The following is a 72,089-nucleotide window of genomic DNA, read 5'->3' as shown; positions in this document are numbered from 1 at the left end:
GAAGAAAAAAATTGAGTACATAGGCTTTCTAATTGACAAGCCGAACCGCAAAAAATTCTAACATCATATGTTTTTGTCTAATTTGTCTTAATTGATCTTTATAATCATTTATATATATATATATATATATATAAAATAGATTTACTTGAATCTTGACAAACTCTAATAAATACTATTATAATCTATTTTATATAAAATTTTAAATTATATATATCAGTTGGTGATGAGAAGATGCATCAATAGATTTTTTATACTTAAAATATGAAAAGGTAAAGTTATAGTCTTATTTATTTCATTCAAATTTAAATTCAAAATTTTTTATTCTATTTCATTAGAGTTATGATAACTAATTGATCTCAATTTGATGTATAATTATTACTTTTTTATAGTTTAAAAGATAAGATATAATTTAAAAGGTGGTTGTTTATAAGTTAAGATTGTTACTCATAGGCTAAGTTGATTTGCTTAGTCACTATTATTGTACCTTCTCACTTGATTAGGTGTGAAAACTTATAAAGTTAACATGCTAACCTCCGTTTGAAAAAAAAGACATTAATATAATAATAAAATTATAAATTCTTATTTTGAAGATAAAAATAAGTACATATTTAATATGTATTATCAGGTAATTAAATAATTTTGAATTAAAGATAAATTAATACTCAATCACATGATAATATATCTAAATATATATTTATTTATATATTTAAATTGAATACACATAATATTTCTCTTAATACAATACATTTGTGTTATTTTTCTAAAATTTGAGAAGTCGGCTGAGACCAATTGTTTCATACAGAAAAAGCAAGTATTATAAGCTTGGATTTTTTGTCTAAAATTTATGAAGTTGGTTGAAACCTCTATTTCTGACCGGAAATGCACATATAATGTTATACACAATATCTAGTTGCATTTTCGGACAGAAAATACACATATAAACAACAGTTTACATGGCCATTAGTTCTTTCTGAATAATGGTTTTCAAGAGAAATTCCCTGAAAACAAGTATTATGAGGACTTTTAGAAGCTCCATCTTCATTTGTACTTTTCTTTTTCCCACGTACTTGTCTATGCAACCGATGTGGAATCTAGTTCAATGCCCTGTCACCCCATAATTTTGCATGGATTATCATATTTTTATTACTTCAACTTCATAAGATCAGAAATCTAATATGAATCTTGCTCTTAAATAATTCATCATTTCTAGGAAAGGAACTCAACTTTTGACCAAATTCTTTAACGTAAAAAAGAAATTGTTAACTGCACATATTACCTTTGAATCACTTGCTTCATCCTAAACTGAATGCAGTAAATTTATTTAATCAAGTTTATAGGCCATCTTGGAAAGGGGCTGCACGAACGCAAAGCCCCATTACTATAAATAATGATGTAGGCTCTCCCAGTTTAAGGAGACCTTAGGGTGGCACCCCTCCTAAGCGCAATGGAGGTCGCTGCCCTAGGCTATGGGCCTTTTTGATCACCCATTGACCCCGTCCAGGTAAGTATGGATTACATAAGCTTTTCATCTTCTATTTATATCTCTCTTTTCAATTGCTTCATTTATGTCTACATGATGTAGAACTCATCCTTTATTCTTTACTTCGCTTCAATGGCTACTTGTCTACTCTTCTAAGTTTTTGCTATTTTATTTCTTCGTTTCAAAATGCTATAGCTTAAGAGACAAAAAGCATGCAGGAGAGGACTTTGAAGAATAGCTATAGTAAAGGTTGAAACTTTACACTTCTAAGGAATTTGAAGAATAGTTATAGTTTACTATTTGAAAATTTAATTTTTATTCAAGGAATTTTTTAAACCACTATACATATGCCACATTTATACTCCTAAACAAAAAAACAAAAAAAGAATAAGACAATTTAAAAAGGAAAATTATATTAAATAACAGAATTTTGAGGTCTTAATTGAAAATTAACACTTTGTTGAACCCCTAAATGTTTTGATGATACTAAAAACACAAGTTTGAATATCTAACATTGTTTAAAGAATGTATGAAAAACATTACCAAATGATCACAAATTGAAAAATTCAAAAACTAAACATACGCACTCGTATATCATGACTACACACCTGTGTGTCAAGCCAAAACACGAGAAAAAAATGGTCGTATATCCTTCCCGTGCAGTTTTGGGTAAAGTCAACATGTTCAAACAAAATACACGCTTGTGTGCCTTAAAACACACGTCTGTGTATCAAGGACGCCTACCATTCTGCCTATCTCTTGCTTGTCCTTTCATATCTGAAACACTTCGGAATTTTGAAGGTATTAGGATGCTTGTCTCTCAAGTGATGCATTTAAAAATTTGACCGTTGGGAGCTTTGATCGAAGATTGATCGAGTGCAAAAAGTGAAAAGTTGAAGGACACACGCCTGTGTGCCTTAGACACATGTTTGTGTGTCTCTGAAACTCTTACAAAAATTGTTGGTTTTGATGTTCAACAGATTTATTCTCCCAACCAACAATCATATGAGCTGTTTTAGCAAACAAAAACTCTAAATTAAAGACTCTTTGATAGGGAATTGGTTAGAGACTATCATATAAAAAACTTAAACTCATTTCTTCTCTAGCTTATAACTCAAACTTTTGAGAGATGCATTTGTGCTCATTTTCTTGTATCAGCTTTGTAAAAGACATTTACAAACATTATTTTTTATATTCAAACACTTGGCTAAAATCCTGAATAATTATTGTAATGGGGGAAATCTTGGAAAACTATTGAGTTAGACATTATCCCAGATCAACTAGTAAATATGGATGAAATCCTAAAAAACTATTGTAAAGAAGGGATTCTTTATTAGTAAAACTTCAAATGGATTGCTTAAGGAAATAGATATAGGAGGCTTAGAAGAGAAAACTCCGAACCACTATAAATCTTAAGCATTTTCTTTTTCTACTCTCTTTACTTTATACATTATATTTATTTTATACATTTTTAATAAATTATTAAATAGTATCTATGTTTGATTGCTTGAGTAAACTTGTTAGACATTGATTTAGTTTGAATATCTTTGTTGAAACTGTTTGTGAAATTGTGATTGAATGGAATTTGCTTAAGGAATTTTTATTTGGTTAAAAAGTTTTAAATAATCTTATTCACCCCCTTCTAGGATTATTAGCCATTTGAGGTTTTTCACACCTCATGAAAAATCTTTCACAATACAACATAACTCTAATTTACAAATGAAAATGACCTTTTTTCATTTTTTCCAACTTTAAATTAAGACTCATTCTTCAACCATTAAAACATATCTAGCTCAGTCGACACTATTAAAATATCTACCAAATTAAAGGATAATTATGTAGATAGGTGATTAATATTGGTTGTTTGCGTTGATGTTTAGATGGGGATGTTGAAAATTGAAGGACTTTGATGTATTTATGAAACCTATAGTTGCATATTGGTTGGATTCAATTGTTTAGGTAGCCTAAAATTGAAGACGATGAAACATGACCAATACCAAGTGGAAATTTACCAAAAAGGATGTATCAAACACTAAATTGATTGATTCAAATACACACATATTGGTTGGTTTTCACCAATTTTGACTAGTTTTTGTTATCTTCAACCCTAGGCTGGCCAAGCCATTGAACCTGGCTTATACCCTTAGTCGGTCCGAAACATAGGTCCATATGCATTTTCCATTGACAAAGCATTAAAATCACTCAAATTTGTATCATCAAACAATAATTGACCCACACATCCTTAATGAAAAAGTTAATAAAAAATCTAAAATCTAAAATCTTAAACAACACGACAAAATTTAAAATGCAAGTCAAATAACCAAAATCAAGATATCTAAATAGTGCACCAATGAAAAAAGATCCCATAAGAGGAAAAAAAAACTTGTTTATTTGTCATAACAAATAGTGCACCAATGATAAAGAACCCACAAAGGTTGGTGACGCCTAAACAAAGAACAAGAGATACACAAAAGAAGAAAGGAAGAGAATGACAAACTAACAAAATCTAGAGAGAAAAATGAAAAAAAACAATTTCAATTTGATTCGTTCCATAATTCATTAGATGAGATCCCACTTTTATAAAATATCCAAACAAATTACCCATCATCATCTATACCTTCTAAAAACAAAAAAAAAAACAAAAAAAGAACAAAAAAAGAACACAAATTACATTTACTAAACAAGACATATAACCTACTCAAATGATAGTGTTACTCATTTACTCTATACGATGAGTTTCAAAGGTTACTTTAATGATCAAACGATATTATTCTAACTTGGCGATTCAAATCTACATCAATTTTTCCTCTCTTTGATTACATTGTCCTTAAGGGAAAAAGTTGGATATATACATCTTATCTCATTTGCGTACTCCTAAGTAACATCACTAGTGGAGAAAACCCTTGCCATTGCACCAAGACCTGAGTTGCAACCTTATTTTTCCTATTTACCATTCGTTGATTGATAATAGCTTATGAAATGCGATTTGAAAATGGAGCCATAGGTGGGAGAGTCAATGAGGCTTATACTAGCATATGTACAGGTTTTAACAAAAATACATGAAAGAAATCATGTATTCCCGCTTCTAGTGATAATTGGAGTCTGAATGCAACTGCCCTAATAACATCCCAAATTTGATATGGACCATGTTACCTCACTTGAAGCTTTTACTTTTTGTGATACATGGTACTCTGTCAATGTAGTTGTACATGCAAGTAAAACTAATCTTCTACTTGGAAACGTCTCTTTATTCTTTTCTTATTAGCCGAGGATTTCATTTAATTTTGAGCCTTTGTAAGGTGTTGTTCCAAGAATTACAATGTTGACTCTCTGAATTGCAAGAAAGTGTCGACCACCTGCACCTTGGAATCATTTGGGAAATAAGGCATATGTAGAGGAAAGTAGTCGTATAATACTTCAAAAGGAGACATTCTGATGCTTGAGTGATGCGATGTATTATACCAAAACTTGACTAATGACAACTATTGGTACCAAGAATGTAAAGGCTTTCTAGCCATGCATTTTAAGTAATTTTCCAAACATTTGTTCACCACTTCTGTTTGACCATCCATTATGGTTGGTAAGCTATTTATAAATGTAATCTCACCCCCTGTAATTTAAAGAGCTCTCGCCAAAAAGAGCTCACAAATATTGTCCATTTATCACTTGTAATTATTTGTGACATTTAATAGAGCCTATATATATTATCTAAGAATGATTGTGCTACTGTAATTATCGAAAATAGGTGATGCAAGCCCATAAAATATGCATATTTCGTTAGTTTGTCGACAACAACAAAAATCACTGACTTCCCATATGACTTTGGTAGACCTTTAATAAAGTCCATGGTGACATCTTGCAACACCCTAGATGGAATAGGAAATGGCTGCCATAATCCAGGGGAAACCATATTTTTTGGTTTATATCTTTTACAAATAAAATAGCTTCTAACATAATTTCTAACGTCCTTTTATAGGCTTCTCCAATACACAATATAAGCCAACTTCTTTGTAGTAACACTAACCCCTAAATGGCCCCCATTGTTGAATCATGATAGAAAGAAATGACGCCTTTTTTTAAGGCTATCATCCTCCCTAACTACAAACTTCTTTGACATTTTAAGCGTGTTATTTTGTCAAGAATACTTGGTATAGTATTGGAGTCCCGCTATTTAGCTAGTATAATATTATGAAATTGTATGTATGTTGCCTATGATTCTTCAATTCTTTTAAATAAATCTAATGGCAAAATTTAAGTGATTAAGCTATGAATTTCTGACTCTATTCTAGATAACCTTGATAATGTGTCTGTTCCTCGCTTGTAAACTATATGATAGTCAAATTGCATAAATTTGGCTACCCAAGCTTGTTGGCATAGGGTGGCAACCCTTTGTTCTAGTAAATGCTTTAAACTTTGGTGGTTTGTTTTGATGGTAAAATGGTGATTAACTAAGTAAGCTTCCCATTTTTTTTATACAAGAAATAAGGGCTAACATTTCCTCCTCATAAATTAAGAGCAACTAATTTTTAGGTGATAATGCCTTACTTATATATGTAATAAAATGCCCTTTCTACATTAAAACAACTCTCATTCCTTCCCCACTTGCATTAGTCTCAATAAGAAACCTTTTAGAAAAATCTAAAATTGCCAAAATAGGTGTAGCTATCATAGCCTCCTTTAATTTTTCAAAAACATCTTGAACTTAACTAATTCATTGTAATGTGGTATTATTGGACCACTAGGTGTTTTGATTATATCAAAACTAAGTTTAATGTTAATATTTAATAATTATTGTGCTAACAAAGTCTATGACATAAAGTTTCAATGACCGAAAAATGGGGTAAATACGAGTGTGTAATTTTTCAGGTTAGGGATGCTTGTCCCTAATAAGACGCTAGACCCTTTACCAGGCCCATACCTGTCATCAAGAGTCTAGAGCTCTTAGGAATGTTTTCTAAATTACCAAGGACACTCATCCCTCTAAAAGAGATGCCTATTCCCAATTAGATGATGACCATGAAATGCCCATTGCTTCTCCAATACATTAACAAGCATAATTAGGACAGTTAACAAAGTCAGCACATTAGAACACCCATCCCTATGCCTCATCCTTTGATTGCCTTCTCATGATTGATGCTCTTTGGAATTTTAAGGAGAAAGGTAAGATGCATAATTATCCTTTAAGTGATGTGTTTCAAGAATTTGACCATTGGACGACTATTCCAATGCCACCAAAGCAAGGATGTGTAAGAGGACACCCATCTTGCATAAGAGGATAGTCGTCCTCTCGTGTTTTTCAAAGTAAAAACATCTTTATCATAAGTCAATGACTAGTAAAATTAATCTAACGGATCTTTCAAGTCTCAAGGTTATATAAACAAGTTAGATTGAAGTCAAAAGGGTTAGAGAACATACTCAAAGCATTTAAGAATTCTTATCTCAATCTCTAAGCTCTTAATATCTCTTTAGAAACCAAAACTCTTTTTTTTTCAAGAGAAACATTTGTACATATTAGTAAAATAAGCCTATTAAAGGCATATTTTACTTGTAAATCTTTTTCCAAATTACACTTGGGTGAAATCTTGCATCACTACTGTAAAAGGGCAAAATCCTGAGTCAATTAGTGTAATCTAGAAATGATTCGAGTGAAAACTTCAAGCTGATTGCTGAAAGAAGTGAACATAAGAGGCTTGAAAAGAAAAGCTCCGAACCACTCTAAAATTTATGAGCATTTTCTAAACTCTTATCTTTTACTTTATGTTTTAATTATTTATTTGTTTTATTTGTGACATCTTAAGTAAAAATCAAGTTTGAGAAATTTTGTGTTTAATTTTTTAATACTCTTATTCACCCCCCCTTTTAAGATTAATTTGTCATTAGGGGTTTTTCAATTGGTATCAAAGTTTAAACTCTAGGTTTATATTTTTTCACAAATTTCAAAGTTTTAAGATCTTTTGATAATGGCAAACACCTGCATACTGGTTTTTAGTAAAGGACAATGCACTACTAGACCAACCTTATTTTGTGGAGTAAATTATACCCAATGAAATATTAGAATGAGATAGCATATTAGGTCAATGGACTATAAGATATGAAAAATTATTGAACATAGTGACTTTATACCTAGGAATCCCATAACAAATTAGTCTAAAGATGAAATGAAATTTAATGATGATGATGAGAAAACATTAAGTTTGAATGCTAAAACCATAAAAATATTTTTTTTGCATTAGACTCAATTGAATTTAATAGAGTTTCTACTTGTGAAATAGTTAAAGAAGTTTGGACCATCCTTCAAGCAACGCATAAAGGCTTAAGCCAAGTTAAAGAGTCAATAATTGAGCTTCCTATAAGTATAAGCTGTTTAAAGTGAAGCTGAGGAAAAACATAATAGACACGTATAAAAGATTTTCAAACTTAGCAAATGACTTGAAAGGCTTTGGAAAAAGATTCAAAATAGTAAAATTAGTAAAAAAAGTGTTCAGGTTATTACTAAAAGAATGGAATATGAAAGTAATGACAATTGAGGAATCCAAAGACCTCACTAAGATGTAAATGAATAAGCTTATAAAAAGGCTCTTGACCTATGAAATGAAGACAAGACCAAAAGAAGAGGAAGTTAAACCAAAAAGGGACGTGAGCCTTTTAGCTCGCAATGGATGAGAAGGATGTGAGCCTTTTAGCTTGCAAATTAAACAAATTCCTTTCCAAGTCCAAAAAGAATAAAGGAAATAGCTTCAATCAATTAAGAGGAAAAGAGATAGAGGAGAAGAAGATCATATGCTGTAAATACAAGAAACCAGGACACATTAGACAAAAATGTTCTTTCCTTAAGAAGAAGAGAAAAGAGAAAAATGAGAAGAAATTTAAAAGAAAAGTATTTGTCATCACTTGGAGCGAAAGTGATGAAAACGAGTAAGAGGAAGAAAGGGCTTATCTTTGTTTCATGGCCAAGAGCGACTCGAAGGAAGAGATGGATGATTCTAACTCTTACTCATTGGATGAATTATATAAAGCATTTGAATCATTGCTAGTGGAATACAAATGCATTAGTTCAAGAAATAAATCTTTAAAGAAAACCTTGCATGCATAAAAGCTGAGTTAGAAAGTAGCAAAAATAAGCATAATAAAACTTAAAAGAAACTAGAACTAATTTTGCAAGAAAAAGAATGTTTGGCTAAAACATTGGATAACATGAAAAATGAAAATATTGAATTAAAGAAAAAACTTGATAATTCAAATGAAGTATTTGAAAATTTCAAAATAGACACTAAGATGTTGGATGAGATGTTTGCATCTAAAAAAAATGGTTTTAATAAGGAAGGACTAGACTACAATGGAAGTAACTCATTTTTAAACACATATAAGCCTTTAAAAAAACCTTATGCATTACATATGAACTGCAAGTTTTGTGCTTTTGTTGGTCACACCATTAGGGGATGCCCAATAAGAAATAACAAACCTTTCAAAATTAAGATGGTTTGGGTTTCTAAAGAGACTCTCAAGTTGGACCCAAAATCATTTGGGTATCAAAGAAAGCTTAAATTTTGTTTTTGTATGGGTGTGCCTTGAAAGCTAAGAGCAAAATGTCAAGTAAATGATACTTGGTCAATGAATGTTTAAGGCATATGACCAGAAACAAAATCATTTTCATCTTCTTGATAGTTAGAGATGGTGGAAATGTCAACTTCAATGAAAACTCAAAAAATAAGGTAATCAATATTAGAACTATAAGTAACTCTTCTCTCTCAATTAATGATGTTTTGTTTGTTGAAGTCTTAAACATAATTTACTTAGTATAAGTCAATTATATGATAATGGTTTCAAAGTTTGTTTTTATTCCTTATATTGTGAAATCGTTGACACTTGCACTAATGTCATTGCATTCATAAATCATAGGCATTCAAATGTGTATATTATAGATTTGTATGACATTTCATCTAAAGATTTATGTCTCATGTCAACTAAGAAAGAAGACATGTGGTTATGACATAAAAAGTTAGGTCATGCAAGCACTGATGTGATAAAAAACTTTCAAAAATGAATTTGGTCAAAGGCTTACCAAAATTAGTTTTTAAAAAGGATCAAATTTGTGATGCATGTGCTTTAGGAAAACAAACAAGAACTTGTTTTAAAAGTAAAAATTGCATTTCAATTTTTAGGTCTTTACAACTATTATATATAAACTTGTGTAGATCATTCAAGACTACAAGTCTAAATGGAAAATATTATTTCTTTGTGATAGTTGATGACTTTCAAGATTTATATGAGTTTTACTTCTTGCACATAAAAATGATATTTTCAAAACATTTGTTTCATTCATTAAGAAATTGTAAAACCAAGTAAGTTATATAATTACTTGCATTTAAAGTGATCATGGAAAAAAATTTAAAAATTCAGATTTTGAAGCATAACGTGAAGGGCATGGCATTGAGCATAACTTTTTTGCACTTAGGACTCCACAATAAAATGGAGTTGTTAAGAGGAGAAATAGATTTTTAGTAGAAATGGCTAGGATCTTTTTGTGTGAGCATGATTTACCAAAATCTTTTTAGGGTGAAACTATCAATATCATATGTTACATCATCAATAGGTTTATAATTAGGTCAATCTTTAAAAAACCTCTTTATCAGTTGTTCAAAGGGAAGAAACTTAATATTGCATATTTCCTTTTTGTTGGTTCCAAGTGCTTTGTGTTAAACAATGGAAAGGATAACCTAGAAAAATTTGATACCAAATCGGATGAAGCAATTTTTCTAGGCTATTCATCAACCTTTAACAAAAGGACTCTTGCTATTGAAGAATCTATACATGTTATTTTTGATGAATTTTCTTTTAATTATGCTTATATGAACAATGAAGATGAGGTGCTGGAGCTCATGAAAGATTTGCAAATCAAAGAAGCTCCTAAACCTAAGGAAGAAGAAAACGAACTTGAGGTAGTGCCATACGAAAACAATCTCATACAACCTCAAAAAGTTCCAAAGGAATCTATGTTTCCAATGGTGAAAGATAAGGTCAAGGAAGGAAAAATCATTAGAGACTTATCTCAAGGTGCAAAGAGTAGGGCTTCTTTATGGAACACATGTGAAGTTATGACATTCTTGTCACAAATGGAGCCAAAGAGAGTAAATGAGGCATTATAAGATGTGAGTTGGGTGTTGGCCATGCAAAATAAGTTTAACCAATTCAAAAGGAACCAAGTATGAGAACTAGTTCTACGGTAAACGGATTATCCCATTATCAACACAAAATGGGTATACTGAAATAAGGTGGATGAGTCTGGAATTGTTATTTGAAATAAGGCAAGACTAGTTACCCAAAGGTATTCTCAAAAGAAAGGCATCGATTTCGATGAAATCTACGCACCTGTAGCTAGATTAGAAGCAATTAGGATATTGCTTTCATAAACATGTTATTTTGATTTCAAACTTTTTCAAATGGAAATTAAAAGTGCATTTTTAAATGGTTTCATTCAAGAAGAGATATATGTTGAACAATCTCCCGATTTCGAAAATCATAAATTTTCAAATCATGTTTTTAAATTGAAAAAAGCTTTATATGGTTTAAAATAAGCTCTTAAAGCTTGGTATGAAAGATTAAGTGTTTTCTTAATTAAAAATGGCTTTTTGAAAAGAAAGGTGGATGTCACCTTATTTATAAAAAGACAAATGCAAGACATCTTAATTGTTCAAATTTATATTGATGACATTATTTTCGATGTTATTAATGAGTCTCCTTGTAGAGATTTTTATAAGATAATGCAACACAAATTCAAAATGAGCTTTATGGGAGAGTTTAACTACTTCTGTGGACTAAAAATCAAACAAACAAAGGAACAAATTCTACTTAGTCAAGTCAAGTATGTCAAGGACCTTCTTAAAAGGTTAACATGGAAGAAGACAATAAGCAATCCACTCCTATGAGCATCTCACTCTCATAAGCACCTTACTCAAATTAGATGTGGACGAGAGAGATAAAAGTGTTGAAACCAAAACATATAGAAGCATGATATGAGCACTATTGTATTTAACTACATTTAGGCCAAATATCATGTTTGGTGTATGCATGTGTGCCCATTTTCAAGCTAATCCTAAGGAATCATATCTAAATGTCGTAAAATGAATCTTGAGATACCTTAAAGGAATCCCAAATATCAGTTTATGGTACCTTAAGAGATCCTTATTTAAATTACAAATATTTTCGGATGTTGATTTATGAGAATGTTGAATAGATAGGAAAAACATAATTTTTTTATCTCTTGTTTTTCAAAGAAACAAAATTTGATGACAACATCTACTACGGAAGCTAAATATATTTCCGTAGCTAGTTGTTGTGCATAACTTTTATGGATAAAATAACTACTTTTAGATTTTAGTTTTGAAATAAAAAATATTCTTATATTTTCTGATAATACAAGTGTCATTCAACTTTCAAAAAATCATATTTTGCACTCTAAAGCAAGACATATAGACATTAGACATCATTTCTTGTGTGATTATGTCAATAAGGGTGATATTTGAATTGAATGTATGTAACATCCCTCTATAAAAGTATTACCCACCGAAGGAGAAATGATACGAATTAATATTCGGACCGTCTATTTTTTTCTTTAAAAATATTTTAAAATGAGCGTATCACTAAAAATGTTTAGAAATTATTCTAAGAAAACTAAAAATCTGGAAGCAAACAAAAGATGTATATACTCATCTGAAATCATCTAAAAATAAGGAGTAATCATATACAATTGCAAAATCATCTCAAAAAGTCAAAGGTCAACAAGAACATGCGACTATATGCACGTAATATAAACCAGAGATAACCTGCTCCAACCGAATCTATCTTTGCTGACTTGACTCTGTCTCGTAGCTACCTCGATCACCAATACCTGCAATCATGAAAGAAAAGGAAGTGAGAGGGGAAAGAATTAAGTAAATTATCTCTTTTCCTGTTCTAACTCACTCTCGGGACTCAATCTCACATCATAATCTCTATAATCAAACGAAGAGATAATCTAGTTCATTTTTTACTATTTGGGATCATATTTTATCCCATCTAGTGTCTATTTGATACTTTATGGAAGCTAACTATAGGGATTTGATACTTTTCTAAGCTCGAGCTCTCTTTCTTTCTCTAACTACACCATTTCTAAATTTGAATTAAGCTCTACTCCAAGCGGACCTTACTAGGGGTTTATGTCCTACTACGGATGTGTCCTACTGTGGGCGTGCCCTACTGCGAGTAGTATAGTGTAAAATGCCCCCTCATAGTTTATAGTATGCATACGTGTTTTATATCTTACTAATCTTCTATCTAAATTTATTCATAACTCACTAGACCATACTCTTGGGAAGACCCCTAAATCTTGAGCCCCAAATTCCTTTTCTTCCTTTTCTTTTTTCTTTCCTTTCCTTTCCTTTCTTTCTTTCTTTCCTTTTTCTCCTTTTCTTTCTTTCCCAAAAACTGTGAAATACTATTCATTTAATAGGACAACCTTTTTTTCATACTATTTCATAGCACAAATGGTCTCTAATTTATACAAGTTGTATATCATTGAAAAGATGATTCAAAGAACTTTCAAAAAAGCTATAATAGAACTCATAATTCATTAGATAAGGCAATCAAAATGTGAGATGAAATCAGTGGCAAAAAACTATCTTCACTATTTATTTGGTAAAGTAGTCCTTTTGGTTCATACAATATTTAACAGTCCAAATGATCTCTAATTCATACAAACTATATATCATTGGAAATAGGATTCAAAAAGCTTTCCAACAAGCTATAATAGCACTCATGATTCATCAGATAAGATAGCCAAAATGTGGGATGAAATCAGTGGCAAAAAACTGTCTTCACTGTTTATTTGGTAAGACAATATTTTTTGTTTAAGTAATTTAATAGTCCAAACAGTCTCTAATTTATACAAGATATATATCATTGGAAAGAGGATTCAAAGCGCTTTCCAACAAGCTATAATAGCACTTATAATTCATTAGATAAGATAACCAAAACGTGAGACGAAATCAATGGCAAAACTATAAATATTATCCAACTCTCTGCCATCAACAAAATCACACACATAGACACCCCAAATGGCAAAACAACATTTCTCAACTTCAAAATCATCATTTATAACATAGATCCAAGGAACCAAAAGCCTAAAACATACAACATCAAGGATGATATCCCTTACCTTGTTTCAAGCCAATCTTTACAAGTTGGTTCACTCCTCATTGTTTTGTTTCTTTTATCACCAAAATCATCTTAAATCATCACCAAAACATACTAACATATTCATATAACATGCATTCAATATATATAAACATAGGAAGAGGGAAAAAGAAAGAGATCTTTTGGTTACCAAGCTCCAAAAGTGTTTCTTCTTCTTTTCTTTTCTTTTCTTACTCTTCTTTCAAACTCTTCAAATCATCCACTTTCCTTCTGAAAAATGAAGAAAACAAGCATGAAGGGGTTGTTTTTTTTGGAAGGGTGGAGAAGATGATGGAAAAGTAGAATTGCCTTTTTGTTTTTGACTTTTCTCTCTTATATGATCTTTATCTCTTTTTTTTTTTTTTAATATTTCTTTATATATATATATATATATATAAACACAAACATATATGTGAATATATATATATTCTCGAAACATGGTTAAAAGACGTAAATACCCTTAGAACGTACTTGAGGGTATTACAATTTATTGATACTAACCATCAACTTGTTGATATTTTTACTATACCTCTTGATAAGGAAAGATTTTACTATATTCGAAGAAAGTTTGATATAATCGATGCAAGTCAAGTAAGTGTATAGACTTTGATATATCTTGAAATATGATTGAAATGACATTTGTGATAATACATTTACTTGTTTTTATCATGCTTGTTTGATATGATAATGCTTTTGTATATGGTTGTTTGATATGATGATTGTTTTTAGAATAAGTTTTTTCAATACTTGTATGCTCAACATGTTGATTATAATGTGTTTGGATGGTGTTGATGATTATTGACATGTTTTTGGACTTGTGTATGTATACATATGCTCATAACTTGATTAAATGCACATTTATGCATATTGATATAGATTTGTGTGACATTGCATATTTATGACATTTAGTTGCATGTCACATATCATTTTGATAATTTAGAATGTGTTGGCATGCTTGTATGTGGTTGTGAATGCTTGGGTTGCAATATGTGTTTATGATACATATGTTACATTATGCATTTTCATTAATATCCAAGTTCTAGTGATTCGAACACATGTTCAAAGACATTTAAACTGTGGAACACATTAAAAATATCCTCAAAATGATCAAAATATTAAGAATAATTTCTTGTGGTGTGTTAATTCAAATTGCAAATGCATTGCACAAAAGTTTTTTTCAAAAAACTAGATTTTAGGAATAGGACGCCCATCCCAATATGTGTAATGATCATCCCCTAAGTTGTTTTTTTTTTTACAATAAAAGAAAAAGACACCCATCTCAATTTTCCTGTGATGATTATCCCGTAAACCACTTTATTTTTATTTTTATTTTTTTAAAAAAAGGGAAGGACATCGTCCCAATCTTTTTATGCCAAACATCTCATCGATCATATTTTTGAAAATATAAAAAGGGAAGGATGCCCATCTCACTTATTGAGATGGTTGTCCCTCAAGTTTTATAAAATAGAAAACCCTATTTTTTCCTCATTTTCTTCAATCGTCACACACAAGGACCCAGTCCCCTCGATTTCCCATAGCTTGAATCTTCTTTTTTGGCCATCGTCGTTGCACAAAATCATTCGTATCTCCGTTGTCCATACAACCTTTTGCACTCATTTTTAGTGACAACTGCCACAATTCACCATTAAGTTATGTGTTGTCTATCATTCAACTCACCAATTCCGATGACGTCTTGCATGCACACCATCATCCACAATATTATCATTCTCTTTATTGCATTTTAGCCCTCATTTTTTGGTCATCTACCCTCATGATATTGATAAGGTCTTTCATTTTTAAAGTGGTTTTAAGATTGTTCATTATCCATAGCACCAAAAACTTAACCTCAAGAAAGTCATCGTACAGAGATTTGTGAAATTCAAATCCAAAACAAAATGCATCAGATTACCACAAAAAAGCTTGTTATGCATAGTATTATTTCAAGTAGAGCACTAAATGAACAAGTTTTGGAAGCACTTGGTATTTGGGATGATTTGTTCAAATTTATTTATGGAGTTAGTTGAGCAAAATTATTTCAGTTCGACATTTATTATGTTGAATCTGAGGTGTTCAAATTTTATAATAGCTTAGAATTGGTCAAAGGATCCTAAGGTGAATTGATTGATTATGTTTTGAAATGCCAATTAAAAGGGAGTTATTTTTTAAGTGAAATTGGAAGACTTGGCCTAGTGGCTAGGGTGTGACAATGAGGGTTTATTGAATATTCCTATCGATTTTGATGTTCAGGCAGCCTAGGAAACATTATGCGATGTCGAGACATATAGAAAGACTATTAAATCGAACTCTTGCATAATCCAATCATGTGAATCATTCGTCACATGATCACTTACTCTTTAAATGCTTGTGATCAATCAAATGACCAATTGACTTTGAAGGATTTGGTTCTTTTGGATATGGCTCTCCATGGCCGTAAAGTGGATACGACTTATTGGCTTATTGCTAAAATCAATTCGATTAAAGATGTTATAGACAAGTTTATTAAGTTTGGTGCCATTGTCATGTGATTGTTGAGGGTTTAAGGATTAGATTGGAAGAAAATGACATACAATATCTGAAGAATTTTACTGAGAGGGATTACATTAGATTAGATACCCTCACATGGATATAGATGATCTGTCATCTTCCTTGAGGTAGGTGGCAGCTTATTCAGACTCGGCCTCAACGTAACCAGTCTACACAACTTGCTCAATTGAATCCTTAACTCACTGTTCCTTAGGATAACAAAACCCACTCCCATCATTCTATTCCTTTTCAGTTTGCCTCTAGCCTTAGGTGGATGCATCCTCACCACGAGTCAATTTCAAATACAGAGTCATATTTATTTCAAGACCATGTGTTTGGCTTCATGAGCCTCATAAATGATTCACTACTTGGGAAACATCGTGGTATGCAAGGTTACGATCAATGTCTTCGCTCCATGGAGCTACTCCTTTAGCAGCATATTCGTGACTACTACCCTGGTTCCAACAAGCCCTGATCCTTCATTCTTATTTTTCATTTCACTATATCATCATTTTGTATAATATTTTAGGGAAGATGTATTTATGAATATTATGACTCTGTTTCATTTGTTATGTTTACTTTATCATGCATGTTTATTGAAAATTTTTTATGATTCTATGATTCATATTTTGAATATATAGTTGTTGATGATTGGTTGGTTCATGTTGATGATGTTTGTTAATGATTGGTTGGGATGATATTGAGAAGTTAGTTATTATTAATTGATATTGAGAGTGTTTTTCTCTTATTTGTTATTTTGGGATATCAGAAAAATAGAAGAAACTCTGTCAAAATTTTTTTGATTTATGACAAAAAGAGAGAAAGATTAGTCATTTTCTAAATACAAATGATTTATACAAACTAAGACTTGTTGTTTTTTAAACAAAAATGACTTATATGTTTTATTGAATTTGAAAAAAGTTAAATGAGTTTGTTTTTTGAAAATGGTTAAATAAACTGAAATTAAATGCCCTTAAACTAAATTGATTTATATTGCCAAAGTGAGGGGGAGTGTTAAGTTGTTGGTTAAAATTTTATAAAATTTCTAAATTAATTTTTAATGTTTAAATTTAGGTTTTGTCATCAGTCAAAAAAAGGGAGATTGTTGGACTTCTAGGTGTTTCGATTACACCAAAACTAAGTTTAATATTGATATTTAATAATTATTATGCTAACAAAGTCCATGACATAAAGTTTCAATGACTAAAAGATGGGTGAAATGTATGTAATTTTTCAGGTCAGGGATGCTCGTCCCCATATATGAGACGTTTGTCCCCTAATGAGATGCTAGTCTCATACCCGTTATCAAGAGTCTAGAGCTCTCAAGAATGTTTTCTAAATTACTAGGGACACTAGTCCTTCTGAAAGAGACACCCATTCTTAACTGGATGATAACCATGGAATGCCCATTCCCTCCTAATGCATTAACAAACATAATTGGAATGGTCAACAAAGTCAGCACACTGGAACGCTTTGGAATTTTAAGGCGAAAGGTATGACACCTATCTCAAAAAAATGGATGCCCATCTCTCGAATAACACATTTCAAAAGTTTGACCGTTGGACGAGTATTCCACAGTCGTCAAAATAGGGATGTATAAGAAAACTCTTATCTCGTATAAAGGGATACCCATCCTCTCATGATTTTCAAAGTAAAAACATCATTTTCACAAGTCAACAACTAGTATAATTAATCCAATAGATCTTTCAAGTCTCAAGGCTATATAAACAAGTTAGATTGAAGTCAAAAAGATTAGAGAGCATACTTAAAGCATTTAAGAATTCTTATCTCAATCTCTCTTTAACCGATTGCTTGAAAAAGTGAACATAAGAGGGTTATGACAAAATGCTCCAAACCACTCTAAAATTCTTGAGCATTTTTTAATCTCTTGTTTTTCACTTTATGCTTTGATTGTTTATTTGTTGTTGTTTGTGATGTCTTGTGTAAAAATCAAGTTTGATGAATTTTGTGTTTAATTTTTTAATAATCTTATTCACCCGCCTTCTAGGATTAATTCATCATTAGAGGTTTTTCATATATCCTTAAGCAGCTCTATGAGAGGCCTAGCCAAATTACCATAACCTTTGACAAACTTCCTGTAATAATTAGTAAGACTTATAGTTTTAGGTGTTGGCCAATCATTTACTACCTTAATCTTTTTCAAGGTCAGTGTTTACTCTCTCCACTGTAATAACATGTCCCAAATATGCTATCTGTTTGCAACCAAATGAGCATTTGCTCATCTTGGCCATTAATTGATTTTGCCTCAAGGTTTACAAGACCAATTCCAAGTGTTATAGTGCTCATTCTTGTCTTTTCTATAGATTAATATGTCACTAAAAAAGATTAAGACAAACCTCCTCAAATACACTTTAAAAATAGAGTTTATAAAGGTTTGAAATGTGAAAGGAGCATTAGTTAGCCCAAAACACATTACCAAAAGCTCATAATGTCTCTTATGTGTTTTGAATACAATATTCTCAATAGATGATAGGTGCATCCTAACCTGCCAGTATCCGAATTTCAAATCAATTTTTAAAGAAGACTTTTGTACCCCCTAACTCATTAAAAATTCTTCTATTATTTACTTTTTATGATGACTTGATTAAGACTTTTATAATCTATACATAACCTTTAAGTTTCATTATTCTTCTTGACCAAAACCATAGAGCTAGAATATGGGTTGTTACTATTTTTTATCATCCTTACTTTGAGCATCTCTTTCACCATCTTCTTGATTACATCTTTTTGCATATTCCTATATTTGTAAAGTCTTACATTTACTGGTTAAGCATTTTCCTTGAGAACAATATGGTGATCCTAGTTTCTAGGTGAAGGCATACAAATTTTCTCACTAAAAACATCATTATACTGAGTCAAAAGCAATTCAAGTTCTTGTCATTTCTCATCATTGATACCCTTTATAGCTTGTAGCATAACTCTAACTTCTACCATTTTAGGTACTGCTAACTGAATCAAAGCCAATTGTTGATCCTTTTGTAATAATTTTTGTAACCAGGTATTATCAATAATTGATAGTTTACTACCCTTTACCTCTTGTAATTCTATTAGTACATATCCTTTAATAAATCTTATCTTAAGTTTTTCAAAATTCCATAATATATCCCTAAGTGTTGCTAGCCATTAAGCCCTAAAATCAAATCATAATTATTTAGAGGTAATATAAACACATCAATAGCAAATTGTTGCCCTTGAACCTTCCATTGAAAACATTTAAGCTCATGGCCATTAACTGCCACTACTTTGGTCCTTTCTATTTAGTTCAGTTTATAGCCCAACTTATTTGTTGTTGTCTCACTTAAGAAGTTATGTGTGCTACTAGAGTTTATTAGGATGAATAAAGGCCTCTTTTCATGATACCCTTTCAACCTCATTACTTTTGGCCTTACAACTCCATTAAAAGCATTCAAGGAAAGTTGCATCATGCTCGTTTTATTCATATCCTCTTCACCTCTAATTTCTTTTTTTCTTCCTCCCTACCTGTATCCACTTGCACCTTTATTGTGAATACTTGTTTTTTCTTACATTTATGCTCAAATGTATATTTCTTGTTACACTAAAAATAGAGCCGCTTCACTCTTTTCTCATCTAACTCATTGCTGGTAAGAGGTCAACCTCTCTTTGGTGTAATTTAGGCATATTAGGTGTAGGAAGTAATCTAGGTGGAAGGTTTCTTTTGACAAGGGGCAAGGGTATAGTGTTGTTATAGAAGGAAGAGAACCCTCAATTTGAATTTTTGACATGAGTTTTGGTCACTGGCTTCAATTGATCCTTAATGGCAACCACTGTGATTTCCTATAATTTGGCCAAGGAATAGGCTTTCAATAGTGTCTTGGGTTTGAACATCCTAATGGGCATTTGTAAAACATTCACTAGCTCCGAAAAACAGATGGTAAAAGTTTGATCTTCTCTATTCCCTGCTTTTAGATATAACTCATCAAAAGATTCTAGATATTTTTATAATTACCCAACCTATTTAAGATTTCTTAGATCGGAAAGGGGGTTATCAAAGGCATGAAGTCCAAATATGGAGATTAGAAGTTGGACATACTCATCCTAATGCATTGTCTATTCTCCTCTAGCTTTGATCAACCCCTGGTGCCATTGAATGACTTTTCCCTCCAAATGCAACGCTGCCACCTTAACCCAATTCTCTTTAGCAATACTGTCTATTTCAATAAGAAAAATATGCTTAGCCCTCAAAAACCATCTATCTAAATCAATTCTAATGAATTTAGGAAACTCAAGTTTAGTTAACCTTTCCCATGGATTTTTCTAATCAATTTCTTAGATAACTTTATTATCTCCTGTGAGGTCTTCCAATTTTTGTTTAGAGAGAATTTCATATTGCTGCATACTAAGGCCTTCAATCAATCCCTTAATTTGATCAATAGATTCCTTGAATAACTTTTGTTAGCACAACTTAGAGTCATACACCATTTGCATTAATTCCCTTTTTAAGTCTTGGGTTCTTGTACCATCAAGCATGAGCAGAACCATTACTCTTAGACCAATTAGTGTTGCCTGAACAAAGAACAAGAAATACACAAAAGAAGAAAGGAAGAGAATGAAAATCTAGGGAATTTAAAGAGAAAAATGAGAAAAAACAATTGTAATCCTATTCATTCCATAATTCATTAGATGGGATCTCACCTTTATAACAATATCTAAACAACTTAACCATAATCATCTATACCTTTAAAAAAAAAAAACAGAAAAGAAAAACATAATGTAGAAAATGAGCATAGAATGCATTTACTAAACAAGGCATATAACCCACTCAAATGATAGTGTTACTCATTTGCTCCATAAGACATATTTCAAAGGCTCCTTTAAAGATCAAACAACGTTATTCCAACTTGAAGATTCAAATTCACACCAAAGGCACCCATGTATGACTTGGAAAAAGGAAATAACAACATTCGAAAGAAGTAACCAATGACCAAAAAAGAAGAGAACAACATAAAAAAGAAGATTCAGTGAAAAAGAACCCACAAAGGCACACATCTATGGTTAAAAAAAAAAAAAAAAAAGAAAGCATTACCAAGAAAGAGAATCTTCCTTTATTGTTGGGTGAAACTGAAAGTTCTCAAAGGTAAAAAGAGGTAGTTGCAATAGAAAAAAATATTAAAACGCTAGTTTCAATTTCAAGTATGAAAGAGGCAATTTTTAAACTAAAAAGATCCAAGAGAATATAACTGACTCTGATACCAAGTAAAAAGTTGAGTAAATTGTATTTATTATATATATGAAATGTATTATTATTCATGAATTTATACCTATACTAAATTTTACAAGGGAAAATGACTATTTCCCACCCAACTTTTAGCTAAAATTCAAAAACACACCGACGATAGGTAAAAACCTAAACTCCCTCCCATGGTCTAACTTCTATTAACTTTTTCTATTAAAAGTAAGAGTAAAATGGTCATTTACTGTTTGTATTAAAAAGATATAAAATTTATTACTTTTCCCCCTAAGGTTTTAGAAACTAATAATTTAATGCTTGTCTAAAGTTTTTAAACTTTGAAAAGCAACATCTTCACCCCTAAACCTAAGGTTTCCATATTTTTCAAACTGTAGCCGCCCCTGAAACTTTCAAAAACAATAGTTTCACCCCCTACTCTTCAACTTCAGTTTTCGGCATCCCTTCTGGCACTCTCTTTGGCCTCCTTCTTCTCCTAAGTTGACGATAGGTGGTGCAACGAAGAGATCTTCATCTCTTTGTCACATTATCGAGACATGAAGAGACGTCTTTTCGTTGCACCACCTACAGTTGGCTCAAGAGAAAGAAGAGGTCGAAGAGGACGTTGGAAGGGATACTAAAAGCTGAAGTTGAAGAGTGGCAGTAAAACTGCTATTTTTGAAAGTTTTAAAGGGCGGCTATAGTTTGAAAAATATGAAAACCCTAGGTTTAAGGGTGAAAATGTTACTCTTTTCGTTGCACCACCTACAGTTGGCTCAAGAGAAAGAAGAGGCCGAAGAGGACGTTGGAAGGGATGCTAAAAGCTGAAGTTGAAGAATGGCAGTAAACTGCTATTTTTGAAAGTTTTAAAGGGCGGCTGTAGTTTGAAAAATATGAAAACCCTAGGTTTAAGGGTGAAAATGTTACTTTTTAAAGTTTAAAAACTTTAGACAAAGGTGAAAGTGTTAGTTTCTAAACCTTAGAGGAAAACAAGTTTTATATTTTTTAATATAAATAATAAAATATTCATTTTATCTTTACTTTTAATAGAAAAAATTAACAGAAATTGAGTCATAGGTAAGAGTTTGGTTTTTCAACTGTCATAGATATATTTTTGAATTTCAACTAAAACTTGGGTGAAAAACAGTCTTTTTCCCCGAAAGGAAAACAAGATAACCTATACCAAGAATGAAATCAAAGTTTTACATAAACAATACATAATAACCCATAAAGTTATTTTATTTAATCCCCAATTAGTGGCTATTATACTAATATCCCAACATTTTGAGCATTTATCTAAATCTTAAGTCCACAAATAAGAGGACAACAAACCTTATGACACTGTCTTAACCTTTGTTTTATTGATCATTTTAACAACTTTGATTTATCCAAAAGTTACAATTTGGAAATTGCACTTTAACCCCTGACTATAATAAAATGAGTATTGGACAATTAAAAATTAATACATTATTATTTATACATAAAATTATATAAAAAAAAAAAATTATACACATGGAATAGTAATAAGATTTATCATTTTGTTACAAATTACTTCTTGAAAAACAAAGGTTGTTCCACGTGCAAGCAAAGCAAAGGCCGAATGGAGAATAAAACAAAAGAGATAACTAACTTGGGAACTTCAAGCTTCTTAACCCATCGCTACAAGGCACCAAAGATACAACTATTTCAGTTTCACTTGTTAATGAAGTTTTCAGGAACTTGGGTTACTCTACTTCATATATTCATGCAGATTCACTGCTTCCCATTTGATTAATTTATGGTTTATTCACCATTAATGTTGCTATGGGCGCTCAGAAGAGCATCCATGCTGGCAAAGGTCTCTATTTTTCTGCTTGTTATCTTTAATTAATTCATATTTTCTTTCATTTAAAAATTGATAATGTATTATTATGTTCTTAATTGCAGCCAAGATTGATGTTAATGTTGATTTCACTCACAAGCTTTGTGCTTCTTTGATGTTCCCTCCTCCCAGGTTTTTTCCCTAACTCTTTTTATTTTTTATTTTGTTTAATTTTTTAATACACTATGAGTGTTAGTGTGATTATCAGTTTTTTCTGTTCAACAGGAGCACTGCAAGTCCCCTTTCTCTTGTAATTGGCAGGTGGATATTATAGTTTTGTTATTATGGGCTTCTGGTTTTGTGTGAAATTAAAAACTGTTTTTTTTTCTTTTTTTTTTTCTTTGGGTTGAGTATTGAGTTTTATTAATGATCAAGTTTTGAGATTGAAAGATTGTTTTAAAACTTGATTCAATGTGTTAATGGCAGCCTATGCATCAAACATCCAAATTTATTTGGTGGAAGTGAGAAGCTTGATGTATCTTGGGATAAGGGGCTTTATGATTCAAATGTGCTGGTAGCTTATAGAAGGCCAAGACCTGAATGGCTCTCTCAACAGTGTTTTGTTGTTCAGGTATCCATCTCCAAATCTCTTTTAAAGACAGTTCCACCTCGGCAACACCCCCACCACCCTGCCACAAAACCCCACATCCTTCTTGGTCTCTGGCCAAAGAATTTAATGAGAGACTGCAATTTGTATTAATTTAGAAATTTTCAGGACTTCTTGAATTAATAGGAACCCTATCTAGTATTTGAAGTGAAATTTTGATATTGAGCTGGAATTCAGGGTTTATGTATTTTTATTTTTTAATTTGTGCAGCATTCTCTTTCACCAGAAATTGGGGTCCATGGTGTTCCCATTGACAATTTTTCCCGCTCAGGGAGTGGCGGTGTGAATTTGTCTCGTTTATCACTGGGGTTAGATATGAGTGAGCCTACGAGTTCCAGATGGAGCAGCACAACTAGTATAAAATTTGAGGTTTTCTGTAGATTCTTGACTTATCACTTACTACAGTATCTGCTTAGAATCTATTCTCTAATTTTTTGTTTATCTGCATTTCTTTGAGTCCATTTTTTATTTTGTCTGGAGAATAACTAAATTGAGCCATGCAGCATGTTCGTCCGGTGAATGATGATTGGCGCTGTATAAGTAGAGATCTTGATGGATTTCCTGTGACTTGCAGGTGATTGAGACTTGTACTTCTGCACTTAAAGTGAAATGATGGTCTGAATTCTTAATGTTTCTTGTTTAATGCTTACTATGCAGTGGTACTACCTCTGACAGTATGGTGGTTTTAAAGCAAGAATCTCAATATGCAAAGGCAAATGATCACAGTTTTTCTCGTGTAAAGTATCTTTACTTGCCAATGGGGCAATTTTTTTTCCCATCATTAATGTGTAATTTAATTGCTATATTTCTTGTATTTTACTAACTCTGTGTTGCTCATTTTCAGTTTAATATGCAAATAGAACAAGGAATCCCTGTGTTATCGAAGTGGCTAATTTTCAATAGGTTCAAATTTGTTGCATCAAAGGGGTTTAAACTTGGACCAGCATTTCTCTTGACAAGGTGAACAACATTTCCTTTGGCTCAATTATGCTTGGTTATTGAACTTGGATGTTGGTAAGCTGTAGTTCAAAGCATGAATGTGTGGAAGCTAGTGTCGGATTCAGGAGATAAGCTAAAAATCTTAGCAAACACATAAGACCATTTCAGATAATTTGAAGTTGCCAAACTGTCCTTTTAAAAAAAAAATAATAATAAGATATAGGAACTAATAAATTGATGGAGAAAAAGGAAAAATCTTGACTTATACTGTATGAACTTCAAGAAGGAATTGTGAATTTTAATAAAGTAAAATGGTCAAATATACTACAAGTGGATGCCTAGGCCAACAAATCAAAATTTGGTTTTACATTCTTGCTTTGTTTACATCTCTCTTACTTTTTCCTCTTATAGTCTGACAGGTGGCTCTATAGTTGGGGACATGGCTCCTTATCAAGCATTTGCAATTGGGGGTCTTGGCAGTGTGAGAGGATATGGCGAGGGTGCAGTTGGATGTGGACGATCATGCTTGGTTGCTAATACTGAATTAACATTCCCTCTGGTACGAAATGACTTTTATCACATATATTTTGGCTTAGTCTTAAATTCTAATAGCTTGTTTATGATATTTGTTGCCTTCAATACCTTGGCTATTTGGCTGTCTTATATCATTGGCAGTCTTCTACATACTACAGTCAATAACGTTCAATATTATAGAATTTTTTCAACCACTCTTTGTTTCAAAAGACTCATTTAGGCTGTAGATACATGCCATACTACACTGCATGGCAAAATGTGGACCATTTTGGGTTGCTTCTATCAGCTTATTTTTCTTCTTATTTTTTTAAAATTCTTTTGTAGTGGCTGAACTTTGCATCTCTGATTTGATATTCCTATAATGCCTAGATGCTTTTATTTGTCTTTTGAAGAATTATAAAACTGTTTGTTTATGAGTACAAATTGCTTCCAACAATTTTTATTTTTGAAAAAGTGTTGTTTGATGCAGTATTTCATTCTCAGCATATAGAGAAGTTATTAATATTTAAAGTTTTATGTTTAGTGGAAGCATGTTTTATGCACTATTGGGTCTTCCATAATGTTGAATATAGAAAATTAGATTGAATGCCAGGACATCAACTACCAAAACTCATAGTAAATTTTTTTTTTTTTAGGGGCTTATGTGAGTATTATTTCTTTTTATGATCATATGGAGCAATCTTCAATTGAGGAACAGTTTCAACCTACTATGTCCTTACAGTGTTAACAATTAGTGAGCTATTCAATAAATAAATAAATAACCTGTCATTACTAGGATAGGTGGCTTAGAATATTGGCAATGGTTTGTTCAATATTAGTCTTAATCCACTTAATGGCAGGACAAGTCTATGTCTTTGTTGTGGTTAAAAATTTAATCTTGCCCTCTGATTGCCATGAAATGTCTACAATGAAAACTTGTGACCATCATGGTGATACTAATTACTAGCATCTTTAATGAGCAAGGGCTACTTATTGAGATTGAATAGGTTCAAAGCATCTGAGGGTCTCTAGTACAGTCTTATATAATTGTTTCAAATCAAAATGTTTTTGAATAAACTTAAAACTGTGTATGATAGAATTTTTTAAAAAGAAGCAATTTGGAAAAAGCTTATGATAAAAAGTACATTGATAATTGCTATTTTGGAGATATATAAAAGATTTTGGGATTCCTGAATCTATTATTCTGAAATACTGAAATATATTCAAGTCATTTTAGAGATCAAGAGTTTCTTATAGAAAGCTAGTTTTGGGTTTCTCAAACTTTTTTTTTCTATGCAATACCAAAACTCTTTTTGTGTGCTTTGGATTTGTGGGACTAAAGTGAAGTTGTAAAAGTAATATCAAATGGCCCCTGGTTGTTTGAAAAGCTATACCACTTAATCTTTTTTTTAAGCACATTTGCAAGTTAATATCTTGTAAACACATAAGGTGTGTAGTTCAACCCCCGCTTTTCAATTTCTGTTTAATGAAGTGTCTGTCCATTTCTATGTGCTTTGTTCGATAATGTTGCACTGGTTTATGCATGATATTGATTGCAGATTTGTTGTCACAGTAAAGTCTTATTGGGCTATCCCATTTAATCTTCAAGTCTTCCAAGATAATTTGCAACCACAAAGTCCTTGAGCCATCATGTGAAGCTTTGCTTCAATACTAGATCTTGCCACCACATAAACCCAATATTTTTTTTTTTCAATAAGTCACCATGTAGAAAGAAATTATTTAATGTCAAACTGTTAATCCCAATCATAGTTGGTTACTAATAACAATAGGATTCTAACAATAATCATCTTGGCACCCAGAGCAAATCTCACTTGGTAATCTACTCTATATGTCTGAATATACCCTCTAGCTTCTAATCTCGCCTTCAACCTTTAAAGTGAACCATTTGTTCTATATTTCATAGTGTAGACCTATTTGCACCTCATGGCCTTTTTTCCTACAGGTAGATTCACTAGCTACCAAGTCTTATTTTTCTCTAAAGCCTCCATCTCTACATTCATTACTTGTCTCCAATTTTCATATGACAATAATGCCTCAGATAGAGAAGTATGAATGGGAATAGTATTTAGACTTACCAATAAACTTTGGTGGAATAGTGAAAAATTTTCAAATGAAACGACATGTGAAAGTGGATATAATGTTCGTTTTGTGCATTTTTTAATTCTTTTCCTAGTGGCAATAGGTAAATTAAGATTCGAGTTAGGCTGTTAAGAAGAGTTAAGAGATTGTATCTCCATTCTCAGGACTTGGATCAGATCCTTGGACTTGCACATGTTCCAAAAGTGAAGCTATCCTCTTTTAGTATACCTTACGTAGCCTCCTATCATTAGAAGCACATATGGGATGATCTAGCTCACAGTACCTGATATTTTCCAATAAAGTTCTTTAGAATTACCACATCCTTGAGACATTTTCTTTATATGCATCAATGGTGATTGAGCTCTTGCCGCAGGTTCTTTAACATATTAGTATACTCTGTGAATATTTTGTTTCCCTGTTTCACTCTCCCAGTTTTGATTTTTATTTCATATATTTGGGCTGCATCTCGCACTTCAAATAAGTCTGTTGTATGGTAGCACATATAGCTTTCGCACTGTTAAGAGGCATACATGCGTCATTGATCTCTGGTGACATTGAATCCACAACCGTATTCCTAATTTATCTGCACGTCTTTTTGTTTAATTAATATTCTGTTGTTATTAGATATGAACTGTTATTACTTTTATTTGCTGCACCTTTAATTAATATTTCTAACTCACTCTGCTGATTAAACCGTATTCCTAATTTGCATGGATGCCTTTTGTTTAACCTCAATTAATTGGTAGTTTTGTTTATCATATTTGTTAGGATATGGCTACAATCTTGTTAACTTTGTATGGGCTTTAAACTGCATTCTTTATATGGTTAAAAATTTTATATGGATCTAGGTGCTGCAAATTCATTAAGTTGAAAAAATAAATGATTAGGAATGAAGACGTTTGATATATTCTAGTGGTGCCATAGTAGCAAAATATCATGTGCATGGATATCTACAGCATCATTGGATTGTGTATGTGGTGTAGAATTGGCATTTGATCAGATCAAGCTGATCTTCATTGGTCAACTGAACATGAGAAAAAAATTAAAAAAGTGAGCCATTCTGTTGATAAACTCAGATAATTTCCCCAACTTGTTCCGCATATGTTTTGTGATTGATATTGGTAACTTCATTTGGGCAAATGAGTGCTCTTGTCACTTACGATCTTTGAATACTTCAACTTTTTTAGCTTTCATAAATTACCTGGACTACGACTGACCCAGAACATTTTTCACCGTTTCCAGAACAAGGTGTTAGAAGGTGCTGTTTTCTTGGATGGTGGTACTGACTTGGGCTCTGGTCGTCAGGTCCCAGGTGAGTTTTATCCTTTTGCTTGTCTATGAAACACATTCTTGATAAATTTCCATCACCTTTTAAGATACGATTCTACTTCCAATTTTAGATTTTACTTGTACCCTTTCTTATTGTCATGAATGCATTGCTAGTGACTACAAAGTTCCCAAAGAAGTTGAAAGTTATTTAGCTGTAATGATATTGCTTTTTTCTTTTTTGTGTGTGTGTGTGTATTTTTTCCCTTAAGAAAAAATTGATGTTTCTGACAGTATTGCCAAGTCAGGACTCACAATGGTCTACTTAGGGAACCATGATGTCTTTATACTTCAGTGCTATGTCGTTGGTATTTTAATGCTCTTTAGAAACTATTTTATGATGATCACTGATTTGTACTTTCAGGAAATCCAGCACTGAGACAAGGCAAACCAGGATTTGGAGTAGGGCTTGGATATGGCCTGCGATTCAGGTTTCCTTTTGGTCACTTTCAGCTTGATTGTGCTGTCAATGCATTCCAACAAAAAACAGTCTACTTTGGCATCACCAATCTTGCTCCATAAATGTCATCGGCCTAAAGAAATTTGCGAATTTCACATCTTTTCCTCACTTGAGTAAAATAGGATCGCCATATTGGCAGAAGTATGGAAAAGGAGGGATCGATGGTATGGCGTCTCAGGTGAAAATAGCTATGGCCTTCATATAAATTCTCAGAAGAGTTGCATATTTCACTGATATGGAGAATATTTTTGAAGCCACAGAGATGATTTTTCATTTCTCTTTACGCAGCATTTTCTTACAAAATCAAGAGATCTATCTTATTCATTATTAGTTTTGTTTTTGCTAACAGTTGATTCTTGAAACATGTACAATATTCTTGAGTAGAAGATGAATAATTTCATGAATGTTGGAAATTTGAAGCTCTTTTTAAAGATTTATCTCTGTGCACTAATATACCTTAACCCACTAATTCATGTATTAATATTTCATTTTTTAAAATGAGAAATTTGGTTCAATAAAATTCTCATGATAGTATTTTTTTAATCAATTTAATGAACTGTGATAATTGACAACATTAAAATTTATTATAGTTGGTAAAATGGCATTTCCTTAAAGATTGTACCAAATTTTAATAGTGAACCAATTCTACATTAAATTTGTAATGTTTATGTTTTTATAAGGAAAAATTTTTTCTGAGTTAAACTATCACATTCAGGTAGAAATCAATTATATTGAACAGGATAAACTTTAGGTCTAGTGATTAACCACTGAATTAGATAAGTTAAAAATTTGATTTTAATATATCGTCAAAGAAAACATAAACCCATGTTTTTTTATATTTTCAACATTAATAAAAATAGCAAATATGACTAGTTGGTTGACCTTTGTACCCAAATAGTTGTCATTTTAAATTTGATGAAATTACGCTTGTACATAAACTCAATTTTTGTTGCACTTGATTGTTGTTTGATGTCCATTTCTTACTTACTTTGCTTGTTTAAGTCTCCAATGTGCGAAAGAAGATTAGTTGCTCTAGCTTTGATGATGCATTTTACCAATTTATTCCTAAATACGGTTTTGAATCCATGTGTAGTTGGGTTCCTTTAAAAGGTAAGGTTATGGAGCTTTGAAGGTTGATTTTCATAGATTTTGATGGGTTTTTTTGTGAGTGTAATTGTGAACATTGTTGAGACGCAAGAAAATGTAAGTGTTTGTGTTGAGTTTTCAATTTTTTTATTTTTACAAATTTGGCCTTATAATACAATTTGGAATTGTCAACGATTTGTTACCCAGGTGGTAAGTTTGTGTGGTTGTTAAAGGTACTATATGATACCATTCTAAGATCACTTACAATTACTATTTTAACCTCCAATTGCGTAAAAATTACTTATCACCTTGATATTCTAGTATTGCATCACCATCTTGGTTTGAATAGACAATGCACAAGCCTTATAGCATAGATATTGGCTATATTTATATCAATCTTTTCACTCGTTGTCATAAAAAGAGTTGTTGCCAATTTCTCTGCTATTGGTAAATAATGGCGGAGTCATCATAGTGGTAAAATTAGAATTGAATTGAACTAAATTTAAATAAGGATTTATTCAAACTTAACTCAGAATTAATATTTTAATATTGAATTCGAACTTGTTCAAATTATGCACAATGTTATTGTAAGATTTAACGAGGTGAATAATATTATTAGTGGAATGAACAATATCATCAAATATATGAATAATATCGATATAAAGATAATAATGTTGTCCTAAAATTAATAATATTTTCGATAAGAAATATGAGTCAAATTTAAATTAAATTAAAATTTTAACTTGAATCTAACTCACTTAAATCAAATATAAAATTAAGTTTAAATTGATTTGATTTGAATCTACCTAAATGTAAATGTCTCCACTCAGCAAAAATTTAGATTCTGTTACTAGTTAAATATAATGTTTTAACTTTAATGTATTTTTTTTTATATCATATCATAAATTAATATGTCACATTAATTTCAATGCCAAACGACAAATTGATCTTCGCGGAGCTTTGTATGTCTCTTTGTAAAAATACGTTACCTGATAATATTCTCTTTCCTAATAATAAAACTTTATTATATTTTTTAATTACTTCCCCACTAATAATATTCTTGGAACTAAGTCCAAGGGAATGACATGTTCGTCCATAATATTTATTTCCCGAGAAAGATGTATTATATTTTAATGAATAATATTATGTGTACCTATTTTTGATACACAATTCATATATACAGTGATTTGTCATCATATAATTAGGTGATTTTAAAACATATGTCATCATATGATAAAGAAACATCCAATCACATGATAACACCTCATCTGTGTATATAAATTATGTACTAAAAATAAGTATACATAATTTTATTATATTTTAATATTTAGGCCAAAAAACTGGCTCCCACCCAAGGTTGGACACATCGATCAATTTTTTGAAATTTAAAAATCTATTCAAAAATAAAATTTTCTTAAAAATTTTAGTTAGAGTTAGAAATAAAATTATTATTTTAATAACAATATTAAAAATATATATAATTTATTATATACTCTCCAAGTTTTAAAAATTAATAAATTCACTTCTTCTTAAAGTTTTTTAATTTTAAAAAATCACATTTTCTCTCCTCTCTAAATTTAAGGTTTTTTTCTTCACCTTCAGTTACCATCTCCAATATTGACAACCTCTTTTTTTTATCATAAACTATAATCAACATCATTTGTAAACATTTTCTCACCCTAAATCATCGTCCAAATAAAAATTATCTAGACAACAAATCTCATGGTCAGGAGAGACTAGTCATCTAGAAGAATCATCTGGATTACGATTTAAGGTGGTAAAAGGGTTAGAATTGGCACTGACGATGGTTTAGGATGGAAAGAGGAGGTTACCGGTGCTAAAGACGGTGAGTAGAGGTAAAAAAAAAAAAAAACCTAGGTTTTTTGGGGGGTGGGGATATGATTTTTTAAAACTAAAAAACTTTAAGAATGGTAAATTTGTTAGTTTTAAATTTGGTGGAAAGTATAATAAATTATATATTTTTAAATATTATTATTGAAATAATAATTTTACCGTTAATCTTAATAGAAAATTTTAACAAATTTGGCTTATTAATAGATATTTGAGTTTTTTAAAGTTAACAAGTAACACTTTGAAATTATATCAAACCTTAGGTAAGAACAAATCTTTTGGCCTGAAATTTTATAGAAGGCAAACAAACTATTTTCCACTGTTTTTGTAGTGACACTTTCTACTTTGAAAACGGTGTTATTCAACGTTTTATCAAAATTCAATCGTTAATTTTAAGAACGGAAGATATCTCTTTATATATATATATATTATATGATTATATCACTTACATTCTTAAAATATAAAAAAACTATTTTTTTTATCAATTTTAATATTTATCACTTAAATCTTTATTTTTAATTAAAATTAAATCCTTATTTTCAATTAAAAAAATCAAAACTCTATCAAATAAATTTGAAAAATTAAAAAAGCAGTCCACAATGAATATTGCCTTTGACAATTAGAGTTACACTGAATATATACAATTCTTCAGGCAGAATCGCACTAAAATATGAATATAATTTTAACTTAATAAAACTTTTATGGTGTGATTCTAACTATCATGTCATGGATGAATACTTAACTTTTTTAAATTTATTTTAATAATTTTTAATCCTAAAATGTGTACAAATTATATATTATAAAGTCAAAAGTAAGAAAAAGTATTTTCACCTTTTTTATCACATCTACATTAGAAATTAATGAAAAGCCCTGACAAAACTTGGGCAGGTGGGAAAGTATTTTTAAAGTTTGAAAGTAGAAAAGTCTCACTTGAGTCCAAGTGATAATTTCTATAAGCTTCAAATGAATCCAATCTTAAAATTAAAAAAAAAAAAGAATATTATTGAATTACAATAAAAATATAATATATTTAGTAACTGTACTTACAGCTCAAGAATGCTCTCATTAAATGGAAAAAAAAAATTCATTATTATTAATTCAAAATTCTTAAAAAGCTTTAAAAAAAAAAAACTTTGGATTCCGAGACAAACAACATGGCAGGTGGGGTTTATTAAAGAAATGGGCCAGCCACCGGGTCCAATTAAAGGGAAAAAGTCAAAAAATCTCAGCAGTGGGTCAGGTGAGATTGGCCCATCATTAATATACTTGTGGTCGTATTCAGGTTTAGGTGCCTTCCCGATTCAATCACTAGCTGCCTCTCTCTTTCTTGACTTAAATTATAATAAATACCTTATCCCACTACTCGCCATTTACACTTTAGGGCTGCACTAGCACATACAAGTCAATGAGAACGCCTCTAAATATCAAGCACCGTACACGTTTTATGTCACCATATGATTATATTAGGGTTAGATTCAAAATAAATATATTCAAATTCAAAACGAGTTTTACCCAAATAAATCTAAACAAAGATTACCTTAAATGAATCCAAATATAAAGACGAGCCTAGATTTTAAACAAAAAATAAACATTAATACAAACCCAAACTTGAACATAAATTGAGCGAGCTAAGCTCAACTCACGAGCCACTTACTCAAATGAAAAAAATTTTAATTTGAAACAAATAACACCGATTGTTCTCTAAAATATTTGTCTGAAACTAAGCTATTGAGATTGAAATATGAGTCCAAAACCAATCAAAATGAATCCGAGCCAGAACACACGAACCTAAGTTAAATGTGAACCAATCCAAACATTAAAATTATAAAACGACCCAAACAAGAACATGTGTTTAACAAGCTTGACGAGTCAAAACTTGAACTTGGGCTCACCAAAGACAAACTGAGCCCTATTTGGGTTCAGTTCAACTCGTATCTACGTATAAAATAAATATTACTTTATCTTTAATTTAAAATTATTCAGTTATACGATAAAACATTATTAAAAATATATAGTTAATTTTATTGTAAAATGATTGCATATGCATCAACACTTTCATATTCCACAAAAAGATTCAGGGAATAAAGAGCAGGCAAATATAACAAGAAAGCCCACAAAGGAATGATGGAAACAATAACAATTTTAACATATAAAGTCGTCTTACATTATTAGAATTTAGAAAAACAACTATTACCCAATGTTAGAAAAATTCTACATTTGATATTCACATTTTAATTACATCCGTACGCTTCTCCAACTACCTATTGACAACAAATGAAATTCTCTGACAAATGCTGTGTCTTGTTCATAAAGGCAACATAAAAATAATAATAAAAGGCTTCACGATCACAATCACCAGCTAAGTGGTTAACCAACACCAACCCATTCAGAAATTTTACCCAGTCACCAGATGATATGCAAACTAATATTCAACTGTCGGCAGCTTAATTGATAAACTGACAACCCAACCCAACAAAACAAAACCTTCCATTTTTATTGCATGATTACCAGTCTTTCTTTCATAATTTATTAATTTTCTGTAAACGGCTATGAGATTCTTTTCCATGCATATCTCAACTGAGGTTGAAATTGTCTATAGATGGATGCCAGATTACAAACCCAAATTCAAAATGAAAATGCCAAAAAGAGCCTTACTTATCCAGTTTCTTCTTTATTTTTTACTCTAAAAGCATCACTGGTCTACAAATTTGCAGAACCCGTACCACTTTTCGCACATTCTAGTAGATCCCATTTAATTAATTTTTCATAAAATAATATGTATACAAACAATTACACAACAAAAAGACAAAACCCACTTCTTACTACTCTTGCCCTTGCTATTTGTTACACAATCAAATCAGTGCTTTAACAAAAGTACCTGCTTTATGTTTCCCATTAATTTCTCCTTTCAATCCCGTGCAAGTAAATAGACTCTAAAGTTTGGAGCTTTTGGGTTAGTAGGCTGTGGGCATTTTACGCCTCTTCAAAACCATATTCCCCTCTACTTTTTACTCCAACATCTCTCCATTTACAATTTCTCAAAACTTTCTTCATTTTTCCACCTGTAAATATAAATTGCCGAATCAACAAAAGTTGCAAGTGGTAAAGAAAAATATACACGATGACCATTTGACATCAAAAGAAGATTTAAAAGGAAAAAAAGACAGCAAGCAATTATTTTAGAAATAATTGTTGCATTGCATAATATTTCAGATAAAACAATGTTACATTGAACAAGAAAGATGCCTCTTTAAGGAACAAAGATGTGTCGGTTACAAACAGAACATGCTTATAACACAAGCCAACCAAGGCTTTAATTTCCATTTGAAACAATAATCTTTGCTATCTCAGATTCAATGAACTCCACAAACTCAAAGCTTTCTTCAAAATAAAGCACGATAAGAGCATTTGGGCATAAACGTATTTCAGTAGTAAAGCCCATTTAACAAACAACTATCAAACCGCAAATAATCGTTCAATCTTCGAAAACACTTCATACATACATACATATATGTTTTTGAGATTATCTACTTTTAAAACCACTACCAAAAGTACCGTTGGAAAACATTTCACGAAAAGAATCTTCTCCTATAAAGTTAACTACCAATTCAACGAGGGTAAGAAAATCTAACGAAAAGGATCAAATACTAAAAATTCCCTCCTCACTATTCTTGGATTCAACTTCGGTGTGCTGTGATAAAACTCAAAAAAGCATTACAGCACACCTACTCTTTACAATCTCTACCACCCACAACAACGCCTTAGGAAAAATGTAAAACACCAAAGAGCGTCATTTTCAAGTAGTATCAGTAAAACAAACGAAGATAAAAATTCCCATCTCACCAAGTTTATCTAAAGTTCAGAGTTTTGCAGCCGCTACAATCGTACAGCATAAACTATTTCTTCAATAATTAAGCATCACGTTTCCAACATAAAACTACTGTTAAGAAGTGTTAAATTTCACTTTTAAAAATATGTATAGTTAGCATTCCCAAAGATCTTAAAATCTAACCAGTAATTGATCCTTCGCTTCTTCCTAACTTAACTTAAAATCATCCACCAACAAGAACTCTACACTCATTAACTCACCCAGTCGACACAATAGCAGATAAAAAGTTTTAAAAAGAAGGGAAAAAAAAAAAAAAAACAATTAACTCACCAGGAACAACTCTTGATCTTGATCAGTCTCGGAAAATGACCGAATCTGCGATTTCCATCAATGGTCTCAAACAATCCGGCGAGAATTTTCTCGCAAACAAGTAAGACTCCGAATTCTTCGACTCCCTCAACCGATGAATAAGCTGCGGTGACACTTCATTGGGCCTGTACGTGTATGGGTGGCCGTTAGTGGTACCAGTCCAATTGACCCGAGTGAGCGTGTAATGGGTACACCCATTCGGATCCCGCATTGATAACAAAGTCGGAAAATAATGCTCCTCTGGATAACACTCATCCGACCTGTAGCAAGGTTTCTTAAATTTCTTCCAAAGCTTCCGATCTTTAATCACCAGAAGCGCGTGTTTACGTGTCAAAACAAAAAACTGAGATCCAACCCTAAATTGATCGAACTGTACTTCCGGTGTCATCACGTACCGCCCACGCGCAATGTAACGCTTCCATAACCGTGGTTCTTTTGAGATTATCTCGATAAAACTCTTGTAGCGAACTCGGACTCCAAACGCGGTAGTTGAATCAGCCGACGACGAGTAATCGAAGGTTGTAGAAGTGAACAGCGCGTTGTAAACATACCGAAAAGAATGCAGCGGGATGCAGCTCTGCGAGACGAGGGCAAAGAACGCGTTGGCCGGGTCGTCGAGGATGGCATTAGCAAGAAGCCGACGCGCGGCGGAGATGAGTGTAGGCGACGCGCGGTAAGTCCGTTTGGAACTAATAAATTTATTGGCGAAAACTCCGGACGGAGAAGTTATATTAACAGAAGGATCCGCGTGGATGTAAATGTTGTAAAGATTTTTATTTGTTTTCTTAAAGAAACGGTTCCAAAGAGGGGAGAAATGGAGGTCAGAGTTGGTGAGGAAGAGAAAAGCGATCTTTAGTTTAGGGTTAGAAGAGGACAAATGGGAGCGAGAAAGAGAGGAGGAAGAGGCGGCGCGATTGAAAAGCGAGAGATCGTCGAGTTCGTCGGGGAGAGGAATCGGCGGGAGAGAAGAGTGAGGAGAGAAGATACGGGGGCCGAGGAGGAAGAGGATTGGCAGGGAAAGGAGGAGAGAGAAGGAGAGAACAAATTGGGTAGAGAACATTGAGAAGTTGAAGCGAGCAATTTTGAATTACAGTTAGAGTTAGGGTTAGGGTCAGGATTTGCAGTGGAGGAGAGGGAATCAGGAGGACGAAGATGAAAATGGAGGTGAAATAGTGAATGCTTCTGCTCGTGAGTGTGAGAGATTGAGATCGAGGCCGAGATGAGGTTGGGTTCAAATTTTCCTCCCAAGACCCCAGACAGGAGGAAAGTGAAAACAAATCCAACCAATAAGTTAATTATTTTACTATTGTAATTATATTATACAAAAGAAATAAAAAAAAATTAACACAAACTTTTGTTTGAAGAAGAGTAGTCACATAATTGTACGGTATTATACAAATAATATTATTTTATATATAAATAATAATATATTATTATATAATTATATAATTTTTAATTAAATATAAAATCATTACACACATTTTTATTAAAAGACACATAAATTAAAATTATTTAAGTTTGACTTCTAACTTATTTTGAATGAATTCAAAAGAGATTTGATTTAGATAAAAAATTGTAATGATATCCAGTTTATAACGCTCAAAAATCTATAAAAATTTAATTTATATATATTAAAATAATATTATTTTAATTAAAATATATATAAATAATATTATTTTAATTAATTTTAATTTAATTATAATATTAAATTGATCTCAATTAAAACTTAATTGATAGTAATGAAACTCAAACTTGCCTTATTTTAAGTCAATATGAGGTCAGTTTAATTTAAAAAAAAGTTCATTGAACTCAAACTCATGATCTAACTCCCAAAATTGAGGGTAATTCTATTCCATTAAGGCTAATATAATTTGTCTTATTAGTTAATAAATATTACAATAAAAAATTAATATTTGAATATATTTATTATTATCTAACTCTTAATTATATGTAATTTATTTAAAACTTGAGGTGGAGATTGTAGCTACCAAATTTGGGTTGTGCTTGCGTGGGACAGTGAAAGGGACCGGTGAACGGCTTTGAGGGGGAACGGGAATCTCGAAACCGCGGCGGCTGTCATCAAAGTCAAAGGGGTGTACATGCCGCAAAAAATTGGAAAATTAATTAAATTATCTGTAAAATTTATCTACAATTTTGTAATTTAAACGAAAATATTAAAATTTTAAAAGAATTAAACAAAAATTTCTTCAATATCCTAAAAACTATTAAAATTATTATTCTTTTATTTTATATAAATCATATATATTCTTTTATCTATTAACATATATAATTTTATTTATTATCAAAGAGAGATTTCTAGAAAAAAATTTGTGATCATTATTTCAAACAAAAAGATAAAAGTTCGTGACATCGAGATATTTATATTTCCTATTATTTTAATCATTATTATTTTTATTGATAATATAATTATATGTATTATCTTATATAATAACTTAAAGTTGGATGTAAAAATTAAAATCATAAAAAATTATAAAGGATATTTTGTAATTATAATAGTGTGGGTGAAATGATATTTTACAATAAAGGTGTTAGAGATATTAAATAATATTTGAAGATAAAATGATATTTTACTATGAAGAATATTAGAAATATTAGATAATATTTGGAGGTAAAATAGTATTTGATAATATTGAGGTAAAGTGATATTTTCAAAAATTAATATCAAATTATTCAAAGTATATTCACAATATATAGTAGAAATATTAAATAGGTATAATTGCACAATAAAAATAAAATCATGAAATTAAAACTTATTAATAAAATAATGTAACACAAATCTTTAAATAGTATTTTTGGTCATATTATTTACATTAATTATATATTTCATTGTAAGATTAATTTAAATAGTTGGATATACTTCAATTAGATACAAGAGAAATATGTAGAAAGGAGTGTCAACATAATAAAATATATTGGAAGTAATAGGAAATTGATTAAAACTTCACAACATACAACATTCAAGGGATTAATTCAAATAGTAAGCGAAAAATGTAACATAGATTGAAGGGTAAACAACATTCAGATAAATATGAGAGCAAGACATCTTGACGACGATATCTTTGTTAAAATTTCAAATGATGAAGATGTTAAAGATTTTAATGGTCTGTCTAATCTCTTTAAAGAATGTGATCCAGTTTTTGTAACAATTGTACTTAATGATGATAGTTATGAGGTTCAACAAATAGATGAAGGTTTACAAGGTGGTGAACTAAGTAGTTATCTATAAAATCATTAGATTGATTTAAGAAGGGTTCAAAATATTGGGATCAATCCAAAATAAAAATTTTCTAAAGAAGACTTTGCATACTTAAATGATGTTCATATTGATGTATTATATAGTGTAAACGAATTTGTTCATGGCAACGAAGAAAAATTATCAAATCGAAATAAATTTGATGGGAAGGTTATGTATGATATTCCCATTGAGGAATCAAAGTTCGAAGAAAAGACACATATTAATGAAGATATTTAAGGTACAAATAGTTTCCCGTAAACAAATCTTAATAGGAGGAATGTTTGTATTGATAAATTTCATTAGGTATCCAAATTTTCTAGACATCGCCGATCGATATTGCCTCATCATAAGCAAGCAAGGGCCGAGCTTTAGAGAAAATTTTGAGGGCAAAATTTATATTGGTTGATTATGTGTATTGACCTAAGAAGATTATTCTGGACATCGCCGACAGATATAAAATTGATATATCATAAGCACAAGCATAGCAGACAAGAAATTAGACACTTTAATCATTAAGGGGCATACCACAAGAGTTGTTTATATTACTGTAAGAGTATTGTTACAATTCAGTACATTGTAATCGGGGGATTGTGAGACATACACTAACGAATGAGCATGAATAATTTAAATACTTTTACATGACATTAGTTTGTAGTATCTGTGCATTCCAACAACATATTCGTTCAGTCATTTGTATTAACGCTTTCTTCTTAAAAGGTAGATATTTGGGTCAATTATTTATTGTTGTTGCATTAGATAGTAAAAATTAGATATACCTATTGGTTTTTGGTATTGGTTCTAAGGAAGATCATGACACATGATATTGGTTTTTAACAAAGTTGAAGAATTGTTTGGGTGAAGTACCTCATTTAGCAATAATTTTAGATCGACATGTTAGTATTTTCTTTGCAATGGTTGAAGTCTTCTCAAGTGTGCACCATGGTTGTTATTATCATCACCTTTATTATAACATGCAATCCAAGTACAAAAAGAAGGTAAAAGTCATGTGGATGTATTAAAAAATAGCTAAGACATATACAAAGTATGAATTTTAAGAGATAATGAACTCATTGTCCCGTATGTACCCTAATGTAGCAGTGTATCTATGTAAGGTGGGTTAAGATAGATAAGCAAAAGCATATTTCTCAGGCCATAGGTACAAATAATGATTATCAATATCGTCGAGTCATTTAATGCACTTGTTAGACATGTTCGGGGTTTGCCTATTACTATGTTTATCATGTTTATTTGAGGTACATTACAACGATGGTATTATAAAAGGAGAAATCATACAAATAAATACATATTCAACAATATAATATGTTATAAATGTGTTTATGTTTATTTATACTTAATTACTTATCATATGTGTTAATATTTATATAATTTGCAAATACTTGCACCAACCCAATAACACCTTAGGCAAAGGAGAAGATTGTCAAACGTGTGCAAAAGTCTTCAAACTTGGAGGTGTATCCTATTACATCTCAATGATACAAGGTTTTGGGTAGTGACTGATATGATGGTATGGTTAATCTTGCGAAGCGGACATGCACATGTAGAAAATTTCAACTATCACAAATTCCTTGCATGCATGTTATCGTCGTTGCAAGATATATAAAGCTCACCACTTATGTTCAATTGGTGCATCCTTACTACAACACCACTTTTTACTATGCAATTTACACAGAGGTTGTCAATCTATTAGGGGATCAATCAAAGTGGTTGCATGCAGAAAAGGCACGCATTATCCATCCTCCATTTATTTATCGTAGTCACATAAAATGTCTAGCAAATAAAAACAAATGTCCTTCACAAGATAAGATTGTTAAACAATTAATTTATAGTCGATGTAAAAAACTTAGGCATACGAGACAGAATTGCAAAAGTCTTATTTCGATACATAGATCTGTACCATCAAGTTTAGTAACTAAAAAGAAAAGCTGAAGATAACTGCATTTGTGATTATACTTATTCATTTTGATATAAAATTTGTGATTGTACTTGTTACTTTACATATAAAGTTTGTAATTGTTTTTTTTTTTTTTTTTTTTTTGCAATTTTATCTATAAAACTTATGATTGTATTTATCAATACATCTATAAAATTTGGGATTATAATTATTATATATGTCAATGTTGATTTCATATATCCATTTTTAGTCGTTTTTTATTCACTTAACCAATTTGTTATAGTAACTATATAAAAGACGAATGCATATAAATGAATAAATATATAGACATACTAATACATAAAACATATAAATGAATAAACATATATAAATATACAAATCCACATAATATAAAGATTAATCAATATCTTAGAAAAATAACTATGTGCTTAAGCGTGTGCATACATGTAATGAGTCCTCAACCTCAAAAGATAAAGATCGCCCAAGTAATAAGCACTCAATGTAACATAACATGAACATACCACAATCACTTGATAAGGTTGTTTGCTGTGGTATATCCACCACCCTATGCAATACAAATGGATCTTCCAGTGAAATTTAATCCATATAAGACCAAAATGATGTCACAGTTAGCAAATGTTGCATCATCGATGTAGACCCCAACATCTTTCTACCAAACTTCTTCGGATCAGCAGTAAAACTCTGTAACGAGTTGTAAACCATGATCTTCCACTTCTTTAAATCTAGGAAGTCTGTTACCCAATGTGCATTGTTAAAGTTTATTGGGATAAAATTACACACATTGACAAAATACATTTATTAGACCTTAATTAAGTAATCTTTGTAAAGTAATTCATTAACGAATTCTAACCTCATCTACCACACCCCAAGGTTGCAAATGTAAGTCAAAAGGATAATCCACATCGACTAATCATCTGAAAAATGAAAGAAACTTGTAATTATATTGATCTTTCATCTATGCGGCATACTCGTGAGGGATATGTGCAATAAAATAACCTAGAACTATCATCCGATTCTGACACACCTTCTCCATAACATCATATTGTCGTCAACGTAATAATCCCATAAAAGAATTCACGTGCTGCAAAATAGATAATATAACATGATCACGGATCTCAACGACATTCTATATTAAAAAACTAAATTAATTGACCGATTGAACTCACCTTGTTGAACAACTATCCAGATGTATCCATCACTATACCCTAGAAAGCCATTTTGGTCCTCATTTCTATGTCATACACTTCACTTTTTTAGAAGAGAATAGGTTTAACATACCATTTCTTGAAAATTTCTTCACATTCAGTTTTCGATAATTGCACAACAGGCCTCCCTCGTTTGATCTTTGGTTTCAACGGATTTGTGTATGGGTTTTAAACAAGTAGTCTCTTCTTAACAAATCGACCACGAAATGTGTAAAAATACTCAACCAAAACAAATAATATATCATTTAAAATTATATTAACTCATGAGATTTTCAAATTTATTTCAATACCTTCTGTAAGGTAAAAGTCATAGTTGGGGAGTTCTCAAGAAATGTCAAGTTATCTATATTAAATTTTTGGACCGATTAGTGTTAAATACATAAAAACAATAAATAAATAATATACTTTTATTCATACGTACAAGATATAATAAAAACATTAATAAAATTCGCATACTTAAACTATTTCCCCTTGTGCCAGGAGTTGAACCACATCATCCCTTTGAGAGAAAATGTTAATCAACTCATCATCTTGAGAGGCAATATCAATCATCATTTTACTCTTGCTTGGGATGTTGAGATAGAATAATCGAATATTCTATTATAACGATAGATAAGAGGTAAATGACCGCATATGATTACCTTAACCATATTAACAATATTAATAATTTATATTAATTAATCAAACTATTTACCTCAACCATCAAAGGTATTTTTAAAATATTATTTCTAATTTATATAAGAAATCCTTATGAGGTGATTCATCATTGCTGACATCCTATAAAAATATTAACATTTTATATTAGTTAATCAAAATGTTTAATAAAGATTTCAATGTAAACAGTCGATGTTGTACATACCTCTATTATCTGAACAAATGTTAATATGAGATCCCCCATTGATAAGGCCTCATTAACACTAGGGTACTATCATAATGTTAACAGTAATAAGTTAACAGAGAATCAATAATCGAATACTGAATTGAGATATAATATTTACAAACGATGTTATACTTACCTGAACCATCAAAGAAGGTGTTAATGGGGAAACCTTATATGATGATTTCTCATCACTAACATCAAAAGTCAATAGAAAATCCTTACTCGATACTCTTTCATAAAAAACCTGACTATTTATTACTTACCTAGACAATAGGTAGAGATGTGAATGTCAGACCCCTTCTCAATAGTCTATCATCTTCGTCATGAGGAGGCTATAACAACATATATAATTATCGTAGAAGGTGTTAATGGGGAAACCTTATATGATGATTTCTCATCACTAACATCGAAAGTCAATATAGAATCCTTACTCGATGGTTTCTCATCAAAAACTTGATTGTTTGTTACTTACCTCGATAGTAGGTAAAGATGTGAATATCATACCCCTTCTCGATAGTCTATCATCTTCGTCATGAGGAGACTGTAACAACATATATAATTATCGTATGGTTTACATGTTTGTATATTTAATTAAGTGGTATATCATTAACTTTTTTACCTACACAATAGTATCTGTGTGGAGATTAGATAATGTGTCCTCTATATGACTCATCTTATCCTCTATACAAGTTATCTGATCTAAGATAAGATTGCCCCATCGGGCTAATGCAACATCAAAGTAATGAATGAAAAAATCTTATCCAATAACGAGGGAATTGTCTGACGTGCGCTTAGTGGTGGGAGGCATAACAAAGGGCTCCAATGATATGCGCTCGATGTTAGAGGTTGTAACGAGGGCATCAACAAGAGTGGGCTTGGTGAAATGAGTGGGCTCGGTGACAATAGGCTAAACAAGAGCCTCGATATGAGACAAAACAATGATTGGAGAAGCAACGTCAAGAGGAGTTGATGACACTTCTTCTGATGATGATGGGGAGAATATCAATGAAAAAGACTGACTATCTGACATTCCTATATATCAAACAATGTCATCAAACCACTCTATGACTTTCTCAACTGAAGTTAAATCTAGCAAGAAATTAACATTATCCTGCAAATTTTGTTTAAGTAAATTTTGTTATATCTTATTCATATTTTAATCAATAACAAATTATTATTTGTTGTATCTCCAGTGAAGATAGTTAGGATAACATCCCATCACATGATGTCTTTCATGTGCCACTTTAATATATGGACAGATCCTTAAACGTGTATAATATCCACCCATTGATGTAGTTTGTCCAACATTTCGTTTATCCAAAACTGTAATTTCAACTTAAATCTGTTACTGGAAAAAATTACAATTGTATTAAATCAATTATATTTTAATCACAAGTTTTTTTAAATTACTAAATGATACAATTACCTAAAAAGCTAGCGAGAACCCCATGATACCACATTGTTTCATAAAGTTTTTCTTCTTCTTTACAAGGTCAGAATCCATATAAATTCAAGAGATATTGTCACAGATCGATCAATACGTCATCTGTTACACCCTACTCCTTATGAGCATGTATTGAACCCATCAAGATAATCAGTCAATTGTAATATCTTTTAAGGAATTATTTTCATTAAATCACTCTCTAATAACCTTATGTGAAGATAATACAATAGGACCAACTTTACTATATCAGTGTTGTCCTCTTCCCAAGGCTTCTGTTAAAAAATGTGACTTTGATCGACATATGTAACTATTTTGCACCTATAAAAATATGTATGTTGGATCCGATCTGTGGCATTTGATGGAATATACATGTCAATATCCAACATTCAACTAAATTGAAAGCTTGTTATAATAGCAAACTCCTATAGGTTGAATTTGATGTCAACCTTATCAACTCTAAACCATAACTTATCGCTCGAGTTCGCCTTATTTACCACTTTTAGTATGAAGGAGTGTATTAATACTCCACTAAATCGACTATTCTTAAGGTCGAAGAAGTGCTCAAAACAAGAATGCCAAAACATTTTTTATTGTCACTCTATCAATATTTTTTTAATTATGACTCCCACATATCTATACCCAAGCGTAGTAACTTGAGTCTTTGAGTGTTTTTCAATAAGAAATCTCATTTCAGTCTTTCCACATCCTTTTTTCTCTTTTGTGAAAAATAAATTGTAATCATATCAATTTTATATTAAAAATAAGTCAATTCTTAACATAGATACATTATTCATAAAAACAAACCTCAAATCCAAACTCTTTATGTCAAAAACCCGTAAAATGAAAAAATTTTAATTTGCCCCCTCATATGAAAAGTATCATAAAACACCTATAATTTTGAAAAATTTCATTTTGTCCCCCCTACCACACAAAGTTGTGTGGTAGAAAACTTTGAAAAATTATAATTTGCCCCTCATCATACAAATTTGTGTGTCAACCTATTATGCAAATTTGCACTTTTGTCCCACCATAAGATTCACTATTAAAAAATTCGCACTTGGGCCCCTAACCACACGAATTCATATAGTCCAAAAAGTTTGAAAAATGCACAAAAGCTCCTTGTCTCCAAGAAATCTCACCACATGAATTTGTGTGATGAACAAAAACTTTGTGTGGTCACTACCGATTTTGTGTGTCAAGAGTTCACCTCCTAAACTTTGTTTTTCAAATCTCATTTTATCAATAATTAACTCTACACCTAATTTAACACAAAAGCCTTAAGAAAATTAAGTCAAAACACCAACAAATCAAACAATTTCATCAAATGTTTCAAATCAAAATCCTAAGTTTAAACACCCAAATACCACTGCAAATCAACTAAATCTTACATCAAAATTGTATCTTCATCCATTTTCGTTACTAGAAATGTTGCCAAAATTGCCTGAGAAAATCGACTAAAGCATCACAAATTTGTGCATCCATATATGCGTTTTTGTGTGGTTAGGAAGAAACTTTTGTCTTTTTCTTCATTTTTTTTTCATGAAGGGTAGTTTCGTCTTCATAATAAAATAGGGCATTTTTGTTTAAATTTAAAAAGTTTGGGTAAATTTTTTTGACCCCTCAATTTTGGGTAAGTTAATTAATTTCCTTAAAAAAATTTCCAAATTAAATGGCAAAAACAATTTACCAAAATTTTAAACAAAATAAAATTGAAAAAAGTAATCCCATATGTATTTATTTTTAGTATATAAGTAAATACATATTTATATATGTTATCATGTATTTGAGTATTATTTTGTTCTTAATTCAAAATTATTCAATCACTTGATAATATATATTAAGTGTATACATATTTATATACTCAAAGAGTGTATATATAATTTTATCAACAATAAAACTATGTGTATAACTTTATGTATAAATAATGATATATTATCATATAAGTATTGTTTTATCTCTAATTTAAAATAACCAATCACATGACGAGATGTAATTATTTATGCACAAAATTGTGCATATTGTTTATGCATATAATACTACTTTTTTATTAAACTGGAAAACTTGAGGCTCAACACACAAAAATTAAGTATATACATTTTTATATACATCATTAAATGTATTACTAATCATGAATAAGTAAAATAGTGTTCATTAATATGTGATGGTAGAGATGACAATTGCTACACCGGCTTTAGTGTGGCCCATCGCTACACGTATGAAAACTCCCAAAGAAAGAGAGAGGGACAGAGCGAAGTCTAATCATTTGACTTGTGTGCAGTAGTTTTGATGACTCAATTTTGGTTACGTGGTGACAAGGAAGGAAAAGAGAAGGAGTCCCTCTGATCAACTTCATTGCGGCAAAAATTTTTAACATGCAAGGTTAAGATTAGTTTAAAAAAAAAAGTGGCATAATTGAGATAAGTTTAAACAAGAAAGTGAAATAAATATCTGAAACAGATACAACCCCGTGTTAGTGAGGGCACACGCCAGTGTGTGTGGAGAAATTAACACACAGGGAGATACTACAAAGAGATGGTCGTGTGCGAAAAATAAACGAGGACACACCCTCATGTGTGTAAAGCAAAATAAAGAAAAAAGAAAGGGAATTAGGCTAAGAATTTATAGGTTGTCCTAAGAGTTATGATAAATAACCTAGATGGTCCTTAGAGTATAGTATGAGCACATAATATAAGCACATAGATAGTATATAGGACCCATCATCATCTATAAAAGAGTTCAATACCGATTCTAGATGACAAAGATAGTAAGGGTCGAGATCAAGGGCATTTTAGAGATTTTTAGTAAAAGTTAACAGTAAAGCCTCTTACTTATTGAATGTTTTATCATTCATTCTCTTACTTTCATGTGTGTAGATACAAGTGATTATGATGGCTGTGAGACAAGTGGTGGTCAACAGGTGTAAAGCTACGAGGGCATTATAATCATTTCAGTTTTCTTAGTTTTGTTTCCTGATGATTTTTATGGTTGTCTTTGACTATACATACTATGGTTTCCAATTGTGATTATGAGATTAAACATCTTTTGAATGTTTCCAATCTAATTTGATAAAGGTATTTAAGTAATATTACAAGTTTTAATAAATAAGGTTTTATACAGATATTTCGTGAATTTATTACTTGTTTTAAATTAAATATATGCTCAAAATAGGTAATTTAATGACATCTTCCTTTGAAAGATAGTACTTCTAGAGGGGGTGTTATCTATGGATTTTTAAGAGCAAAACATCGTTTTCAATAGACAAACAACTATTTTTTTAAGGCGACTCAGCTTAACAGAAACATTACTTGACCCTGTTACTCAAGCTCTATAAATTGAGCTCTGTTTGAAGAGAGGGAGGTTACACACAAGAAAGAAAAATGAAATAGAGAAAATCTTCCTATTCTCCTTCATTGCTCATTCTTTGCTCATCTTGCCAAATCTCTCACTAAGCTTGAACTCATATATTTGAGAGTATATTTGTGTAAAACTCATATCAACTAGTGTATTGGGTATAGTCCCAAACAAACTAAGTGTAAAGACGTTTTTCAAGTGATAGTGAAACTCCAAGGCAGTTTATTTAAAGAAATGGGCATGAAAAGCTTACAAGAAGAAGCTCTGAACTATTATAAATTGAACTTTTCTAAACTCTACTCTTTATTTAACCTCTTATTAATTGCTTGCTATTTGTTGATTATTTGCATTTATTGTTTGTGCGCATTAAATTTTTCATGCTTATTTATTTGGTTGAAATTGATTATTTGATTGCTTGTGGATAAATTTGATTTGTTTAAAAGAATTCATTTGTAGTTTTTTTTCTTTAAAGAACTTGTTCACGTCTCTTGTAGGTTCATTTTAGCCATTCAAAAGGGTCTTTTTAGAAAGTATTATGAAACCTAAGCTCTTTAAAAATATCACTAATTTTTAAAAAACCTGTTCACCTCCCCTCTAGGTTCATTTTAGTCAGTCAAAAAGGTTTTTTAGAAAGTATTATGAAACATAAACTCTTTAAAAATATCATTAAGTTCTAACATATTATACAAAATTAAACAAGTAGTTGGATAATACATATATGAGCATTTGTTTGTGGTTATCTTCAATAACTCTAATCGTTCATTAAAACCATAATAGTCTCTTAATCATAATTTGTCAAAAAGATAGTATTCTCCAAACTTTTTGGTTGAGTATTAAAGAAGAGTGTTATAACTATTTTATACCTTTTACATGCTTTCAATATGAGAAATGTTTAATTTCACCTAATTCTAACATCTGTTTTTAATTTTTGTCATCTTAAACCCTTTGACTTTCATAATTCATGATACACTTGAATTCATGATAGGGGCAATAAAATGTATGCGATAACATATCTAATCATTGATATCTAATATTTGGCTATGCTCAAATCATCTTAAACTATTAAATTAATAATATTACATGAACATCTAATATGAAATAATCATGCATTAAATGGAATAGATATATGATTTAATATTAATTCAATAACCCTGTCATTATATTTTGTATTATCAAAAGAATGTAAAAATAGAATTATTAATTTTATATTCATTAAATTATTAGCTAATTCTCAATAAATTGTAAGACCATTATGTGGATATCTTAAATTTCTAAATACAATAACTTTTTTACACAACTGCTAATCAGAATCAATGTAATGAGTAGTTATGCATGGATACCTTATGTCTTAATTTGTGACTGTATATAAATCTTAAGTTACTGAAATAACACTATTAAAAATACAAAATTCTCTAATAATTTTTAATTTCACTAATTCATAATTTTTTAGAATGTCTGACTTAAAAGTATACCTAGAAATTCTTTTAAATGCGGATTGAATACTATTATGCACAATCTATTATAATATTTCATCTTTAGCATAAGAAAAGTTGGTCAGAAGCAATGACATACTTAGTCATGTAGTCTCGCACTCTCATATGATCGTGTGAAAGTAAACATTTTTCCCATGTGCCCAAAATCGCTTAGACCTCTTAATGTACTAGCGTTTAGACCAACAGATCATAATCTGATGAAGACAATTTGTTGTGGCTTTCTCATCTTGTGTGAAATTTTTTTTTTACAATAATCTGTAATATGTCAGCGAAGATGTTTCGTGCCACCTGAACTTGCACATGTTAAACATAAACTATAATGTTTACACATTGCTTGATAAATTACTTTTCCTTCAATCATTTCTTGTATTTGATCAAAGTGATCCAACACCATAGACTTTTACTTTCTTTTTTTCTTCTTGTCAAACTTGTGGCTATCCCACTTTTACCTGTTGGTACCCATGCCCCTCCTATGCCACATGAATCATCAATAATATCATCAATGCCACTACCATAATATTCAAAAAGATTGAAGCAAGACACTCCCAAAGACAAGGCGAAGGCAAGTTGGAGAACAAGCTATCACCAAGAGTCATCAAAAGGTGCAGATCTAGAAAACTAGAAAAGGCTATACATCGCAATGGGGGAAGTTGTAAGAAGTGATGATATTTGTCTGTGTGTGAGTGTTATCAATAGTTAATCACATCTAAGACAACTCGACATCGGAAATGCATGTGGATGCCACAACCAAAGACCTAAACTGATGAGACCAAGGCAATCTTGCTCAAGTTGAAACTTTATTGAAAAACTTCTTATCAATAATGTCAATGGAGGTACAAAACAAATCCAAATCGAAAGAGACCAAGGCAAATGAGATGATCGAGCCAAAGAAAACTTGGCCAAACAAAGAGAAAGAGATAAACACATGCCCATGAAACCAAAATGGAGTTTATAAACCTATGATTGAAACCGAAGAGAGCATATAGAGATCAGTTGATGGAGATTTAGAGAAGAAAGACGAATGAGATGGCTAGTGATGAAATCGCATAAATTTGATGTAATTTCGATTGAAAATCTATCAATTGTTGTGATTTTTTACTGATTTCATGTGACGATTATTCCACACAGTCGATGAAAAATGATAAATGGCTTAAATTTTTTTATTATTTTAATTAAAATTAATATAAATTATGAGTTGAAAGATCATTTAATAAATTTCTAGGATAAATGTTAATTAGTTTGAGGGTTTTTTATCATTTTGATAATTTTATAAAAAAAATTAATAAAATCTTTAAACAAATATGACATTTAGATGAAAAAAGACTTTTTTAAATTTAAAAGATTAATAATCTATCATCTCTATAAACCTTGGTTGGGAAATAGTCGTATGGCTTAATTAGAATATTGAATTTTAAAAATAAATGTTAACTTAACTTTAAGATGGCATACAGGACACTGCACCTCTCCACCCTTTGGAAACCAACATCCCCCTCCCTGGAAAGCCTAGCGGCCGCTACTTCAATACTCTCCACCTCCATCTCAACCCAGCAATCTGTAGAACCCAAACTTTACAAAACCCAACAGTGCAACAATCCTCACTCCATCAAACTGAAACCGGCAAAATCCATCACCCTGTGCTACTCTGCAACTCCCCCTTTTAATAAATGAAAGATCAAAATCCAATTTTGATGACAGCCGTCAACAGAGAAGAAGAAAACCCAGGCACGGCAACTAACTGTTGCAGCAACCATGTCTGTTCGATTTGGGCAGGAGGTAACCGGGGTGGTTGGGAGGTGCCATATATTGATAATTGACGTTGCTGCAAATGCTTAGGACTTCGAATTGTTCCTCAGCACCTTGCAAGTCTTGTAGATTCTAACAATGGCGAACCATATAAACATATATAATGCATGCGAATGTAAACATTTAAATAAGTTGTCATTGAACTATGAGTATTATGGACTTGCCATATTTTCCGTCCAAATTATCCGTTAGAAACGGTGTCCAAGGGAGGTAGTTGAGAAAGTAGAAACCTGAGGGGAGGTTTCTGATAGTTTCTAAAACATGTGTCGGCATTTATAAGAGGCTGAAACCTTGGGGACATCAAGATGAGAGGCCTAATAATTTAAAGTAACAGCCACACCCTATTCTCTTAGAAAGTTTTATTGGGGCCACATCAATTTCTCACTCGAGGCTGGATGGAATAATAATTTTCATTTTAAAAAAAAAAAAAATTAATTTTTTATCTGATTGTTAAATTTGTTAAAAAACTGTTAATTTTTTTTATAAAAAATAACTCTTAAGTCAAATAGTACTTTATCTCCAAAATTAAATTAAATATTTATTATATTCTTAATTTATATTATTTTAAATTAAAAGTAATAAAAAAATTTACTAATACAGGTATAAATAATGGTTTTGTTAACATATAATTGTATATTTGATGCAAATATATTTTTTAAAAAATTTAGGGTGTTTATAAATTTAGAGGGGGTTTGGATATTTCAAAAAGGTTTGGGTTTTTTCTGAAATTTTTGAAATTTAATATGCTCTTTAATAGTTTTAAAATTGATAACTACACCCCAAAAGAATTGAATAAAGTATAATAAATTATAAGTATAAATATTATTTCACAAATTATTAAAACTATAATTATATTTTCGTTTTCAAAATATATGGGTTATAATAATTTCTTTAAATGAGATACGAAAAAATATTCATTTGCACTTAATAAATTTGAAAAAAAAAATTACATTCATAACCCAAAAATATTGTTCACATTTTACTTTTATAATATTTTAAATTTTGAGGATAAAGTGACAATTAATTATATTTTTATTATAATATTTAAGCAATATAACATATCGACCGATAAAATTAACAACTAAATTTGATAAATGAATAAGAAAAATGACTTTTTAAAACTTAAAGAGTGAAAATTTATTATTTTATCAAACCTAGGATTGATCTTTTATTAATGCTAGAGAGACAAATATTGTCAAAGAATTGGCCTAAAATTTGAATAAGGTGGAAGAATCCACATATTATGGGAACTTATTTTTTCCCTCTTTTCTATGAAACTCAAAGTCAAAAAATTTAAAATATGATTCAACTCATTAATTTCCTTACAATTTTCTAGTTGAAGGATTCTGGTATGAGATTTTAAATTGGTATTAACTAATTTTTAATCACTCATTTAAAATCAACAATTAATGAGGTAGAAATTAAGAAAGTCTAATTCCTTGTCAAAATCCCAAGCAAACTTCCATCTACATGAACTTTGAACTAGTCTTGACTTTAGAAATTAAGAAGAATGGATATCTATATACTTGGGTAAGATTTTTTTTAAATATTTTAATAATTAAAGAGGCATTTAATAAAATTATTCGAGTCATTTTACATGTATTATATATTTTTTTATGCATTAAATTGCACCAATGGTAATTACAACAAATTATAATATGCAATTCAATGCAAAAGATTATGAACTTAATGACGTTGTTAAGCTAATTTGGTCTATTACTCGTAATTTTATGTCCACTATGATATTATTGAAAATCAAGATACAATTTGGCAACGTAAAATATTGAACGCAAAAGTTATCATCCCTAATTTATCGTACAACCCTTAATTTATAGGACAAGAAAAATAAGTATTAATATAACTACATAATTAAATAAAATTAAATCTTAATATAATGAATCTATACAATCTTAACTAAGCGGGTCTATACAAAATGTTCTAAAGTTTGTTATATTTAATAAAATTTTCAAGTGGAAAAAATTCAGGAATGATTATGCTTAAAGGAATTAGGGGGGTCGGCCAACCCATAGCCTGGCCTAAGTCCCCCTTGTTAGCTTGGTCCATGGGCCTAACATAATTTGCTATTGTAATGGACCATGTTTGGACATTGAAATTAAACCCATAGACTAGCTTGGTATGGTTGGTACTATTCAATTTATTAAAAAAATATATATTAATATTATAATTTTTTGGAAACCGGAAAAATTTTAATGTTGTTACTACCTTTTATATTTTCGATAATATCATATTAATTAATTATTAATATTTTAAAAAATATTAATAATTAATATCATGAAACTTAAAAGTATATTATCCAAAATATAATTAGAAAATTGAAAAGATATAAATTAGTATTATTGGAAACTGAAAAACATTTATTACTAATTAATATCATGGGAATTCAAAAGGCATTCCCTAAAATACTTAAAATTTTTTTAAAAATATATAATTCAATGAGCCAATCCGTAAAAATATGTGTTGGTCTACCAAAAACCCATAAAAACACAATTTAAAGGGTCTTAGGTCGTGCCACTAACTTTCTTTAGATGATGGGTCGACTCAACCTGTAAGGTCTGTATTATAGTCGGTCTTGACACAACTCAATCTATTAACATGATGAGCCGCTTTAAGATTGACACGACATAGCCCAACATGATCTGTTGCCACCTTTTATTATACTAACTTGTCTAGGCAATGTTAAATACAGTTGTCTCCATCTTTGATTTTTCAAATATACACTGTTCATTTAAAAGCAAAATCCAGATAAAAAACCAATAATTGTGAGTTTGTAACATACAATGTCTAATATGTACATGTGTTCAATTTATAAAGGGAAGTCTAATGTGTTTGTAAGGACCAAGTCATGCAAACATGGAAAAGAGATATTCAATATAACAAGAGATTTATAACATGTAATGAAGAAATATGTAAGTTCAGGGGTTAAAATCTAGAGTGAACAAGCACAAGCCAAACATGTATGGCTTGGATTCACTCTCTTGTAACTTAGGATCTTCTATAATGAGCTTTAATCGGAATCTCTGAAGAAATATGACCTCAAAATATAGTTCAAGCACCAAAGAATCTTCCTAAGGTGTGCTTGAACGAAATTGGGGGATGTTTGAAGCTTCTTTGACGCATAAAAAGCAAGAAATTGGAGAATGGTGTGCTTAGTTAAAGCAACAGAGAAAATTAGATAAAAACTTTCAAAATGCCAAAATCTTGCATCTAATAATAATAAAGTTGGCTTTATATAGTTAGTGTGAATTAAACATTCTCAGTTTGGTCAAAATCTCAACACGATAATCATGCTAGTCCTTTTCCACTAATTTGCTTTGTGGGTTGGCCCAACTCACTTAGATTTTGAGGCTCATTTCACCATTATATCTTTGTTGGCTACTAAAGCATTAAACTATTCAACATATTTAATAAATGAACCCAAACATCCTTTGTAAGTTATCTAATTTAATTTAAGACCAAATTTTCCCTATAAGCGACTTAAACTGTAAGTTATCTTGGTAGCAAGGACTAGTGAACTCAACATCGGAGGAGAAAACACCCCTCCAATCCATCTAGCAGTATCATTTGTTACATCCAGTCAACTACTCCCAACTTGTTAGCAACCAATAAAGTTGGTTTGAAGAGAAAAACCAATGGAAAATAATAATAGGATCCCAAAAGATCTCAAGTTAAGAAACTTAGTATCCTCGCAAGTACACTTTGACCACCTTCATTGATTAGATCTATGCAACCAACAGACATAAGAGATTATCCCTACAAGCTTGAAAGATGAAAGGAAACCATACTTGACAATATCACGGTGAAGTCTATTGTTACTACTACGATATTTGTCATAACACCAACCAATGTTGTCATCTCTTGAAAGCATAGAATACCTCATTGACAGAAGATCCCGTAGCAAATATGTAAGTAAAACTCTTTTGCCCATCTACAAGATTAATCAAGTGGGAGTATTTATTTTTTTATCTAATTTGGGTGGAAAACTAGGAGGCAGTACTCCTTTGTCTTGTTATTATTTATTTTCTTTAGTTTGATGATTATTATTTACCAATTTATCAACAATAAAAAAGGAGGGATTATTGGCTCTTGCAAGTTTTGATGTGATAAAAAAAGTTAAACTAACATTGTGTAAGGCATGACATAAGTCATGACCAAATTTTGTGTAAGTTTTGAAAATACACTAAATGAGCATGGAACACCTGCTCCATATACAAAAGGGATAATCATTCAAGTCATTACACTCAAGAATGACCTTGTTCTCAATTGAAGGAAGATGAAATGCCCTTTTTATTCAATCATCCTTTTCAAAGTCAACAACTATATTTTCAAAGAAACAACTAAATTGACTCCTACAATGAAAATTCAATATAAAAAGAATTCTTGTAACCCATTCAAGGGTTAGAGAAGTGTACCATAAAGAATTCTATCTTAACTTAAGTTCAAACACTCAAGGATGTTTGGTTTGGGAGAATATTTGATTACCCTGATAATCTATTTTTTATTATTGACATTATTTTATGTGGTTTGTCAAATAATAAAATATTTTAACAATTTTTTAATATCAATGGTGATATGTTGCATATTCATCAAGACATGCAACAATATCCAAAATACAAAAATTTGTTTTCAATGTTTATGTGAAAGGGGCACTTTTTTAATTCATTCAATTTGATAGCCAAGATGAATTCCAATCCAAACCAAACTCATATCAATGCATTCACAATCTAATGAGCTATCCTTTGATCTATGACAGCACAAAAAGAGCACAAGATAAAACAATCAAAAGGAAGATAAAAGTTAGTGGCAGATTTGGTAATTTCTCTACAACTTTCTAGTTGTATACACTTCAAATATATATAAATGCATTCAACTTTGGATTCTAAGGACGTATAAATGAAACCAAGGCATAAAAGAATAATTTCACCAATCTTGAGGTTTTCCACCACCAATCTTCCTCTAAAATGATTGAATAAAGAAAAAAAGAGATAAATGTTTCAAAGCTTTATCACCAAATTCATTCAAAATGCAAGCTAAAGCTTTACAATTGGGAGGCCACCCTTTATATATGAGGGGGTGGCAAAAGCTACAATTTTCCAATAAAAGTCAACTAAAAGCAAGTAGTTTACATAATTTAAGCTAAGCCTCTCATTTTAGACGAACCCCATTCCTCTTAATATACTTGAAGACAAAAGTTGTTTCCCTTTTCTCTAAATTTAGGAATCATGTTCCCTAACTTTATCAACCAACTTCTCATTTAGTTCCAAAGCAACTAATTACTCAATTTTGGACTCAATGGGCTTCCCAATGAGGCTTCAACGTCTTAGGCTTGTGATAGACTTCCTTTAAGACTTTTTTGAGCCAAATAAAATAAGTCACTTAAGTGGATCTTGAATCTATTCAATGATGCTATATCCAAAAGTGAGATTGGGCCAAAAATGAGCATGTGTTGCTTCTTTTGGCTTGTGAAGGGCTGAATCTTCATTCTTCTTAAGCTCTTGGATGACATGGAAACTTGAGAAAGATTTGGAACCCAACAATGGTGGAGTTGGGTATGCATCAATGATGTAGTAAGTGATAAAGAGTAATCTGATTATTATCTCAATTTTATGTATTAAAATATTACTTAGGTAATATTAATTTTGTTATAAATTTATCTTTATTAAATTTTTAGGACAAAGATATCCTTGTTTTCAATTAAAATAACTATTTACAAGAAGAATATTTAAATATATATATATATATATATATATATATATATATATATATATTAACAATAAGATAATAACTTGAAAAACTAATTTAATTATTTAATTTCATGTTTTGATAATATGAAAGTAGTCCTAATATATTATTAACATAGAGAGTACTTTAAAAATTCACAAAGTAAATACTTTAACATAAGACATGTTAGCTTAACTAAACACACTATAAATTTTTACCTAATAATTTTTTAAGGACATTTAAGTAAAATAATATTTTATTATTATGAAGCACTAACTAAACAAAATAATTATTTATACATATTAATTTAATTAAATATAATAATAATTTATATTTGATAATCTTTCAAATAATCTATATTTATAGTGATATTTTATTATTGGCAATAAATTATTATTTGAACTAAATGAACCTTCAAAGTCTACATTTTTACACATGTATATCTCTCAAGTTTTTAGACTTATATTCTTTGAGTGAAAAATTATAACACATTTGTGTAATCAACTTATTTAGAGACATTTTCATCATAAAATCTTTGTACTCAAAATTTGTTGGATGAAATCCCAAGTAAATTATTATAAGAGCATAAACCCAACAAAACTAGTATATCAAATTGGTATGTGATAGTGAAACTTCAAAAGAATTTCCTTTAAAGAATGTATGTAAAAGGCTTGATATAGAAGCTTCAATCCAAAATAAATCTATTGGGCAAATGTTTTTGCTTCTCTATTTAATTTACTATACTTTACATGTTGTTTAATTGTATATATCATAGTTATCAGTATCTTATAATATATAATATATATTTTATAATACGATATAATACAGATGAAAAATGATACGTATCTCACGATATGATACATATTATCGATACAGATTAATACTCTTTAAAAAAAAAGGATAATATAATAGGGGTGTATATGAAAAAAATTTTAATTTTTAAATGTGCTTGTAAAATTTTTCAAAATGATGATGTGTTAATTATATTTTTTTATTTTATTAATATATTGTTCTTTTACAATAAGATACTTGATACACGATATATAAAATTAGGTTTTCGATATACGATTTGCCCAGCATGGTATATATATTTGTTAAGATTGTTATGATTTGATTAAAATTTTAATTCCACTATTTTTTATAAACCTTCTTTAAGGGTAATTTAACCCCTCATTACTGAATATCTATATAAGCTTTGACAAAAATAAGTTGTTGATTGGGTTGTGTCGGAAATATATATTGGGTTTACAAGTTTGAAGATTGAAATTCATGTTACACAAAACCAATTAGCTTATGTGAGGTTCAATCCACAACACTTATATATCACTCTCTTATGTTCTATTCATTAGATGTGGGACTCTTTTTCTTTATTTTTATTTGAGTTTTCAACACCCTTTTTTAAGTACAAGCACCTAGACTGTTAGACCTAGCCGTTGGGCTCAGTCGATTTTTGGGTGGGTGCATTGTCACTTGTATCCAGGAACACTTAGACTGTAAAACCTGCCGTTTGGCTCGTGCTCTAATACCATATCGAAAATATATATTGGGCTTACAAGTGTGAAGATTGAAACTCATATTACACAAAACCAATTGGCTTGTGTTAAAGTCCAATCCACACACTTATATACCATTCTCTTATGTCCTATTTATTAGATGTGGGACTCTCTTTCTTTATTGTTTATTTGAGTCTCCAACACCATGCCGAAAGACAGGTCTAACAACCTAGGTGCTTGCACTTAAGCGAGGGTGTTGGAGACTCAAATAAACAATAAAGAAAGAGAGTCCCACATTTAATAAATAGAACATAAGAGAGTGGTATATAAGTGTGTGGATTGGACCTTAACACAAGCCAATTGGTTTTACGTAATATGAGTTTCAATCTTCACACTTGTAAGTCTAATATATATTTCCGACAGGTTGCAATGAAATTTTATGGTCATGTGTGACTCTAGTAGTGAGGCTTTGGTCTAGCATTGCTTTGGATATTGTCAATGAGTTGTTGGATCTCTAGTAAATGAAATTGAGTAATAAAACTATATGGACACACTTTCGAATATATAATTAGATAAATTATCATATGATTAGGAGATTTTCAATTAAAGATAAATAAACATATATTTATATAATAACATATCATTTGTGTACTCAATTATATAATTAAAAGTGTGTATAGATATCATTACTTGAGAATCAAGATCAAGTAAGTTATACATCTTCTTAAGGAATAAAATTTTAAGAGAGCCGCAGCTTTTATCCTTGGGGGCCATTGTTGAGCTTGCATAATTTTGTGGTTTGGATGATCCTTGTGAGGTTACTTCTCTACCTCCCATCTGAAACTTCATCTACAACTTTGAAAACCCACACAATGAATCCCTTGGACAATATCGTAGCCCTCTAAATGTCCACAATTACATAAACCCCTTGCAATTTTGTCTGGGCTGATTAACCTTTCTCAAAAGTTACCATCACACTTGATTGCCCACCGAGAAAAAAATATGTTGCAATCCATCCCTTCAGCTAAAATATTGCTCACAAAATTCTGGGTGCTTTTTGAATCCACTAGCACGATAACTTATTGTATATCGAGAGTTAAAGCATCTTCATTACCTCCTTGCACTTCCATTTCTATAACTTCATCACCATCTGAAAGGCATGCTTGATAACATCTTACAACAATTGTCTTGGACCAAATTTCTCATTATATATGAGATATAATCCTTCCTTCTACCTTATTTAATTCTTCCATGTTACAAGCATTGTAGAATAACCTTAGTAGTTGTATTTTGAGATGGAAGGCTGACTTTAGAAGCCTATGTGGCGAACTTCTTTGTGAGCAATTTTATTGCTTCAAATGAGCAAGCAAGACTAATGGTAAAAGTTAATATGGTTGGTGTATTAGCCTGTAAGTCACTTAGGGTAGTCTCTTTTAATCCGCTCACAGAAAAACTTAATTGGCAGTCTTGGGGTTGATGTGTAATTTTTCAAAGAATAAATAACTAGTTCCCATCCAAGATGTAGGGAAACCATTCCCAACCCTTAAATTCGAAAAATACAAAATGCTATCGAAAATACAATTCAGTAAGAGGAAAAAAAATAAAGGTAAAAGGCAAGGCTGGATTTAGGCCAAACTGAGCTCGAGTTCGGTTTGGTTCGCATAAAATAGAGCTCGTCGAAAACACTGTTTAAATTCAGTTTAGCTCGTTATTAAAACGACATTATTTTAATTCATATCGATCAAAATGATGTCATTTTGTATCAAAATTTTTAATTCACAAATTTGATTAATAGCTTGAGCTCACTTGAGCTTGTATAAGAGTGACTCGTTTTGGATTTGTTTGAGTTGAACTCGAAAAGATTCGGTTCGAACTAACCCTAGTAAAAGGGCATGAATATCATTTTCTTGCAATCACCTTTCCAAATTAATTCAAAATTAAAAAATGATGATGTTGGATAACACTGAGAAAGGTGTGATCCACTCATATCATGCCTCTCTATGTGCAGTTTCAACACAACCACACCTTAAGATATGTTATTCTAGTTACAATCGCACCAGACAATTACGATTTTAACAAATAGAATCGCACCTGTCTATATGTGATTTTGCAAAAATCACAATTAGAGTGTGATTTTTTGGATAGAATTTGTTTAGTGCAATTTTGGCGATTTCTACGATTCTAATCACATGCTTGGTGAAATTCTAGTGACTAAAATCATAGTTTTTAATGAGCGATTCAGGTCAAATTGCACCCAGACAATAATTGGAATCGCATCGAAATGTCATAATCTAGCAGAATCTTATAAGATTGTAAATTCATTGGTACAATCTGGAAAGATGGTATATATTTTTTTTATGTGATTTTGGCCTACATATCTAACTAAATAGACAATAACGTTTTTAGGTGTAATACGGTAATTTCACAAAAATTATAGTAATTTCATAAAAGCAAAATAGTTAAAAGGAATACACAAATTTACTTGACGCTATCAAGACTCTTTTCCGATAACAAATTTGAGTTTCGAGTGTCGTTTTGTAGTTTTTTAAATTGAAGGGGTAAGAAGGGCTTCCCCAAACCTTGGGTAGGAACTGGAATTTATTATTTGAAAATTGTTGCTCTGGAAAGTAGTTCTTGAAATTTAAAAACTTGATAAGTTCTCGAAAGAAGTTATAAAATTCATTTGGTCTATTTTACACATAACATAAAGTCCCTTTTTTAATCTTTTTGCCATATTTTTTGCTTCAGTAATTAATTAACACAAACAATTGCACAATCACCGCTAAAATGAAAAGAAGCCAAGGGAACTCAATCGGTAACCAAAGTATACAGTAAAATTACACAAATCAATCAGTACAAATTGAGTTATTAATAACTGATTAAATGATTTTAAAATAAAAATAAATAAATAATTATATTACCTAATTATAAATTGTTATTTTAATTTATATAAATAAGTTTATATAATTTATTTGTATACATAATTTTTTTATAAAAAAAAAAGTTAAACAAACATAACCAACTTATTAGATCTTCACGAGAAAAGCCCAATCTGGGTATGTAGGAGTTGCTACGCTACATACAAGTTAACTTTAACAAACAATGAAACCATGTCAATTATACAAATAATGTATTATATCTAATCACATCATTTTTATATCTAATTATGTACTAAAAAATGTATATACATATTATTGTTTCTCCAACAAACAATTGAAAGAAAACTCTACAAGTTTCTCTAATTGCTCCAATTTTTTGATCTATTACTTGTTTTGATATGACCAAATTTGAGCTCACAACTTTTCTTTTCCCTATTTTAACTATGGAGAAAAGAAAGTGGGTTAAAAAATGAGGAAGCCTCGACCTCCCAATAGACTTCGATAAAAGAAGGTGGGTTAGATTTGACACATCATGTCAACTTTTCTTTTCCCTACATGAATGACTTGTTTTAATAGAATTGAAAGACTTGTTCCTAATGCAACCATTCGAAACCCAACTTAATAGGGAAAACAATTGATACAGATTGATTCATTCTGATCCAATTGAAACCAAGGATAAGTCAAACTTAAGAAATAGAGTAACAGAGCACACGCCACAGATAAACTTTATCTGTAAAGTTGAGGTTGAGGTTGAGTCTTGTGAATTTGGCCAAAATCAAGGTGCGGGCATAATTGTTCTTCAAAGATTGGTTGGCTTTTGTGAGGAGTAGAGTTTCTTAAAAATGTAAAAAAAAAATATATATTTATTTAAGTTTATTGAAGATGCAAATGTGTATATTTAGATTATATCGAATGTGTGATGACATTCAATTTTTATCAATAAAACCAGTTTAGTTTAGTAGCCATGTATTATTATTCATGGCAGTTCTAGTTATCGAATCGTGTTTGTATCATGTCATTCAGGTTTTGGGTAAAGACTAACCCAAATTAAAATTGTATCAAAATTTTTAACTTTAACCTAATCTGAATTATGTTCAAGTTGACTTGACATGATCTGAATCGACTTAAAAATACCTACTATTTTCACTTTTCGAATTTTTTAATTTCTTTATAAAATTATTGTGTCTACTATTGACATATTATTTTGTCTTATTTATAAATAGTTTAAAAAATTAGATATTAAGACATTTAAAACATATCAATAATCTAAATAACGAAATCTCATTCACACTACCGAATTGTTTCATAAAAAATATATAATAAACATGCGCGGTCATGTGAAATTGATTTTTTATTTTAAAAAATGTGCATATGAATTTCATTAAAATTAAAATTATGATATTCATTTGTCCTTAACAAGTGAAGAAAATACATTAAATAAAAAAGTGTGATATAAACATGTGAGTGCCTTTAGATTCAAATTAAACAAAAAAATCATTTAATAAGTTACCTTAACAAGTTTGCACTCCTCATTTTATAAATTACTTTGTTTAGTTCGCTCTAAATCTCTATAAATTTAGTCTTATTTATCTTTCCAAATCACAAAACTTTAAATGAGTTTAAGAAATGGTAGAATATCTTTATTTGATAAATTAACTTGTTTAGTCAGTCCTAACCCTATAAATTAAATCTCATTCGGCTTTAAAATTCATAAAGCTTGCTATGAGTTTAACATATATTACTGTGGTTTTATTTACAGCTTTATCTAGGAAGCATGTCATGCCATCTCAAAGCCAGAGAATGGCAAATATGATATGAGCATCTTTTGACAAAAATGTGATTTATTGTAATTATTATATCTAATAATGTTTTTAATTTGATTTTACAGTGTCAGGGTACCTATTATACGGAGAACAATTGCATTTAGCACCACCCTTGACCCATAGTTTTGAGTTTTGTGACTTTGGCCAAGGTTAAGCTGGAGGCATTTTCTTCCTTTGATAATTGGCCTGTTTGGGAATGCTGAAGCTTCTTGAAAATGTAGAAGAAATTTTTATTTATTTGAGTTGATTGAAGATATAGATGATATTTCTTTTCAAATTTAAAGAAATTATTTATACTGTGAATCAATTTTTATCAACAAAATGAATTTAGTGGCCATTTTCTTTTCATGTTGCAAGTTCTGAAGATCACAATAACAAAGAATATATATATAAAATTATTTCAAAAAGGCTGAAAAACTTATTCCCACCCAAAGTTTAGTGTATTTTCAAACATTTATCTGTGAAGTTTTTAAAAAGCCAAATATTTACTATTATGTTAAAATTCTTAGTTAGGGTTAAAGGTTAAAATGTTAAAATGTTTTTTAGCTAAAAATATTAAGAAAACAAAATGTTAATCACATTTCCCCCTTAGTTTAAAAACTAACAATTCTCCCATCCAAAGTTTGAAAAGTTACTCCTTCCCCCTAGCGTTTCATTTTTTTCCTTCTCTTTTTCAGTAACTGTTCTCCAACTAACCTCCTATACTTTCACACCGTCCAGTCTCTCATAAGAAGATGAATCATTGGCTAACTAGATGTCAACTAATAATTCGTCGGCCAATTGCACAGATGTGTTGTTGGCCAATTTGTGTGAATCAAGTGACACATAGATTGGTCAGACACAGATGCGCACATATTTGTGTTCAACCAATCTGTGCATCAATCAATTTGCATAGATTAGTTGACGGCACATCTATACGATACACTAGTTTTGGTTGGCAATTCCTTTTCTTCTGGGAGACTAGGCGACATGAAGGTATTGAAGGTTGGCTAGAGAACAATCGCTGGAGAAAGGAGGGAAAAAAATGAAACGCTAGGGGGGGAAGGGTAACTTTTCAAACTTTAGAGGGATTAATTATTAATTTTTAAACTAAGGAGAAAAATGTGATGAAATTTTATTTTTTAAATATTTTTAGCTAAATAATATTTTTACCTTTAACTCTAATTGAGAATTTTAATAAAATAATAGACATTTGAGTTTTTGAAATTTTATGGACGAGTGTTTCACTATGCACTAAACCTTGGGTGGGAATAAGTTTGTTGGCCTTTCAAAAACACAATATTAATCTATAGGAAATTTGATAAAATTACTTTGAACCTAGATATATCTTATAAAAAATTTTAGTTGCAAAAAAAGTGCAAGACACCATTTCAATTGTTATATATAAATTAATATTTTATTGTTAGTTTAAAAAAATATGGGTAACTTTACCCCTTATAACTAAGTTTTTTGGTTAGGTTTAATACTCTGTGGATGGGTGTTTGGATTTTTGAAACCCCGCAGATGTTTATTTTGGAATGGGTTAAACCTTGGTTGGGATTTAGTCTTTTGGCCAAAATTATAATATATAATTTCTTAAAAATCACCTCCATTCCTAAAATGATTAAGCTAGAAAATTTACCAATATAGGTTAGCATTATTGATAATTCAGTTTAATGAAGCTAGATAATTGAATATTCTTCCTGAAAGTTTATTGATGATATGATCATTAAAGATAGTTCAACGCATTTCATAGAGTATAACATGATTAGACAACATCATAGCATGCTTTAATGTTTATTGAACCTTTGATTGAGAATCCAATAACTTATTATATATTAACTAGATCCTATTTTTAAAACCCTAATACAACAGTTTTACCTATTAAAGTTGTAATTCAAAGAGTTCTTATAAAAGGAAAACTGATCACTATGATTTTTGGAAGATCAAAATAACAAAGAATATATAACAATATTTAAATTGAAATTTATTTCAAATAGACAACATTAACTAATATGAAACTGTCATGTGTTTAGTTTGTTTATGTTTTGGTTGAGTCAGTCTAATGTATTTAGATTTGTTGAGTCAGTAAAAAATAGTTGGTAGAAGTATAGTATTGGGATAAAAATAATCATGATGAGCTATTATTTAACTAGCTATTATGTGTCCATTCTCCAGTTGCTATTTTTTCTCTAATAAGTTGTTAAGTTTGTAGCCTATAAATATTATTATTCGTAAAGCAATATAGGCATCACTGAAAATTTCCAAATTGCGTCTTTTACTTTCACTATCCAAATTCTTTATTTTCTGCTGCTTAATTATCTTGACAACATAGCTTGCAGGTTAGGCAGAGGATGGCGATAGGATCAAAGACACGCCATCAACGAAGATCATAACATGGTGTTATCAGAGCCAAGTTTAGCTGAAGATCGACATCTCCAATGACTGGAAGGTCAAGTAGAAAAGCTAAGTTCATGTCAGGAAAGGCTCTCTAAGCAGATAGAATAATGGTGGCAATGAACACCCAATTAGAATTGTTGGAAAAAGGGTCCGTCAATAGGAATTGAGGACTACACGGATAGAGTGGTGCAAGAAATGGATGTGGAATGGTGATTCCCAAACTAACAAAGTTAGATTTTCCTCGTTATGATGGCTCTGAAGATTTAACCTTATGAATTTACCGAGTAGAACAGTTTTTTGAATTCTAAGGGACATTTTTGAAAGACTAAGTCAAGTTAGTCGTGTACCACTTAGAAAAAGATGCTCAATTGTGGTACAAATGACAAACAAACCAAGGTCACTTGGGATGGTATGAAGGTAGGATTGTTACAACGATTTGCTGTTACTGAATATGAAGATGCCTTTGGCGACTTGTGCAAGCTTAAACAAACAAATAGTGTTTATGATTATCAAACCAGGTTTGAGAGGCTCTTAGCTCGGGCTGGCACCTTGATAGACAAGCAAGAGGCCGAATGTTTTATTAGTGAGCTAAAGGATGGGTTACAAGGTGATGTGAAAGTCCAAAATGCTTAAACCATGATTACAACTATTGGGTTAGCTCGAACCTACGAAATCAAAGGCCAAGAGGTCAGATGCTCAACTCACTTAACGTTTCCTTCTCAGGTTCGCAATCCCAACAATCAATAAGATCAATAACCACAAACGACTCTAAAAACACCTATCAGGAGAGGATTTTACCAATACATAAACTTTCTCCAGTTGAACTCCATAAGCAAAAAGAACAGGGGTTATGCTATAATTATGATGAGAGGTACACAGTTGAACACAAGCTTAAAAAATTATTCTTTATTAAAGTTGAGGAGGAGATTAGGGAAGTTGCAAATGAAGGAAGTAGGGGAGGAGAAGATGACTGACAATCTCTTTATATGCATTGGTTGGAATTCAATCTTCACAAACCATGCAGATTCACTCACAAATTGGTAAGACTCTTTTGACAATTTTAATCGATTCTAGTTTCATACAATTTTTTACATCATAAAATTGCCAAAGTTGTCGGGCTCAAGTAGAATCAAGATGTTTGTTTAGCTTGTTAGTTGCTAATGGTGAAAGATTGTTAAAGTCCAAGACATTGTAATGTTGTACAATTAGCATTACAAGGCACCCTAATTGAAGTGGATTTCTTCTTACATCCCTTGGAAATGTGTGATGTTGTCTTAGAAATACAATGGTTAGGTACACTCAGTCCAATTTTGTGGGATTTTGGAATAATGATGCAATTTATTATAGAAAGGCAAAAAGGTCTCGTTACAAGGGACAACCACCTCAGAACTTTGGGCTCTTGATAGTGAAATTATTACTAGAACTCTAAGATAAAGTGAAGGCAAAGACATCTTCTTGCACCTTTGTGCAATCCATTCAGGCATGCCTACACACCTGAATCATGGGGACCTACTACTTGATGAGTTAGGTTCCTTACTTACTGAGTTTTTTGATTTGTTTGATACACCTAAAGGATTTTCGCCTTTTCACTCTCATGACCTTAGGATTCCTGTCTAACAAGGTGTGGAGATCATTTTTGTTTGTCCTTACCGATAGCCATATTTCCAAAAGCAAGAAATTGAGTGATTGGTAGAAGAGATGTTGTCACACGGAATAATTAGACCTAGCCAAAGTTCATTTTCTCCCTAGTGTTACTGGTGCGAAAACATGATAAAAGTTGGATGTTTTACAGAGACTATCGAGCACTTAACCAAGAAATAATAAAAGGTAAGTTTCCAATTCTAATGATAGATGAACTACCGAGTGAGTTACATTGTGCTAAATTTTTCACAAAACTGGATCTCAAGTTGGATTATTTTCAAATTCGCTTAGATCCCCATGATGTATGTAAAACAACCTTTCAAAAACATTATGGGCATTTTGAGTTCCTAGGCATGCCTTTTGGCCTCTCTAATGCCCCATCTACATTTCAGTCCCTCATGAATGAAGTTTTCAACTCATCTAAGAAAATTTATTTTAGCATTCTTCAATGATATCTTGATCTAAAGTAATACATGGGATGAATACTTGACACATGTTAGAATTACATTTTCTATTTTACGAGCTTATCATCAATTAATAAAGGAAAATGTCAATTCGGGCAAACCCAAGTAAAATATTTGAGACATATCATTTGTGATAATAGTGTAAAGGTAAATCCTGAAAAAAATATCAGCAATGGTAAAATGATCGAAATTTGCAACTACCCAAACATTAAGAGGTTTTTTAGGACTAGTTGGATATTATAGAAAGTTTATTACAGGTTATGACAAAATTGTAGCTCCATTGATTGACATGTTATGCAAAAACTCTTTTTCTTGGACTTAGTTGAAGGAAGCATTTGAATCGTTGAAATAATCCATGATTCAAGCATCAGTTCTAGCTCTACCCAACTTTCATCTCTTATTTATTGTGGAGTGTGATGCATCCAAAAATGGGCTAGGGGTTGACCTATAGCATATTTTAGTACTGCTTTGAAAGTGAAGAATTTATTGTTATCCACATCTGAAAATGAGTTGATGGCACTAGTCCTTGAAGTAAAAAAATGGCGACCCTATTTGTTAAGGCATCATTTTGTGGTGCGAATTGATCAATGTAGTCTCAAATTTCTTTGGAAGCAACAAATAATAACAAAACTACAATAAAAAAGGTTGATCAAGTTACTGGGATATGACTTCTCCATTGAATATAAAAAGGGCAAGAACAATGTGGTTGCAGATGCCTTATTGAAAAAAGACTAATGAGGTAAAATCAATGTTGTATCAAGCCTTTTTCCTCAATGGTTAGAGGTTGTCAAGGCTGAAAATCAATCATACCCAGAGCTATGGAAAATTTAACACCTACATGAGAAAGGTGAAACTTTTGGACTATCGGAAAATTGAAATGGCATAATGTTCTTTAAGGGGTGTATCTATCTTCGTTCAAAATCAAAACTCATTCCAATTGTTCTCTAAGAAATTCATGGTGGTAGCCATGAAGGGTTTTACAAGACACTTAATTGAGTAAGAGAAGTGTTTTACTGGAAACAAATGAGGAAGTCACTAAAATACTACATCAAATAATGTGATGTCTGCCAATGTCACAAAATCGACCAACAAAAACCTGCAAGCCTTCTCTAACCATTGTCTATTCCTACTCAGGTATGGACTAACATGTTTGTGGACTTTATTGATAGATTACCCCCTTTAAAGGGTAAGATAGTTCTCTTTGTGGTTGTAGATCAACTTTCCAAATATGCACATTTCATACCACTATCCCACCCTCACACAACACCAAAAGTGGCACAAGCATTTTCGAAGATATATTCAAACTCCACAACATGCCAACTTCTATTGTCTGTGATTAGGATTCCATTTTCTTAAGTGCTTTTTGGAAGAAATTTTTCAATTTGCAGGGAACTAGTTTAAATTACAGCTCATCTTACCGTCAACAAACTGATAGACAAATTGAAGTAGTAAACCCTACTTTTGAAATGTACCTATGTTGTTTTACTAGTTTTAGACCTGTTGAGTGGATTGGTTGGGTTCCATGGGCAAAGTTTTACTATAACACAAGTTTACATACCTCAACTCACAAAACACCATTCGAAGTAGTAGATGATAGAACAACTCCCAATTTGTTCACTTATGTTCCTAGCACATTTAGAGTTAATGTTATAAATCAAATGCTTCGTGCTAGAGACCAAGTTATACAAAAACTAAGATGCCAACTTTAACAAGCCCAAGTCCATATGAAGAATACATATGACCAAGACAGAGTGGAGAGGCAATTTGCTATCTGAGATTGGGTATATCTACGTTTGCAACCTTATCAACAAACTTCTTTGGTTTTGCACAAATCACAAAAGCTTTCTCCTAGATTTTATGCTCCATATTGGGTGCTAGAACGAATTGGGTTAGTTACTTATTGACTTAACCTTTAACCAAGGAGTCAAATTCACCTAGTCTTTCATGTTTCTTTGCTTAAAAAACAATTGGGTGGAATAGATAAAATTATTTATACTTTTCCTATAATATTGGAAGAATTAGGTCACTTGCAACTTCAACTCATAGCCGTTTTGGATGTCCACACTAAGAGATGTAAACATGAATTACTCATTCACTGGCAAGGACTTCTAGCCTTAGATGCCACTTAGGAGGATGAGTATTCTTTTAAAGCCAAATTTCCAGCATTTGTGTGTCCTTTCAACGGGGAAGGAATGTCATGTGTTTAGTTTATTTATATTTAGGTTGAGTCAATCTAATGTCATGTGTCAATATTTTAGTTTATTTATATTTTATTTGGGTTTACTGAGTCAGTAAAAAATAGTTAGCAAAAGTGCAGTTAGCAATAGTGGGATAAAGATAATCATGGTGAGCTATTATTTAAACCACTCTCCAGTTGTTGCTATTTTTCCTTTGATAAGTTGTTGAGTCTATAGTCTATAAATATTATTATTCATAAAGCACTAAAGGCACCATTAAAAATTTCCAAATTGCGTCTCTTATTTTCACTGTCCAAATTCTTTCTTTTCTACTGATTAATTATCTGAACAACATAGCTCACAGGTGGGGTAGAGGATGAGGATGAGATCAAAGTTGTGCCATCAACGAAGTTCATAACAGAAACTCAGGAAAATTACTCTAAAGCTTGTAGAGATATTTTATAATAAATCTCTTATGACAATTGTAAATTGATTAATTTTCTTGAATTTATTTTAAGCAATCCTTCCCCATCCTCACTTTGAAACTATTGTAAAACAAAAGACCTTGGGCAAAGCTAGAAATTTTTTTTTTGGGATAATGTAAAGTGTGATATATAAAGAATAAAAAGTCGGAGTTTGGAAAAAATAGTTAATTAATTCTCTTGTAGCATGATAAAATAATAAAAATTCTCCTAAATTTTCATAAAAAACAAATTTTGATGTTTACTAATTATTCATACACAATCAAAGATTTTGTGTTATTTCATAAATCATATAGATTAAACTAATTTATATTTTTCAATCTTTAATTCTACTAAAGTCTATAACATTTCTTAAATGCTTGTTAATGAATAAAATATGGTTACATGATGGGAATTATTCGAAGATAATATAAGTCAATTCATTTGCATAATGTAGAAATATAAGTTTGATCTATGTATAATCTATTCGTCCTTAATGCTCAAATTCCTGAATTCTTCAAATATATCTTTTATGACTTGATGTTGTAATTTGAAGTTAATTGTCACCCAATCTTTCTACACATGATCATCTTGATCATGTTAAGGTGTAAGTTTCATTGTCTATCATGCAACATACATCCATTTACACTGAAAACATATTTCAATATTACAATAGACACTAGAGGGGTTAGTAGATCGCGTGTTAGTTTTATAAAACATGTTTGTTGCATTTTATGGATTTTATCCCAATCCAAACACACACAATAGTTGAGATTAGAAAGAGAGCATGTGAGTTTGATCCTTTATGGATATTTTGGTAGTTCCATGATTGGCTTTTAACAATGTAGTGAGTAAGAAAGTAAAGAGAGTAGGGCTCATTAGAAAGAGAGCATGTGAGAGGTTGTTCATTATCCTCAACCTATAATTTTTTGAAAGAGGTAAGTAGGGCTCATAACTTTCTTTGATTAATGTATGATTGAGTATGGATTGAAGAGGTTTTCCTTTGCCAATGAGATTGATTACATGTTTATGAAGATGATGTGATTATATGATGAGAGAGATAAGATTTTGTGTTATGAAAGTTTATGTGATGAAATGTTTATTTTGATATATTGTTGTGATAAATATGATAGTACTGAAATTATTTGTTGATGAATGATACCCAAATTCTATGTATTGACTACCGAAGGTGTTGGATCATGTTAAAAGGGTAGATGAATGTTTGTCCATAAGCAATTATGTCACTTAGGTTTAGTGAAGTTAAGCTTTGTGTTTGAAAAGAAAGTCACCGCCGAATTGTTATTTAGT

The 72,089-nt window shown here is 30.9% G+C and overlaps 2 protein-coding genes and 1 non-coding gene across 3 annotated transcripts; 1 reads left to right on the top strand and 2 right to left on the bottom strand.

Annotated features, from left to right (window-relative positions):
* Positions 1 to 1,347: 1,347 nt before the first annotated feature.
* On the bottom strand, positions 1,348 to 1,509 carry LOC123209832. Its single transcript, XR_006501140.1, has one exon. It is a non-coding gene; the product is annotated as a U1 spliceosomal RNA (small nuclear RNA).
* Positions 1,510 to 23,059: 21,550 nt separating this feature from the next.
* Positions 23,060 to 29,638, top strand: LOC123198416 (outer envelope protein 39, chloroplastic-like). Its single transcript, XM_044613126.1, has 11 exons — positions 23,060 to 23,256; positions 23,346 to 23,412; positions 23,506 to 23,541; positions 23,707 to 23,851; positions 24,098 to 24,256; positions 24,391 to 24,461; positions 24,545 to 24,623; positions 24,732 to 24,847; positions 25,238 to 25,385; positions 28,682 to 28,751; positions 29,130 to 29,638. The coding sequence occupies exons 1-11, from the start codon at positions 23,223 to 23,225 to the stop codon at positions 29,285 to 29,287; spliced, it is 1,083 nt and encodes a 360-aa protein (XP_044469061.1). The 5' UTR covers positions 23,060 to 23,222; the 3' UTR covers positions 29,288 to 29,638.
* Positions 29,639 to 34,904: 5,266 nt separating this feature from the next.
* On the bottom strand, positions 34,905 to 37,638 carry LOC123209412 (glycosyltransferase BC10-like). The gene is made up of 2 exons (XM_044627472.1): positions 36,322 to 37,638; positions 34,905 to 35,224 (listed from the first exon to the last, which is right to left on the bottom strand). The coding sequence occupies exon 1, from the start codon at positions 37,418 to 37,420 to the stop codon at positions 36,344 to 36,346; it is 1,077 nt and encodes a 358-aa protein (XP_044483407.1). The 5' UTR covers positions 37,421 to 37,638; the 3' UTR covers positions 34,905 to 35,224; positions 36,322 to 36,343.
* Positions 37,639 to 72,089: the final 34,451 nt, after the last annotated feature.

Source organism: Mangifera indica, chromosome 2 (assembly GCF_011075055.1).
Source record: "Mangifera indica cultivar Alphonso chromosome 2, CATAS_Mindica_2.1, whole genome shotgun sequence".
Taxonomy (NCBI): Eukaryota; Viridiplantae; Streptophyta; class Magnoliopsida; order Sapindales; family Anacardiaceae; genus Mangifera; species Mangifera indica.
This window is presented reverse-complemented; position numbering and strand designations above follow the sequence as displayed.

Excerpts from the sequence above, each read along its gene's own strand:
- LOC123198416 (XM_044613126.1), top strand. The coding sequence starts at position 23,223 with ATGGGCGCTCAGAAGAGCATCCATGCTGGCAAAG. Across the intron at positions 23,257-23,345 it reads GAGCATCCATGCTGGCAAAG|CCAAGATTGATGTTAATGTT; the intron begins GTCTCTATTTTT and ends TCTTAATTGCAG. Across the intron at positions 23,852-24,097 it reads AACAGTGTTTTGTTGTTCAG|CATTCTCTTTCACCAGAAAT; the intron begins GTATCCATCTCC and ends TAATTTGTGCAG.
- LOC123209412 (XM_044627472.1), bottom strand. The coding sequence starts at position 37,420 with ATGTTCTCTACCCAATTTGTTCTCTCCTTCTCTCTCCTCCTTTCCCTG.